The following is a 72,089-nucleotide window of genomic DNA, read 5'->3' as shown; positions in this document are numbered from 1 at the left end:
TGTCCTTGAAGGGTTAACTTGCCCAAAACAATGAAAGAAAAAAAGCTGCTTTTATATGAACTTCTGCAGACTTTGAACTTCTGAGCCCCTCCCCTTACATGCTGAGTATAAATCTCTGAAACTAACTGAACTTGGGGTTCAGGGCATTAATTGATTGCAGCAAAATCTGTGCCCTCTGAACCAGGCTGCAGCCAAATAAAACTGTTTCCTGCTGTCTTGGATGCCTTGCCTCATCTGTCCCTGCAACAGAAAGAAGAAGAAAAGCAAGGACTCAATCAGAACAGAAAGAAGAGATATTTTAACTGAAGCCTTAGAAATTAAAAAGATTGTCAAAGATGATTTTGAAAGAGCTCTCAATGCCAATAGACAACAATAAGATTAAGCAGTTTTTGTTCAAATACAGCCAACAGAAAATATAAAGGAATATGTATTTTAATAATAATATTTCAATTATAGTAATTCTTTCTTACTTACTGGATATTTAATTCTTTATCTATGAAGGTACAAGGATAACTTTAATTTTATTTAGAAATTTGGCTACACACACACACACACTCACACACACTCACACACACACATAGCAATACTATGGACATCATGTCTCTTTTTTCTTTAGGGAAAACAAAGGAACTGAAAGTAGTGAAAAACATGCTAATGCAAGACTGTGCCTGACATATACTTCCCAATGCAAATTTAATTCCAACCAGCAACTATTTTCATGGTCAGTGTGCTACCATCATGAACAAGAAAAACTTACTATAGGTATACTGAGGGGCTCTGTTTGTAAAAACTGGGGGAGTCATACTTAGAATTTTGGCATAATTAAGGAGTAAAATCTTTATTTGGATCTTTTGATGTTAAAGAAAAGGATACTTCCATCTTTATTATATTTTATAGTCTTCATTTTACATTACTTCTGTGAGAGATTTCATCTCTTTTTCCAAAATTTTGGTGTTTAACATAAAATGAATATTAATATTACTTGTCTAATTTCATTTAGGTGCCTATTGAAAAAAATTACTTTTAATCCTGAAATAACTAGTTTTGAGAAAATGAAGTATGAAATAATACTAATATATCACAATGTTTCCTCTTTCTTCTGATTTTTAATATTGCCCACTTCAATTCAGGTATAGAATACATTTGAAGCTGAGAATGTAAACAGAACAATTTACTTCTATTAAATAATATCAGAATTTGGCTAAACAGTTTTCAGATGCAATACTATATTTCCATGTCATTATATGTCACTAAAACCACTATTTCTGAGATGGATCCTTCTTAACCTATTTGTTACAATAAAATTTCTTCTGCTATTTTCCTTTTTCATTCACAAGAAAATACAAAAATCATAATTTCAATATATTTCCTCACCTTTATGTGAATTTGTTTGACAAACTATTTATTGAAATGTAATATTCTATTTTCATAAATTATATTTATCTTCACAAAGAAAAAATAAAATTTTTATTTCATTCATCTTTTTTCTGCTATATAAACTAGAGTTTTTGTTTCCATAATGAGATTTTTGACAACAACTTTATAAAAAGTTGACCCTACACGAGGGATTGAAATGAAGTAAATTAAATTTCATGCATGTATGCTTTTATATAATGTACTAATAAAAGAAAACAGCAAAAAGAAAAAAAGAAAAAAGTCATTAGCATATAACTTCTAAACATAAAATATCAGAAAATTTCATAAATTGAAAACATTAGTATAAAGTATATTATTAAATTTTATTTTGCTTAAAATATAATAATTCGAAGATAAAAGAAATCTTAGATTTGTTAGAATGGTTTTCAACTAAAGAAATAAACTCTGCAGCAGTTTCTACTTTTATATGAAACATCTTTCCTTCACAGGTACCCAATATTCACTGTCAAGGATAAGTGAAACAGTTTCCTAGTTAAACAACATATATGACCACCATAAGAGCAAGTGCCTCATCTCATACGTGTAATTTAAGGTGTAAAATGCTCTTAATTCTTTGGAGTTTAGGAGACCATTAAAGGGAAGCATCTGGATAAGACATTTTTCTTTGTAGAATTCCAAAGCTTAGTAATGATGTATCTCTTGGGAATCCTATTTTAAAAGCCATTTTTTTTCTACACTTTCAAAATTTTCCTTATATGAATTATGAAAGTAATGGAATCAAATTATATTTAAACATCAAGTATTATATTTAAAAGCTATAAAATAATCCAGGAAAAAAACATATTTCATCTTTGTTCATTCACTTATTCAATACCTTATTCCTTAAAACTATGCAAAAAATACACACACACACACACACACACACACATACACACATACAGAGGATTTCTCCCTTATAGAAAATTAGCAAATATTATTTTTTTCTTCTGAAACATTGTTGTGCTTGGAAGAGGGCTGCACTCACACCTGAAAAATGATACAGCTTTCAGTTTACAAAATATGATTTAATTCCATTTCAGAAAAAAATTCTTCTAAATACATACATGCACACTTTTTAAACTACTAATAGGATTCTCCTTTTAAAAAGAAACAGATGAAAAACAATTTAAACATGAGGATAACTAACATGGATGGAGTTCATTCCAACTGCTGTGAGCTCCATTATATTTGAGAAGAATCTTCATGAATGACAAATTCACTGAAGTTGGTATCCAGCAAGGCCACCTAATAGTCACTTTGCCCAAAAGTAGTCAGTTATGATTTGAACCTGTTAACAGAAAGAGCTCTTATAAATATGTCTCTCCTATGTTAATGAAATGTTACATCCATTCAAAAACCTAGAGTTTTGTGCGATGCCCTCAGCACACACATTATGGTCAGGGTGATTGAGACTCAGCGTTTCTTCAGCTCATTATTAAACCAGGTACATAACAGAAAGCCCTCATTTTCATGGCTGATTTCCTTCTTACCTTCCGTTCTAATTTTAATATATTACAACACAATCACAATATTTGCTTCTTTTAGAGAATTTGATATTCTGCATAAGTCATCATATAAAATTAGACAAAAGAATTTGAAATAATATTGAAAATAGTGTCTCACTATATCTGAAAAACAGAAAAATAGACATTAAAAGCAAGGATTTTTGGAAAAAAATCATATGCAATTTAGGATCAAAAACTCATCTTAAAACTGTACAACTCTTAATCTTTTATGTTGTTTTTGTTTCTTTTTTAATGGTATTTTATTAGTTTATTTATTTTTATGTAATGCTGAGAATCAAGCCCAGTGCCTCACACATGCAAGGCAAAAACTCTTAAAACTGAGCTACACTCCCAGCTCATTAAATCTTAGTCTCATTCCCTTTAATGGAACTTTCTTTTTTTTTTTTTTTTCTTTTTGTGTTTCAGTGCCTGTGTCTCCCTATCTGTGTGCTGCCAATATCATGCTGTTTGTTTATAGCAGCTCAATTCCCAAAAGACTGCAGAGGACAGCAGGATAGAATTTCAGTATTTCTTTCTTGACTCTTCTCTACTTTAGTGCTGTTTTTCTGTTCCTTCCACAATGATTCCACCAAACCTGCTTCCCAAATTTCCTACAGCCAAAAAGAAACTAAGAACTTTTGCAATTGCTAGTCTTTTTAGAGTTCAGCATTTCTTGTTTGCTTATTATACTCCAATCAAAATCATTAAAGTCAATTCACTCTCTGCTGCCTCACCAAAAACAATCTTAAAAATTTATTTTTGTCTGAATCTTGTCTTTTATTTTCTCTTAAGCATGTTTAATTAGGCTTCTTTATTTCTTTTAAAGGTTGCTAATTTCTCAGTCCCACAACAAAAACACTATAATTTAATTTTATTTTAGCAGAATAAAATACAGTTAATGAATCTCGATTCAGTTTATTTTGATTGAAATGTGACTTCCTAATTTATTGTCCTTTGCTGTCTTCTCCTAGTAACTTTAAGATAGACTGCTTGGGGCTGTGTTCCTGCCTCCTTGTTTGTCTCTTTCTGTATTCACTGTCTTGGAGATTTCATTTCAGCTCCTGGATTTATGTATCATCTATAAGCAGATGACATGAAGATATAACAAATCACCTCAAAACATCATGAATAAAAATTAATTTATGACTATGTTTCATAGTTGAGACGGGCTGATGATATTCAGTAAATAGTTTTCATTTAGGAAATTTCATGCAGTTATGCAGGACGTCCAAGTCATCTGAAGCCTTGTTGAGTTGATCACTCAAAATGTTGTTTTTGCACATGTGTTGGGCTACTGGACTAATAGGGCTAGAATAACTGGAAACTGTGCATATATTTTCTTCTCTCCACATGGATACCTTGAGTTTCTTTAGAATTACTAAGCCTCAGAATTCTTATACCCCTTGGTCTATCCCCCAGTCTTTATAGTGTGTGTCACTTTCTCACATAATTTATATTTTTCTTTGTTAGATTTATTGTCGACATAACCTATACAATGAAGATATACCAGCTGTAGGTAAAGAATCTTTGTGTTCTTCAGAGCTGTTTTTAAATCATTTTAAGCAGTGACTAATAAAGAGTATATACTTACAAATATTTTTTGAATCTATAAATGGTTTCCCAAATATCCAAGAATCATCAGTGACACTCAGACACATATGATGTTACTATAAGTATATATAAGTGTCTATGAGAGAGAGAGAGGGAGAGAGAGAGAGAGTCCAAGGAAGGATAGAGTGAATATCAGTAATGCACATTGACTATATACTAAGAGAGATATGCCTCACAAAAATATACATTTTATAAAATGCTCAGAAGAAGCAAATCATGTAGAAGTAAAGACTATTTTAAGTCTATTAGACCATTCATTTATTTTTGTTTTCAGGTAATTAAATTGAAAGAAATGAGATGAAAAGAAAGGTTATATTTAGAAGTGTTTACTAAATATTATATATTGAGCTACAAATTATGGACATCATTTTAATAATTGCTTTGTGCATTTTAATAGATTGCAGTAACAACAGTTTGACAGAAAGAGGATAAAATGGAAACTTCACAGCCATTTATTGGAAAACATTCTAACGACACACATACAGCTTAGGCTCTGATGCCAGTGGAACAAAATTCTGCTGAACAAAAGAAAATAATGCAATTTCCATGGAAAGAGAAGAAATGTAAAAACAGACAGTGCCCAATTTATAATTTCTAAACTTCATAGTTGTTTGAAAGTAGCCCCATATATTCATTTTGTTTTTCACTTTCGATATTCTATATGTTATGGGAGGGATTCAGTCCTATATTATAAAGTAAGCTTTGTGGTAGATTCCAAAAAGTATTTCTGAGAATATACTCTTTCTTAGTCACTGTTTAAAATAATTTAAAAACAGCTGTGGAGAAAACAGTCAAAGATCCTTTTACCTACATATGTTATATCTTCATTTTATCCAAATATAGGGTAAAGTAGTTATTGACCACATTTTTAAGGTAGTGTTGGCTAAGCTATGATGTTGAGTAGAAATTGTGAATTTAATGTATTTTTTACTTTGATATGCTAAACTTATGATGGGTTTATAGATATATGCCTATTGCAAGTTTGGAGCATTAGGACTTTATTAGCTAAAAGGACAATCTTTTGATAAAATTATGTTGATATTAATAAAATTCAAAAACCCTTCCAAACTGGATAACAAAAGAAAACATTAAGACATAAATGTGTGAAGATCAAATGAAAAGGTAAATAAGTATAAAGATAGAAAAAATATAGAGAAACAATCTTAGAAAATATTAGAATTAATAGAACAGAGCTTATCAAAGAATTTAAGCAAAGCATTTCAGCTCTTATATAAAACTGAACAATATAGACAAAAATCTCTCATTAGTATCCAGAAGGAAATAAAACAGACATTCACATATATTCTTTATACTAGCAATCTGAAAAAAAAAGGTAAAGAAAACTATCAACCATTTAAAGGTAATACAGGTTTTTAAAAAATTACTTTAAAAAGTAATCAAATAAAGGAAATTAGAAACAACTAATATCTTATGATTCATTTTGAATATCAATAATTTAGACAGTATTTCACCATCTGATTAATAGAAAATGTGTTAGTAAAGAGATGAAATAGAGATAGAGAACAGTAGAACTAACATGAGGAATCAAGGAGGCAACCACAACACATGGAACAAGAGGTAGAGTAAAAGAGAACTAAATTTGGTGGTGTGCCCCCATGTCTGTGTTATAGAATTTCTGGAGTTATAGAATTTCACAATTATTAGCTATCTTGTGGATTTATGTGTTTAGTTTCCTCCCATTTATTTATTTTTCTTTGCTGTGTTCTAAGACCAAATTTGAGAAAATGAAATGCGATGACATCATGGACAATTTAAAGATGATTTCTTTAAACACAGTTTTGTGGGGCTTAGGTTTTCTTCCTTCACTTTTCACAACCTGAATAAAAACATCCCTCTGTAATTTGCTTAAATCCTGCAGATAAAAAGGAAGAATTCTTAGAGAAATATTTAGTTAGAATGATGAAACAGACCAAGTTCATTTATTAAAGTCCTTGAGCAAAGTCAAGTAAAATATAGTCCTGTCTTAATCAACTATTTTCCAACTGTTTCTTGATTTCTTCATTTGCTTATTTTTTTTTATTTTTTTTAGATTCAATGAAGCTTCGTGTCATATGGCATGAACTATTAAAAGTATCTTATATAAACTTTGGATTAAATTTTGCAAAAGTATTAGACATAGCATAAATAGAAAGAGCATTGATGTACCTTTGGAAAGGTGATTCTTCTGAAGAGTGTTGATCAATTTAATAGGATGACTTTCTCAGAGAGTGACTTATTAATAACACAATCTAGCTTTAAGATTTCTGTGTATAAATGGTAGAGCTAAGATTCACTTGGAACAAGAACAGTGAAAGAGGAGCAGTTTTGGCAGGGGAAAATTAAGCTATTGTGATCTGTAGACTATTTACACTGTCTAAGAACATGATGAAAAGGCCAGCATATTGCCCACAGTGCTATGTTGAAAGTTTGCATATCATTAAATATGTATTGTGATAGAACTTTTGGAAGCAGATGAAGTTTTAAAATATGGTGATAACTTGAAAAATCAGAATGCAGGATGGCTAAAATCAGAAAACAAAGACTATTAGTATTTATGTTCCATATAAATGAAGAAGAAATCTGAAATTTTCATTGTTTTGAATGAACATTTTTGAAATCACTGTATTTACTACAAAATACAGTTAAAGGCTGATGTGTGTATATAGATATTTTTGTGTGTAGATTATAAGAGTAACAGATGTTCACAATCACGTGTGTACAGAGGAAAGGACTGAAAATCTGAAAAGAGGAGTCATAACAATTCAAGAAATGCTCCCTCAAAGCATCTGGGCATGCCAACTTCATTAGCAAAATTTCTTTCCAATCTCCTCTATTATAAAAAAAAACCTTCCGTCTTGTTCCCTTTTTACTCTAAATTAATTTCCCTCTTTGTAGAATTTTCTCTTTGTCACTTCTTATGTACAATAAACAAAAATGCATTTGTCATGTTTTATTGCTTGTTAAGCCATTGAATGATAGTCTTATATGCTTCATTTACACAGTGCCACTAGAATGCCAGGTTCATTATGTTTAATTAAAATCTTGAAACTTGTGTTTTTGTAAGTTCCTAAAAATCTGAAGTGGGAAATGCAGTAATGGTTGGCTTTAAATGTAGTAGTAACTCAATTTACTTATACAGTAATTATTGACATACATAAAATGAACCATTTAAACAATAATATATCTATCAATAGAGTTTGAATATCCATAATCCATAAATTCCAAATCTGAAATAATCCAAAATATGAATGTTTTCTAGCATTACAATGATACCAAAGGCAGAAAAATCTTCACCTTACCTCATGGTATAGCTTATAGTCAAAAATAAATGTGAACTAAAAAGATTGTACAAAATTACCCTCAAAATATTTGCATAGAATTTATATAAATCATAAATAAATTCTTATTTAAATAAAACCTGGGTCTTCTTCCTAAGACATCTAATTGTGCAAATGCAAATATACTGAACAAAAATGCTAAATTACAAAATAATTCTAATCCAAAGAATTTTGGGAAAGAGATGCTCAAACTATAATACTTTGAATACTTAATTTTTTGGAGGTATACTTTCTATGAATTTCAATAAATGCATAATTATATGTAGTCATGATTATATAATCAAAAGAATAGTTTTGCTACTCAAAAGTTTTGTTTTGTCTTGTTTTGTTTTTGGTCTGTGTGTGTATTCTGCCTATTCAACCTTCTTTCTCCTTAAGCCCAGGCAACCACTGATTTTTTTTAGTCTCTATAATTCTATCTTTTCTAGATAATAGAGTTGAAATCACATGGTATATAGCCTTTTCAGATTGGAATATTTAATTTAATGATATAAATTTAAGTTTGCTTTATATACTTTATTACCCTAATAACTCATTTAATTTTAATTCCAAAAAATATTCTATTGTCCTCCATGTACCACAAATTAAATGTTAATTTAAAAATTTTAAAATTTATGTGACAAATGTATATATTTTAATTTATTTATAATTATGAACAAAAGATAAAATTGTCACTTCAACTAGACAAACAAATTTTACTTTGTCTCACTTGGAGTCTACGTTAAATAAAAAGATCAAGTAGGAGTTTTATTTATATGATTTTCTATTCAACTAGAGCATGAAAGCTCTATAAAACTGCCTAATCTTCCCCAATTTATTATATTTCCATGCATGTAACTTACTTTATTTCAACATAATAAGAAAATAAGATATGCTAATATTTTAATCATATATATATAATTACCACTATTTTAAAAAAGAATTTCTACTTAGTTTAAATTACAATGATGTTAGAAAGTCCTTTAGAAATTAGTTGTACCACAGGGGGGAAAAAAAGAGTCGATGTATTTTAGCTATGATTTATTCTAATACCTGAAATTTTAAATGATACAAATCATAGATTTTTTTAAACCTGAAGGGTAGAACGTTTTATAAATAACAAGTAATTTTTCATAGCGAACAATTTAATTTAAAAAGAGAAGTTATAAAAAAACACACTCTTGGATTTATAAGAAGTTATCTCCCTGATTGTCACAACAAATGTTTCATCTTAGGAAAACATTTTGGTTGCTACATTCTTCCAAAATCTTTATTTATTTATTTATTTATTTATTTATAGTTGTAGTTGGATACAATATCTTTATTTTATTTATTTTTATGTGGTGCTGAGGATTGAACCCAGCCCCTCGAACTGCTAGGCAAGCACTCTACTTTGGAGCCCCAACCCCAACCCCAGCCCTCTTCCAAAATCTCTTAAAAAATTCTTTAATAATTTTAATAATCTTATATTCAAAACTCAAAAATAAGACCACATAAATGTTTTTGCTTTTAGGTGATTAAAGACAATAGCTCCATGAGCAAATAAACACAAAGAAGCATGATTGACATTTGAAATTGACAAAATATTTTATCTTCAATTAAGTTCTTTGCTCTTCAAAGATAAATGGTGTTTGTTATTCTAAATTATTTTTATAAACCTAATTTGACAATAGAATGGAATGTACTCTTCTTTTCTGTGAAGGGCAAGAATAGTTAGAAAATCCTATAATGAAATTTGGTTCCTCTTCCCTCAAGAGGTGCTGTGTGTTTTCTCCACTGAGAATAGATGAGAAGAAAACATTCAACATATGTTTTTTCCAGATTGCTTTAGTTTTTGCTTGGTTTTCTTGTTTTTAAGTTAAGCTATTGTCCCCCCACCCCTTAGGAGAATTGGTTTACAGTTGCAGGCATCCATTTGAATAAAAGGCCCCAGTTGAGAAGGGGTTATTTAAATTCTCATGAATTCTTGTCCCTTCTTGTTATTGTTGTTTTATTTAAGAGGAAGAAGTTGTTAGAAATAATATTTCTATTTCTGCATTTTTAAATTATAATTGGAATGTTAGTAAAAGGACATGAGGAAGAATTTACTTTATACTTTTGCACCCAAAGAAAACAAATGATTATTGTACACATAAACACATAAGAGGTAGAAAATTGCACAATACTGTATATATATATTTGTTTAAGTCAAATTTTGTTTGGATTAAAGGCTAAATTTTTAAAAAACTCAAAAAAATACATACATAAAATAACATCCACTTGGTGTAGAAAACCATATTTGACACTATAGTAAAATCAATGTGTATAATTTGATGAGTCCTGCTTCCCCACATGTTGAAGTTTGAACATTAGAGAAGCACTCCAAGGTAAGCATATTGAGCAGAGTTTATTTTAAAAGGGGTAACATAGACTTCTCCTGGGAGGGAGAAGGGGGCCATAGCTGGTGTCATGGTATCCCAAGAACCAGGTGTTCTGCCCTTTTTATATACCCTAGGCTTCCTTTGTTCTCCTGCTTTTCCCCCTTACCTTTCTCCTTCCAGTGTACTTGACTAGGCCCAGGAATGCTTGGTGGGATGGCCAAAAATTGGGAAACAGGTGCACTGAAGGGAGAAGGGCAGGGTGAAGTAGCCAAAGACACATTAACAACCTTATAGCTTCCAGTTGGGAGGGAAAATTCCTGGGCAAGGTTACCTTGACAACAGGTTGGAGCAGGGGCAGGTTCTTGGTAATCCCTCAAGGGACAGTCTCCAACTTCCAGACTCACTCAAAATTGCCTCCTTGACCAGACCTGACTCAATTTACCTATCTACCCTGACTGCCTGTCTAATTCTGGCTTCATAGTTAACAATTAAATAAGAAAATGAATAAGTATTTTTAGACAATAAACACTATAACTTTACTTTTGACCTACTATTAGCAACATTTTGAATAGGAGTAAACTGCAATTTTCCTTGAAGATTCATTTATAAACCTCAGTAATATGTGTGCCACCTTTAAAAAGTTTATGATTGAAAAAAAAATGTTAAGGATTTCTTCATAGCTTTCATAAAAATTGTTTTATAAAAGGGTGACCATAAGAAGATATAAATACCATAAAGAAAGTGAGGCAAATAGTACTTTTTACAAACAGAGCCAACAATATCATAACCTTTATGGGATACTGCAAATCATCTGAAGTTTAGCTCTCAAAGACAATAATCATTTCGATTTTTCAACTCAGTAAAGAAGTTGTGCTGTAGTTTTAAAATAGGCTCCCACTTGTGCACTTGTCAGCTTCAGCCATTATTTCTAAGGACAGAGCTAGTATTTTCATCAAAAAGAAGAAAATAAAGGCAAGAACCAGTCTCATGGATGTGACATAATATTCATTTATCAAAATCATCTGATTAATTTCTAGATTTGACATACAAAAATATAATGACTTTCAGAGAAAATTTTTCTTAGTTATTAGTGTTGTATGGTTTGCAATTATATAATTGTATTAAGACATTTACTTATTCTTTTTTGTCAATGCAACTACATGTGGTTATTTGTCCCTACAATTAAATACTAATTACTAGGATTATAGAATTCAGATTAATTCTTGGATAAACAAAAACTATGACAAATGGATTGGCTGTGAGCTCCTAAAGTCTTTTGATGTTCAATGGTACTGTGCAGTGACAGAATGTGAAGTTTATCCTGGATGCTAGGTGACATACTCACTGTCAACCTTGCTACTCTTAAAAAAACTAAGTCACTCTGCCTCAAATTTAGCGTCTATGCTGAGAATTTATTCAAACTACAGGGAACGTTTTAGAGATTTATGTTTTCATTGGAAACCACAAAAGAAATTGGTGTAATGTTATCAAAGGATACAAACCTGGAAATATCATCAATGAAATTTCACTTATTTTTTTTTCTATTTCTTGATTTAAAATTAAAATAGTTATGCTAATAAATATTCTATATCTACTAGCATTGATTTCTTATGTATTCTAACAATTCTAATATTCTAAGCTCCTGTCTTTCTTTATTGTTAATATTCTCTTTGGTTCAAGGTATTGAATACCAATACCAGTACTTCTACTCATGCTCATAATCATTTTGACACCTAGAGTGATATTATATTATTTCTTTTATTTTTAATTATATAAAGGAAGTCTGACATAGTATAAGGATTACAAGCACATATATATTTATACATGCATAAGTACATACATAAGCACATAAAGTAACATATGTATTAATATTATTTTTTAATCTAATGTTTAACAGTAAGAAAAAATACTGTTTATTTCTACTGTTGATAGATATTATGTTCTGAACGTGACCTCCAAAAAAAATCTTACCTTGAAAACTTAAACTCTGGTATAATGTCAGAGGCAATGGGGACTTAGGGAAGTGACTAGATCTTGAAGGTAGAAGTCAAGACTGGGACAAACACCCTTATGAAAGAGGTTCCCGAGAACTGCCATGCACCTTCCACCATGTAAGAAGAAAGCTAGAAACAGCAGTGCATGAACTAGAGCCTAGTACTTCAGCAGACTCTGATCTTAGACTTTCAGCCTCCAGAACTGTGATAAATAAATCCCTTGGTTTATAATCTGTCTGATTTAGAGTGTTTTGTTGAGTAACCCCAAAAGACTGAGAAAGTGACTACAATTCATCACTTTCAAATCATATGATATTTGACAGTGTAAGAAGTTGCCAATCCAAAACTGAACTGAATGTGAAACACAAAGAATAAAGCACACATAGAAGTAAACTTTATCTAAATATGTTCACCAATCTAGGTCATGTACAGAGAAGAAAGATTGAGTCAAACAATAAACTGAGATTTTAACTAAATGTGTGAACTGACAAGAATATAAAGAATGCAAGAAGAGTGCAAATGGCTGAGCATGCTATTAATATAGCATCACATAGGTAATAAAATGTATTGACATTAAAGATGTGTGACTTTACATAGTTTTATTTTTCCCCTTATTTTTAAATTTTTTATTTATATATGACAGCAGAATGCATTACAATTCTTATTACACATATAGAGGACAATTTTTCATATCTGGTTGTGTACACAGTATATTCACACCAATTTGTAACTTCATACCTGTACTTTGGATAATAATGATTATCACATTCCACAATCATTAATAAGCCCAGACTTCTTCCCTTCCCCTCCAAACCCTCTGCCCTATCAAGAGTTCGTCTATTTCTCTCATGCTCCCACTCCCTATCCCACTATGATTCAGCCTCCTTATATCAAAGAAAACATTCAGTATTTGTGTTTGTTTGTTTGTTTTTTTTTTTTTTTTGCAATTGGCTAACTTCAGTTAGCATTGTCTTCTCTAACTCCATCAATTTACCTGCAAATATCATGATTTTTATTCTCTTTAATTTCTGGGTAATATTCCATTGTGTATATATGCTACATTTTTGAGAGACAAATCAGATCATATATAGGGGGAGATCACTTTGTATCTCAGTAATTTTTTCAACCCAGAACCTCAAAGCCAGAAGATCGTGGAACAACATATACCAAGCTCTGAAAAAAAAAAAAAAAGGATGCCAGCCAAGAATCTTATATACAATAAAACTAAGCTTTTAATTTGATTATGAAATAAAAATCTTACTAAAAAGAAAATTATATTAAAAGGAGAAGGTGTTTGTGTGTTTGTGTCTGTCTCTGTGTGTGTGTATTTAAAAATACAAAAAAAGAACTCAACTTGTATGTGAAATACTCAGAAGAAAGAATTTTCTTCACAAATTACTTTTGCTGTTGAATGGGCCAGAGGCTGATTCATAGTGGGATAGGGAGAGAGAGCATGGGAGGAATAGATGAACTCTAGATAGGGTAGAGGGGTTGGAGGGGAAGGGAGGGGGCATGGGATAATTAATTATGGTGGAATATGATGATCATTATTATCCAAAGTACAGGTATGAAGACACAAATTGGTGTGAATATACTGTGTATACAACAGAGATATGGAAAATTGTGGTTTCTGTATATAATAAGAATTATAATGCATTCTGCTATCATATATAAATAAAAAAATTCTTAGGAATTAACTTATCTTTGGATTCAATAATATATAAGATTGATTAACTCAAAAATAAAACTATTTTTAATAAAAAAAAAGAATAACAGAAAATTCAAACAATACTACTTTAAAATTTAGCAATTCCCTATGGGTTTTTCAGCTGAGTTTCTAAGTTGAAATAATGGTACTTATATTTATATATTAATATTTATATTACAAAACAGAGTTTGAAAGAAAATATAAAAATTTGTGGTTATTAAATTTTCATCTGTTAATCATGTGGACAGATTAACTTTATTCAACAAAATTCATTATATTACTTATTTAATACACAGAAAAATTATTTTAAGGAAGATAGTTACTACTGCACACATTTATGTAAATGCCTAATTATATACCAATTAGAAAGGTTAAGTAACAAGGATGCACATCGGTTTATTGGGAAGAAATTTGATGTAATGACATCTTCACATACAATCATCTATTCTATAGGACAAAATTATGATATTTAATGTTTGTTGTTATTGTTGTGTTTTATCATACAGGTATGTGAGATATGCCCACAAAAGAGAGGAACATAGGATATAAATATGAATTACACCTAGACCATTGCTCATATGTTGGACTTCCAAACTATTTAAAATGTATTTGAGTAAAGACTGGACTTCAAGATATTCTATTTATTAACTTAGCAGTGGGTCTTGAAACTTACCCCTTTTCAAGACTCAGAATGAGCTGCAAATGCAGTATCCCAGGAAATGAACTGCCTTAGGATCCAACTGAACACTGACATCAAACCTAAGTGAATCCTTTCATCTCTAACTTAAGAAAATGGTCAAATTTTCTCTCTCTGTGCCTTGGGCTAAATTGACCTGTCCTTATGCATCTTTAATAGAAAAGTGAATTTACACAAAATACTATGAAAATACTACGTTCCAACTTTGTAAGCACCTGAAGAAAAACATACGATGCATAATCAAGTGAACTCTACACAACAGTCATCAAGTTTTGCTATGTTAGGAGTTCTTGTTTTTCTAATATATGACTTAAATTTAAATCATTTGAATTGTGTATTGCTTTTGATTAGTCTTTTTTCTGGCCAGTAGGGAAAAGCATTTGTTTTTCTGGGAACCCTGAAAGTTAGTATGAGGAAAAATGCATGTTATGAGGGAGAAGAATTTGGAAGAATTGATGAAACAATACAGAAGAGCTGAGCATAGGAAAGTTCTGTATGCTCTTCCTTAACATAATCAGTCCCTTTTATGTTGTCTTTGTTAAAAGAATCATTGTGTTAGCCTTTATTTAGTGAATGTTTGTGGACTTAAGGAACACCAGCAATGGTTATGTTCACAGCTAAACTAACCAGGAAAAGTATAAGGGTCCCAGAATACAAGACAAGAAGCACATCCAAACACCAGAGACAGTAGAAATTCAGAACACAAGGTGACTCCCAGAATATGAACCCAGAAGAAACCTCAGGGAGAGGAGGCATGAGCCCAGGGATAGGAGTTGGCACCAGTTTAAAGGAGAATCAATGTTAATTTAAACATTAGGCTAATTGAAATAAACCTGATTGATTAAAAAGGTGTGGCAAATAATGTAATTTCTTGTTTATAGATAACATAAAGAAAGAAATTGGTAGGGGAAGAACAAAACAATAGAGAAAAAGATGAGGGAGAAATAGTTATTATTTAAATGGTACAAAAACATTATGAGAAACATTAAAAATTATGAAGTGGTGATAAAATATTGCACATATATTTAATGTTATTTCATTGTATATTTTTTAATTGTTAAATGGAGAATGCCATAAGCAAACTCAAGACTATGGAATGTGAGAAAAAAGGATAAATATTCTTCAACAAAAGGTGGTAAGAAAAAAACTAGAAGAGAGATGGAGAGAAAATCTATAGATAGGTGAGAGAAAATGAACTCAGTGTAAGGACCATTTGAGTCTGAATTTGAACAAATTGGGAAAAAAACAAACATAATTCAGGATATGCAAAGATGGATATTTGATGATATTCAGGAATTATTATTATTAATTTTTAGGTGTTAGGGTTTCACATTTGCTAAAGTCTTAATGTTTTATAGACACCTGAAATATTTACAGATGGATTGATGTAATATGTGAAAATTGCTTCAAAATAACCTAAAGTTGACTAGTAATGGTACAGATAATGCAAGATTGGATATTATCTGAATTAGTAAATCTGGGTGTGGACATACTTCACTCTAACTCATATATAGTTGAAAATTGCCATACCACAATATGAAAAGGAAAATTGAATTGAATAAGAAATCAATTAGAAGAAGTTTGTGACATCACTGAAAATAATAGTTAGAAACTCAAGTAATAAAAATAGCTTGGAATATAAGCACTATAGTACATGAAAGATAACATAATTAATCATAAGAATTATAAATCAATATTTGATCACATAAAAATACAAAGGGAGCATAAAGAACATTAAATATGTTCTACTTTTAATTTATGGTGCCTTATATTTTTCTGAGACATTTTCTATTGTTCTCAGCTTTTGTGTGTGTGTGTGTGTGTGTGTGTGTGTGTGTGTGTGTGAAAGAGATTAGGAATTAAAGCCACTAAAATCATACTTAGGGATTTTTATGTAATGTAAATTTTCTTTTCTCTAGGGTAAAAGTTTAAAAACAGAACTTCAGGGTCATCCTATGTGAAATGTTTGTGTATCTTGTTATGAATTGGCCAAAATGAAAGTGAGCATTACTGATGTATTCCCTGTCATGAGGGTAGTCATTAAGTTTTGAACTGTAAATATGATGTTAACTGCAGATATTTTAGAAATATATTTAGATGTACTTTGCTTTTATTCTTATTGATTATAAATATATTTTTCCATTGAGAGTCTTTGATTTCTTAAGTTTTAAAAGGTGTGAGTTTTTTCTTTAATATTTAAATGTATGGATATCTCAAGAATGGCTTTAAAAAAAAAAGTTTTGGCTTACTTCTACAGCAGAAAACATTCTTCAATTATTTCAATTATTTTAAATTAAATTAGGGTTTGTTGTTGCCCAGAATATTGTCTACCGTGTTGGATGTTTCATGCATACTTTTAAAAAAATATGTTATGCTTGTTGTTAGGTAGAGCATTACATAATTTCACTAGTTTTAGGTCTTTCAATCACTTTCCTACAACTACATTACTTTTTTCTTTTACTTATATTCTAAGCTACAGTGCACTGTATTTGTGATGGTAAGAATTTTTCTCAGGTATCGTTAGTATGAAAAAAAAATCACTTTGTCTTCGGATTTTGAATATAGTTTGTGTATAAAATTATAGAATTACCTTTTGTGTTTGTATGTGTGTGTACATGTGTGTGTTCTCTAAGAACTCTACAGACAGATTTTCAGCTCTATAAGTGACATTAGTCAGTTTTTCATTTTTTTTTTTTTTTTGGCCAAAAGACTTTACAAGAACATAATACAGAATGAAAAGCTTAGTTTTGGCTCACAGTTTCAGTGTTTCAGTCCATGGTTGGCTGATTTCCTTGCTTTGGGCCTAAGGAGAGACAAACATCGGGATGGAAAGGGTGGTGTTGAAAAGCTGCTCACTTCATAGTAAGAAATTGAGAGTGCACCAGGCAAGGACCTGGGGACAATATGCAATCCCTAAGGGCATGACCCCAGTGACCTCATTCTTTCAGTCATACTGTACCTATCTATAATTACCACCAAGTAGTCCTTTTAAATCATTAATATATCAAATGGATTAATCCACTGATGAGATTGCAGCTCTTATCAGTGCTTGAAATTCCTACCTCTGACCTTTCATGCATTAGAGATCATGCTTTCAAAACATGACAAAACTCTTCTAACTTTAATCATTCCAGTCAGAAGTCTGATGAAACTGTTAATTACATGTCTTTCTTGATAATGTATCTTTTATCTCTTGTACCAGGATAATTTTTTAAAAACTTTAATTTCAAGTAGTTCGAATAAGACATTCCTAGAATTGTTGGCTTTAAAAAAGTATGTTTGCAATTGTATGACCTTTAACAGTCTAAATTTAAAAATTTTGGTTATGTGCAAGAGAACTGCATGCAAAGAAATCTGTAATTTGTAACTTATGTGAAACTATAATAATATAAATAGCCATGAAAAGATGAGCAGGAGAAACATTACTAGATTTAGAAATATGGATTTAGTGTAGAGCAAGCTGGATCCAGGCAAACGGAAACCACAGAACACAGGAAATTTTCATGTGGTTCATATGTGTCAGTGTGGTGGAAAGAGAATAAGATAGGAATGTCTGGAGAATGTACTTTATTGCATAAATAGATGATATCCAACTTAGTCAAAATGAAGTAAGATATTTGTTTCCAATTCAGCCAGAATTGGCCATCACCTAAATTAATGTGCAATAATTGACACTAAAATATGTATTCCTCAGTCAGAAAAAGGCATCAGAAGATGTTGAAATACATGAGTAGGTTTTTTTTTTTTTTTTGGTTTTTTTTTGGTTTTTTTTTTATTGTTGGTCGTTCAAAACATTACATAGTTCCTCATACATCATAGGTTTTGCATGTATTTGGTTTCTTCAGAAAATCATTAGATACTGTGTGTTTACTTTATTAATAATATTACAATCTCCCAAATAATATCTAGCAACCTCTATTTTAAAAAAAGTCTTACACAAAAAAAAATGAAACACAACTCTGCAACCTAAAATATTTATGTATGATTTAGAGAGGTTTATGAATAAATTTCTAAAGAAAATCTTGGCCTTATTTCTTTATAGTTCATAATCTCACACAAAAAAGTAAAACAGTAAGGTCCAAATTCCTAAATGTAGCAGATTTTTCAGCATATTCCCCTTTTTCAATGTGAATGGAACTCATCTAGTGAATTGAAAGCCTAAATGAATTAATAACATCTTAAGAAATAATTATTTCCTCTGTCTGTCTTCAAACCTCATAGGAATGAGACAGGCATGGTGGCACATGCCCATAATTCCAGCTACTTGGAAGGCTGAGTCAGAATGATTGCAAATTTGATACACCCTTGGCAAATTAATAAGACCCTTTCTCAACATAAAAAATCGGAAAGTACTAGGAATGCAAGTCAGTGTTAAAGAAGCCCTGGAGTTCAATCCCCAGGTCTTCAAATAAGTACATAGATAGATAGATAGATAGATAGGTAGATAGATAGATAAACAGACACATTACTTTCAGCAGAAGATACTGTGTGCTGTGTGCTGTGCAGAGATTATTGCTAGAGCACCAATCTGCTGAGCACAGGTGATAGAACTCAGTTGAAATGTTACATTTATTTTTATGGATTAGTAGATAGATAGATAATTTCTCTCTACCTTATTGTATTCTAGCTCATTCTTCTATTTTCTCATGCCTTGTACTTCAAACTAAGACTGAAACTTATACCACTGGTTGTCCTGAATCTCAAACATTCATGCTGGAACTGAAACTATCCCCTGAGTTTTTTGTGGTTCTCTGCTTGATAGATGTTAATCTCTGACTTCTCAGACTCATAATCTGTCAGCATATTTCCTGTAGTACATCTTTGTATGGTGTCTTTGTGTGTGCATGTATGCATGTGTGTGTTGTATTATGTTTCTCTGAAGAACCCAGAATAATACATTGAAATAACATAAAGAATTATTGTTGAATCATACTCACAATTCTTGGTGTTAATTTAGGTTGAGATTATTTTCTTTCCTAATAATTCAGGCAATGAAGGGACTAAAACAAAGCAGATGCAGACAAGTTGAGGGCATAAGGAACTGTTTACCAGGTTCTTTATTCCCATATCCAGCATAGACTGTCCTATTAGAATAATAGATTCTCTTCATTGTGGGTGTTTATCAGTAGAAGAAAACTAATACAGTGATGCACTTCATACTCAGGGGATGTTGTGTCTAGGAATCTAAGCTTCCTAAAATAGTACACACTGAATTTATTTGCTATACCTAACCCTTAGCCAGGATTGTTAATTTAATAATGTTTTATATAACAACTCTTCCTCTTAATAATTACTTTATGTGCTTTCAACTGTTGGGTTTTCTTCCCAGTACTGGGAATATTGATTACGTGCCAATGGCCTTAAGTCTTTACTCTTGAATTTGTTGATACTAGATCTAAAAAAAGCATTATGTCACTTATATTCTACCAGTCAAAACACTCCCTAGCTATTACAGACTCAAGGGAAATAAACATTGACTTCCAAATGTCAATGAGGACTACATTAACTAAACAGATTCATAATTATAAGAGATGAAATTAAATCTTTAAATGACACCTAATGAATCATTTCTGTTATACTAAACCCAGCTAAGAGCTTTTTTAAAATGTATTTATATTTACTTTTTATATTTTTACATGCTTCTGTTAGGTCAAACTTTAGATGTGATATATCTTAGAACATAATCTTGACAAGTGCACATTAGGAATAATATAAAATTTAGATTCATGTCCATGGAAAGCATCATTATTTTAATGAATTATTTCATCTATTCATGCATTTATAGGTACAGATTTTAATGAACTCCTTCTTGATAATGGCATTTGTGCTGGGCAGTGAAATATATATTAAAATGAACAAGACTCAAAATAATGAAGAAGACTATATGCTTTGTGGTTGGCATCTTCTAATAGGAAAACTAAAGTAAATATGCATTTGTGGTATTATGCATATTTTAATAGGAACACATGATGTTAAGGACAAAAAAGTGATACAAAACTAACTTATTATGGAAAGAATTTTCAGTGGAGTTTGGATAAATTATCAATTTCAAGTTAAATCTAGATACTAAAAGCTGGGGACGGTGGTGCATGCCTCTAAACCCAGTGTCTCAGGAGGCTGAGACAGGAGGATCTCAAGTTTAAAGCCAGCCTCAGCAATGGCTGTGAACTAAGCAACTCAGTGAAACCCTGTCTCTAAATAAGATACGAAATAGGGCTGGAGATGTGGCTCAGTGGTCAAGAGCCCCTGAATTCAATCCCCACTACCAAAAATTTAAATAAATAAATTAATATAATATAATTAGATACTAAAATATAAGGAACTAAAATATGAGTACAGCAAGTATTTTTTAAGTTTACATTCAGTACTAATTAAATGGGATAAAAGTATAGAGAATTGGTTGACCAGATATTTATCTGATATAGAAGAGAGAAATGGTGGCAAACCATGGGGACCCAGGTTACAAGTTGACATATTTCTGAGTCTAGAACTCATAGAATTAGAGAGAAGTAGGAGATGGGCTCTATCAAAGTTATGCCTGAGCTTCAGCTTGGAAACTAAATGCAATAGAACCTTGTCTTGCTAAAATGTGAGAAATACACAGAGATCAATTGAAACACAGATGGATATTCAGATAATAGTATCTTGTAATTCTAGTAAAAAATTGTGGTTACCTAAAGAAGTCATTCTTGATAGATACAATCTTGAACCTCTTTGAGAGACATTGAGAAGGATCAAGGCGCTTCATAGAGTAGGATGATGACAAGAGGAAGAATGATTCTCTCTCTCTCTCTCTCTCTCTCTCTCTCTCTCTCTCTCTCTCTCTCTCTCCCTCCCCCCCATACACACACACACACACACACACACACACACACACACACAATACATACCTTCCTCATTTAGTTCACTCAGACTCACAGGCCAATCTCTTCTGGAAACATTTTTAAAACATGACCCAAAATAATGTTTTACTGTTTTCCCAGATATTCCTTAATCTCAGGATATATAAAATTAACCATCTTTACTGGGATTCTGTTATGTTTTATGATGACTTATTTATTCTGGTCCTTTAGGAAGAATGTTTTATTATATTAAATAATATTCGCAGTTTATTTTTTGGTATTGGGAATGTAATCCAGAGTGCTATACAACAGAGCCACATCCCCAGACCTTTTTATTTTTATGAGACAGCGTCTCACTAAATTTTCCAGACTGGTCCTTAAATTTACTGTCCTCCTGTAACTGCCTTTCAAATAGCTGGGATTGTAAGCATGTTCCCTTGTACCTGACTGCAATTATTTTTATCACATGCTGATATAACATATAGTAAGAAATTGTGTAAAATATTTCTAATTAAGGATAACAGAAGATGTGTGGGAGATACAAAAGTGCAATCAGCAAAGAAATGATGATTGAAGGTCAATGAACGGATATGAATTCATGCAAAGGGAAGGCCCTGAAGGAGAGGAAAAAGAGAAGCCAAACCTTGGAAAGCTCCATATCTTAAAGACAAGCTATATTTGATCAGGACAGTTAAAATTTTTCAAAAGTAAGAGAAAATATTGATGTGTAGCATAAAATAAATAAAAAAGACAGTATTTGGAATTGGGAAATGCTTAAGCATACATAAATATTGATGAAAAAATAATAAGAGGAACAAGAGGCCAATTTTGTATTTGAAGAGATTTTTAGTAAAAGTTAAACACTAAGGAAACACAAGAGATATCCTTTATTGGACAACACAAATTTTCAATTCTCCTTTGGTAAAATGTAAAATGCCATGCAATGTTTTAAACCCCAACAAATAACTTTCCTTTGAAAATATCACACAAGTAACTTAATATTATATGAAACATAAAAAGGGATAAAAAATTTTCTCTAGAGATTAAGAAAGTTTGGATTCTATGTAATTTGAACAAAAGATATTCATTCATACACACCCATACACTAATCTATAATTTTTCTTTCTTTTGTGTGTACATCATAAAATAACAGTATAAAAGTATTTTTGGAAAGTTACCCTTATTCAATAAAGAAGATATTATTAATATATTAGGCTAACATTTTTGCTTCTAGCTCCTAATTTAAACTAACTGCTACATGGCTATAAATAATCTAATCAACCATTTTCCAATTGCTCATAACTTTCACATTTCTCTATTGTAAAAAAACTAAATTGGTAATTTCTTTATATGTACATATGTTTATCATTGTGCATATATAGATATTGCTATCAGATAAATTCCTGATATCAGAATTACTTAGTTAAATAGTGTGTGAGAAAATCATATGCCAACTAATATAGCTAACAACACATTAATACAATATCTATATAGATACATACAGCCACTCAACAAGAACACATGTCATTAAAATAGGGAACTTATATACATATTATGTCTGTATTATCAAAATGATAAGATTAAAAGACCCAAACTAGCTATGCATGATTTAGATTTTAGTGAGTCAGAGAAGACTGTCTTGAAGTATTCCTTATTTAAATGTGTGACAGGACAAATAGTCATGAAATTAATAATCAACCACACAGACACAAAGATATAAGGAATTTTGAAGGTTATAATTCGTATGTAAAGCTATGAAATAAATCCCAATTAATTTAGGATATTGATTAGTGAACTTCTCTCAGGATACTAGCACCTTACACTACAAGTTTAAGCAAAATTATTTTCCATGCACCTCACAGTTAACAGAGTTGAAAATTAAGTGAATTTCAAGTGAAGTCAGGTGAATTAATTTCATATTCATGACTCAAATTCTACCAGACAGAAATAGGATTATTTAAATTAAGAGCTTGAAGAGAATTATGAAGAACTGTATTAATGATTTGTGAAAAGTGATCCAATAGTCTGAAAATGACAGGAGTAAATGATGTCTATTCAAAATTTAGTACTCATATTGATATTTCTATACAGAAAAATATTGACTTAAATTATAACATGTTTTTGAAAAAAGAGGTTCATCTAGAAATGTATGAAAAAAGTTAATTAACCCATGCCAACCAATTTATTTTAATTGCATTCATCTATTCCAGTTTATAAATAAATGCTTCTGAGATACTTCTTTCATTTTTAAATTGAAATCATTGGACATGCAGTCTTAAAAGTCACCCACTTTGCATTATTAACAGCTCAGTGATTTTAATTTTTTTCCTAGTTTAAACCTATGGGCATATAGCATGAGACAATATACCTGAAAATAATATGTGAGTGCATTTATTGAAAGCAATATTTTACATGCCCATAAACAAATACACATCCCCATGGGACTTAAATTCATATTCATATAGTACTTTGGAGGTCAATTACATTATTCCCAATGCTTTTGCAATCACCACCTGCTTGTAATAGAACACTACAAGACTTTTCTTCCTTGCTTGTGCTATTTTAAAATGAATCTTCTCTACTGAACTCATTTTACTCTCCCATTAAAATTTGTGTGTTTTTAAAAATAAAATTGGGACCCAACACTTCAGTTCATAGTTCTGGAAAGGAGGAAGTGCAGAATAGGGATGTCTGTCACATTCTGTTTCAACTTGTGACATAAAGTAGAAGGTCAACTTGTGATATAGTGTGAAGAGATGAAACAGAATGGGCTGCATCCTGTGATAACAGCTTTGCTGCAGGGTAACTAATGCAAGAACTCACTCCTCTAAAACTACAGTAATCTCTTATCAAAACCTCATCACTGATGGTGGTAGTTTAGAGAAAGGAACTTTCCAGCAGTTCCATAGCCCAAGATGGAAAACGTAGGACGACTGTTCCTCATGGAGGAAGGCAACTAAGGGGAACTCACTGAAATTCAGTATTGGATAGAAAAAGAGGCCATGGACACAAAAAGTTGTAAAATTCTAACATAAGAAATAAAGTGAAACAATATTTGATTGGTGGCACAGGTGACACGGGCTGCTAAGGAAAGGTGGTGTGCAAGCAGAGAGAGAGGAAAGCACGGGAAAATACATACATACATACATACATACATAAATGGTCTGGTGGAACCTGTGGAATTATAAGTAAGACTGATCTTTGTTGTTGTTCTAATTAGTTACACATGAGAGTAGGACGCATTTTGACACATTGTACACAAAAGGAGCACAACTTCTCCTTCCTTTGACTGTACTTGATGCAAATTCACACTGGTAGCATAATCATACATGAATATAGGGGTAATTATGTCCATCTCATTCCACCATCCTTCCCAACCCCAAACCCTCTAACCTCGCCTCATTCCCCTATGCACAATTCATAGTTCCTTAATTCTTCCAACCCACTCCCCACATTGTGGATCAGCCTCCACTTATCAGAGAAAACACCAGCCTTTTTTTTTTTTTTTGCTTTTGTTTTTTTGAGTTTGACTTATTTTCCTAGCATGATATTCTCAAGCTCTATCCATTTACCTGCAAATGACATGATTTTATCCTTCTTTAAGGCTGAGTAATATTTCATTTTTTATATAGACCAGTTTTTTTTTTGTCACTTCATCTGCTGAAGGACATCCAGATTGGTTCCATAGTTTGTCTATTGTGGATTGAGCTGCTGTAAATAATGATGTGGCTGTGTCACTGTTGAATGCTAATTTTAAGTATTTTGTGTATAAACTGAAGAGTGGGATAACTCCACCAAATGCTGGTACCATTCTATATTTTCTGACGAATCTCCATACTGCTTTCCATAGTGAAAACATTTTCGACATCTTGAGCAATTAGAGAAATAAAATTAAAACTACTCTAAGATTTCATCTTACTCCAGTCAGAATGGCAAATTATCAAGAATACAAGCAATAATAAGTGTTGGTTAGGATGTGTGGGGAAAGATACACTTATACTTTTCTGGTGACATTGTAAATTGGTGCAACCACTAAGGAAGACTGATCTTAATGGAATGAGAGTTGGTGGGAAAAGTTGTTGAGTGAAAGGCAATCAAAACAGCTTGGCCTGGGGCTAGAGATGTGGCTCAAGCGGTAGCGCGCTCGCCTGGCATGCGTGTGGCCCAGGTTCAATCCTCAGCACCACATACCAACAAAGATGTTGTGTCCGTCGAGAACTAGAAAATAAATATTTAAAAAATTCTCTCTCTCTCTCTCTCTCTCTCTCTCTCTCTCTCTCTCTCTTAAAAAAAAAAAAAAAAAAAAAAAAAAAAAAAAAAAAAAAAAAAAAAAACAGCTTCGCTCATGGGCACATCAACTAATGGGATCCAGGGTCTCCAGTAGAGAGAAGCATTGATAAGCATCACATGACAGCAAACAAAGGAAGGTGATCTGAACTTCATTAAGAAAGTTGCCATCAGACCCAGCAGTCACCCCATAGTTGGTTTGGACCAGCATGAGTGAAATAGGCATAAAGAAAATTGTGCCTAGGGTATGCAGACTCTGCATACCAAAGAGAAAGAGCTCCCATTATTGCTTACACCTCATAGGAGGTATTGTTGGAAATACACCAACAAGAGCCAGACAGAAGCATCATCATCCCCAGAGTGGACACGTGATAATTCACATCCACAGCAAGGAATGTGAACACTCTGGAGTTGTAGACCCTACACCATAAAAGTGGTATTTACCAGATGTTCAGCAGAGATCAGCAACTCCCCTTGCAAAAGGGGATAAGGATCAAATCTCAGATATCCTCCAACAGAGTTCCCAAGTTCAGCCAAGATTAAATCCCAACCACCACAACTCCTAATTTCAAACTTTCCACCACATGTAGTACTGGAGTACACAATTTGTAAATTTGACAGAATTCATTAGTCTATTGCAATCTATACTTAAAGACAGGAAGCTGTGGCAGAGTCTTTCATTCAACTTTACAACCAACTTAAACCAACTGGACAATTTCGTGAAACAGCATCTCAATAAATTACAACCAACTTTGATTCCTACTCACAATGGCTGGCAGCTAAGTGAGGAACACAAAGACATTGGACTTAGTAACCGCATATTCTTGAACCAATAGTTGCAGAGTCCTCTAAAAATACAAAGAATAAAAACCCATTCTTGCCAGTAGGTTCTTACCACATCAGCATAAATAAGTCCTTTATTTATATATATATATATATATATATATATATATATATATATATATTATTTTTATTTTGATTGCTTCCTCCTTAACCTTCTTATTATTTAGTCCTGGTTTGACTTAGGTCAAATACACTTGCATGTGGGTTTGACTTGTTTCAAACTCATATTGTTTGTTCATAACTTGCTTTTTTCCCCCTGTTATTATCTCTTCTTCACTCATTCTGTCCTCCACCTAAAAACTAAATTCTTCAATTCCCTCTCTCTCTTTTTAATTTAATTATTTTGTTATTGTTTTACTCCTCATTCTTCATAGCTATCATCTGTTATCTGTCTTCCACCCCTCTTAAGTTCATGTTTTAAATATCTAAAGTTTTCTCTTGACTTCCAACTCTATTTTCTCTTCATCTAAGAAGCTATAATCTGCCAGGCATGATGGTGCATGCGTTTTATCCCAGTGGATCAGGAGGCTGAGGAAGGAGAATCACAATTTCAAAGCCAGCCTCAGCAACTTAGTGAGGCCCTAAGCAACTTAGTGAGACCCTGTCTCAAAATCAGAAGGCAGGGAACAGCTGCTGTGGATGTGGCTCAGTGGCCAAGCACCCCTGGATTCAATCCTTGGTACAAAAAAATAATAATAATAAAATAAAAAGAAGCTATATTCCCACTATTAGATTCATTAATATTGTAAAAATGGTCATACAACCAAAAGCAAAATGCAGATTCCTTGCAATCTCCATCAAAATACCAATGACATTTTTTATAAAATTAAAAAAAAACGCAGTGTTTAAATTCATCTGGAAGAATAATAAACCCAGTATAACCAAAGAAATCCCGATGAAGTAGAGTGATGCAGGGCCTCACAGTACCTGATCTCAAAGAATATTACAGAGATATAGTCGCTAAAACAATATGGTATAGGCATCAAAATTGACTTGAAGACCAATTGAATAGACACTTTGAAGACAGTTGAATAAGAAAGCTGATTGTAGAACTGTGGGTAGCAATGAGGAAAACCCCAAGGAATGGCACCTCAAGTTAGGGGAACCCAGAACAACTCCTGCTAGCAGCTTCTATGGGACAGGATAGGAGACCGGGGTACCAACCACTGCAGTAGGAGCCAGGGAAATTCCTACCCCTGACCTCTCACTGCTCTGTATGCAGTGAGATGACATCAGACAGGTGATGTAGGACAGCCAATGGGGGACAGACAATGAAATAGAAGACTCAGAGACAAATCCACTCATTTATAACCATTTGATACATGGCAAATGTACCAAAAATTTATGCTGGAGAAAAGATAGCCTTCTTTTTGATGTGTGTGTGTGTGTGTTTTATACACACAGTGATGGGAAACTGGATATTTGTGTGTAAAAGAATGAAACTAGATCCCTGTCTCTCACTCTGCACAAAAGTCAAATCAAAGTGTATCAGAGATTAAAGAATTTGACCAGACTTGGCAAGTACTAGAAGGAAATATAGACCTCACACTCCATCATATTAATGCAGGCACTGATTTCTTTAACATGGTTCCTAAAGCTCAAGAAATAAAACCAAGGGTCAACAAGAGAGATGCCATCAAATGAAAAAGCTGTGCACAACAAATGAAATGATTAAGTACATGATGACAGAGCCTACAGAATGAGAGACTCTGCCAGACATACCTGTGACAGGGGATTAATGTCCGAATACATAAAGGACTCAAAAACTTAGCACCAAAAAATCAAATAATCCAGTCAATGGGAAAAGATCTAAACAGACATTTCTCAAAAGAAGAAGCCCATATGGCAAGAAATAAATGGGGGGAAAATGTTCAACATCTCTTGTAAACAGGGAAGTGCAAATTAAAACTACACTAAGACTTTGTCTCACTCCATTCAGAATGTAATTATCAAGGGTATAAATACTAATAATTCCTGGCAAGAGTGTAGGGAAAAAGAAACACTTGTACATTGTTATTACTGTAAATTAGTACAACCACATTGGAAAGCAGTATGACGATTCCTCATAAAAGTAGAAATAAAATCAACACATGACCCATCATATGAAATCATCAGCTATTCTACTCTTCATTATTTATGCATAAAAAACAAAATTAGCATATACAGCCACCTATAGCAATACAGCCAGCTCAATGTTTATGGCAGTGCAATTCACAACAACCAGATTATAGAACAAGCATAGGTTGCTTTCAATAGATAAATGGATTAAGAAAATGTGTGTGTTTGTGTGTGTGTGTATGTTTGTGTGTGTATACACACACACTATGTTTTTTTCTCAGCCAGAAAGAAGAATGAAATTATAGCATTGACTGTAAGTGGATGGAAATAAGAATATCATGCTAAATGAAATAAAATAGATTCAGTCTGTTTTCTCTCATATGTGGAACCTAAAGCAAAGTAAGGGGAAAGAGTGGTAGTTGGCTATTTTCAAGGTATAGGGAGTATCAGAGAAGTTACAAAGAGATAAAGAGGGAGGGAGAAATGACAGGAAGGGGAGGAAAGTATTGTTGAGGGCCACAGCCCAGTCGGGATGACGCATGGCATTTTTGCAAGAAGTAGTGGTTGAGAGGTGACTCCAGCGAGCCATTAAGATGATGATTGTTGAGTTCCTGTTGAGTTCCGATTGAGCTCTTTCAGGGATTCCTGAAGAGTTTGCTTTGGTTGGTGAAGTTCCAGTGGTGGGAGTTCCAGGTGGTGTGTGGTGGTTCCTGGAGTAGCCACGTGGGTGGCGTTCTGGAGAGTTCCTGGGGAGTGTGCTGGTGGAGTTTGGAAATAAAGTTTGTTCCCGCTTGAGTGGCTCGTGATTTGTGCCCAGCCAGACTGTGGCAAATTATACCACAGTTAATTTAATGTATATATAGAAAAAAAAACAATAAAAATGAGTAAATGGATGTAAGGATAATCAGTAGAAGAAGGCAATAAGAAGTGGAGAGGTGGGGAGGAAAGGGGAGAGGGAACAAGGACTGAAATGGAAGTTCCATGCATGTATAATTTTGTCAAAATTAACCCAGTTGCAATGTATAACTATAATGATTCAACAAAAAAAATAAAATAAATTAAAAATAAAACATTTGGTACACAATTCTTCAGATAAACTTTTAAGAATTTACATATTTTTATCTAAATAGTCTTTACCAAGTTATTATCAAAATTATGAAAAATGCAAAGTAAGAAAAATATTATTGGGACTTCCATTATTCAGCAACAATATAATAACACCAGTTTAATGCTTTTATTTCCAAATGATATTTTTGAGAGGGTGTCAATATGTACATGTTTTTAATTAAATAAAATTTCAATCATTTTGAATAAATTATCTCTAATTCTAATACACGTCATTAAATTCATTTTTTTGCCTTCAGTTGTTGACTGATAACATGATTTTTATAAACTGCATAATACTTCAGTGTGTATACACAAGTCATAAAATATGATATGAGGAGATTTTGTTTACTTAAATTGTTCTTAAAATGTTGTCTGAAAACAAAATGACATAGTTGTAATGGAAAGATAGAACTCTTGGTTTGAAAACTCATATTTCTGCCATATAATGGTTCTTTGGTTTTGGACAATTGTTTTGTCGTTCAATAAATAATAATATTGCCATTTCTAATCATATATATGTCCTCCTTTCTTGAAGAATGTGAGCCCTTAATGAGAGGGACTGTCCATTTATTTTATGTATTTATTCATTTGTTTATTTAGGGTATCAGGAATTTAATCCAGGAGTGCTTCACTACTGAACCACATCCCTAATTCTTTTTTAATCTTATTTATTTATTTATTTATTTTTGAGACAGAATTCCTAAGGTGTTTAGCGCCTCACTAAATTGCTGCAGCTGGCCTCGAATTTACAATGCTTCTGCCTCAGCCTCCCAAGTTACTGGGTCACTGTGATCAGCCATTTATACTGTTTTTCTCAGTCCAGGATTTAGCTTAATTTTCCATAATTGCCATTTACTCAATGATCTTGCCTTATTTTGTTGAAAATCTGTAAGTAATTCATGATAAGAATGACTTTCATCACATGCGTGCTTGTATTTTGCATGGTCAAATAACTATTATCTCTTTAGGCCAAAAATCAATGAATTTTTCATGAATATGTCAAGAAGTTATACAAATAGTAGGAAGTAGTCTTTTACCAGGAAAGATAATATTTAATGCATTCTTTGTCAATGTACAAGACAGTACAATGCATTATCAGAACATGAAATATCATGACTCTTTCTAAGTTATATTCATTTTTATTTTAATTACAAATTGAATTCTATAGGCCAATCCAGAAACATCTGCAATAGAGTACCTTATTAAAAACTGAAAAGCAAAGTATCTCAGTCTTCTTACTTTACTGTTTTACCTCCTGTTTCAACCAGTATGAATGTATTTTTTTTTTCCTCTATAGAAACATGATAGGAATATCTACTTCTCATTTTTCAGTTATTTGGGGGGCATCAAATTAGAGGATAGAAGTGAGTATAATCATAAACTATTATTTCTTGTAAATGTTTTATCTTTATTTATTGGAGGAAATATTATAATCATGAAATTAACTACTAATAAAAAAATTGTGCATTTGTACATCTCTAAGATGTCATGCTTAATAATAGTATATCCAGACATGACCCATTACAATCTTGAGAATCAGAGCTCGGTTGTTGAAGTTTTCCTTAAGTCAACTAAAGTGGTGGTAATGACCAAGAGCCCATGGGGGAAAAATAGAGAAACACTGAATAAAGTGGACAATGAAGGTCTTGACTTTGTTTGGCCTGAATAAATATTTAATGAATAAAGTAAACCCTATGAGACATAATACACAGTTTGTCATAAAATAAGCTAGAATAAACTGTAATCATTAAAACTCTGAAAATTAGTATGAATATTCAAGAGGCCTAATACAGAAATTTAAGAAAAAAGTTCATAGTATACAAAAGGAAAACTTCCAGTCATTAAGTGGCTGATAATTACAATGGCAATTTATCATTAAAATATCTCACAAAAATCTTGGTTCTCAAAATATACAACATATAGAATTCTAGTGAAGTGATTCTGCACTGACTGTACCCTTCAAAACTATAAAATATAAAAATCAAATAATTGGTATTAAAAGACCAGCAAATATTTAATGACATTAAACTTATTATAATTATTCTTGATATGCAAATATTTCAGGCATATAAATCAAAATGTCATAGATCATGTTCAGAGACCATCAACCTGTGAGGTCTTCAAAAGACATATGTGGTTTAGATAGGTATTTTTAATGAAAATATAATAGCACACATACAAACTAAATCTTTCTGAGAATTAAATAATCACTTTATATCAGTTGTAGAAATTAATGATATCTAAAATAGGGATAAGAGTATAAATACAAGATAGTATTATTCCAAGGAAAGTGCCCCACACGTAATGTTCTGATCTTGTGAACTCTAATCTTCTCAGCATTTATTTCCCCTGATTTAAGTTTGTGATACACTGTTGAGACCTAGGATTTTATGCTTCTCGAATAACACACATAATCATTTTGATTGATTGATTGCTTTTCTGTATGGCCTGGCACAGTTAGTTAATGGTGTCCTTGTTACATTTAACAGTTTTCCAAGACTCAAACCCTCATAAAAGATGTTAAAATGCCATTTACTCAGTTGGTAATGAGTAAGCCATCATTAGCAAATTCTTGGTACAGACTGACACTTGGCGATGTTTGAAAAAGACTTGCCAAATGAAGACTTTAAAGGATTTTGTGTCATTAATGAGGACATTATTTCAACCTCTGTTCCATATGTGTCCATTTATTGGCTGAAAGAACAAGATGACTTAGTGAGAACTGGCGTCTATGAAATGATGCACAGTGACTATGTAGCATGGCTTGTATATTTCTAGGCTGTGAAAATACTGAAATGGAGATAAATATAGAAATGTGTGAAGACAGCAGTGTTGACAAGCATGATATTGTGAACTCTTTGACAAGAACCATTTTTAACATGATAAAAATATCTGCTCATGTAATTTTTATTTAAATCTTGATGCTACTTATTTTGAAATTTATGTTAAATAAAAGATGACATTGGAGGAAGTCATTACAAAAACTATCTATCTGGGGTTGCTTCAGTAATTAGGACTTTGATTCTTTTCCATCATTACATATTCAACTCTACATGATGGTGATGATGATGTTGATGGCAAAACTCATTTACCTTTTTCTCAGACATCCTCAAACAACCAAAGGTCATTAACATGTATAACATAGATACAAATATCTAGCTTATTCTAGAATTTATTCAACTCTTCTCTTAGAAATAGCATATTCTACACTAATTTTGGTCTATAATTATACCTCTTTTAAAATAAGTCCAATATTCTACAGTATTTTAAAATAAATTCAAATATAATTTATAGTCTTTTATAAACTCAATTTTATTGTAAATATTAATGTGTTTGATTATAATAATACTCAGGATCTTTTTTGAGCTTTCTGAAATTCAAAAATATGAACTGAATTTAATTTCCAAAATTAAGATAAAATTTAGTTTCTGAAGCACAATTTTTTTTGAGTAAAGAACAGTGTATACTTTGAAGGATGTCTAGGTAACAATTAAATCATACGAACTGGATGTTTCCTGACATTTAAAACAACAATATGTGTTTTAACAGGGCATTGGAAGACTGCAGAAAATGTCACCCCTGTGAGGCCACCTCTGTGCTGATTACTAAAATCAGAGGCCATTGGAGACCAGTAGATGCTGTAGGAGGCTTTACAACTTTTATTCCTTAACTGTTTAAAAGACTGGCTCTACCATCAAAAACAGATGGCTCAGGTCCACTCCCTGCAGTTTCATGAACTAAACTCATGGTGCAAGAAGGAAGAGTGAAGGATGCAACAATGTCTAGACAGACTGTCACAAGACTTTTCTTTCTCCCCAGCTAATGAATTCTTCTAAGGAGAACTGTTCATGAACACTTGGCACCTCCATTGCCCCAAGAATTATGTGCTCATAAGTTCTCACAAACCCCCATTTTTTTCCTCCCCCATGAGGAAGGAGATGTTAACAGCTGAACCTCACTGTATTTTTTGCATCACTGTCCTGGGATTTCCCCTGGGCTTTTAAAATAAACATTTTTTCTCCTGCTAATTTGTTGTCAGTTTATTTCTGAGAACCTTTGGAGGGAAAAGGGCAAACATTCTTTCTGCTTCTACAACTAATGCTTGAATTGTGCTATCAATTGATGATGAAAAAAGAAAACACTGTTTAATATAATCCATACAATCATGTATTGTACATGTACATGTTTCTCAAAATCTCTCACATTGGCAATATCATCAGTAATGTTTAAATTTTATTCTTGTCAAAGTTGCATATTTAATGATTTTAGATGATTGTACAAAGGAAAATAAAATTATTTAAATTTATATATAAATATACATTTTAAAATGTTATAATATGAGGACCCCAAGAGATCGAATGCTTAATTTTGCATTAACTAGAAATGATTTTTCCTTGCTTAGTAGTTCCCCTACTCTGTAGGAAGTGCCACTCTCTTCACACTCTTGGAATTGGAATTGCTATCTTCATAGAGAATGGGAATTTTATGTCATTCCTATTATTTGTGTAGCCATTGCAAAGGGGACTGATTTGAACAACAAAACAGAAAATTGCATTAACAACGTTTTAAAATGTTGTTGAAAAAAATCAAAATTTTACTATTAAACCTGGTCCAAAGAATAAAAATTTAACTTTATTTTTTGGTTGCTATCTCTTGTATGATTTCTTCATCAATGCAGGGTTATGAAAATAGATAAATGCTCCCAAATTAATTTTATAGTAAGATCACTTGAGTTATATATATTTTTATTCTGTATTTTAAGATTTTGATTGCTGCCAGTGATTATGTATGCACCTCACCAGGTATAAGAGTAAGTCATAAGTCAGCTCCACAAACTTGCAAGTCTATATATGATGAAATATAATTGAGAAATTAAATATGATTTAAATTAAATATATAATCAATTGAGGTATAAATTTTTATATATATATATATAATATATTATATATATATAATATACAACATGTAAATGCATATAACTTTCTTTAGTTACCTATTTTCATTTCATATTACCCTGAAAGGGGGTTAACAAGCCATTGGGACACAAGAATGTACCTAAAATAGTTTTTCATAGAAAATATTATGATTATGTGAATATTTATTGTGATTATTCACTACCTGCTATGACTTGCATGTGGATTGCCCCACCAAAACTCATGTTGAATCAGATGCCCAGTGTAATGGTATGGAAATGTGATGGGACCGATCAGAGGTGATGAGGTTTTGAGGAGAGATCAATGTCCTTTTCACATGAGTGAGTTCTCATTCTCTTGGGTTTGCTTTAATTACCCACAAGGAAGTTGTTATCACATCAAACAGCCCATTCTGTTTTATCTCTTCAAACACACCTGCTTGACCTTCCATTTCTGTCCTAAGTTGAAACAGAATGTCACAGACATTTCTGTTCTACCTTTGAACTTCCTGGTGTCCAGAATCATTAGCCCAAATAAACTTTTTCCTTACAAATCACCCAGTATCATATGTTTTGCTACAGCAACAACAAACATTTTGAGAAAGCCAAATTTAATACCTAGAAGTAAGATTGTTACTGAAAAGATGCCTGAAACTGTAGAAGTTAGAATAGTTTAAAGGAACAAGATAGCAAAAGCCTAGAATGCCATAAACAGCATAAGGAACCATTCTTTTGAGGGCTCAGAGAATAATAAGGGAAAGTCTGAAAGCTCTTAGAGATGACTAAAATAGCTCTCATCCACCAGAACACTGATAGAAATGTGGATACTAAAGAGTGTTCCAATGAGGCCTCAGAAATGAAGAACATTTGTTGAAACCTGGGCTAAAAGACAACCTACTTATGCAGTTAACAAAAATCTTGACTGGGTGAAGTATGTCCTGGGGCTTTGCAAAAGGTTGAAATTCAGAATGATGAACTGGAGTATCTGGTGAAGTAATATCTAGGCAGCCCAGCAGTAAATCTTCTGTGTGCCTACATTAAAGTACACACACAAAGATGAGGGAACAAAATAATTATTTAAAGGTGAAATTTATAATTAAAAGGGATGCAGCACATAAAAATCTAAAAATATCACAACCTGGCCATATACAAAGTGAAAACATGTACACATGTTCAGCCAAATAACCACATGCTAAATAAGTTAGCACAAAGAGAACTTGTCCTATCTTTCAGGACAGCTAGGTGTAGTGAGCCGTTTCTGTGTACTGTGGCCGCCATTACAAGATGGCGCTGATAAGCTCCGTGGCCTGTGATAAACAACTCCTTATTTTGGGAGAGTTGGCACGTAGCTGTAGAACACCCTATGAGAAAGATCCACGTGGCAGTTGTGCATTGGGGCTTTATCTGCTTTATTAAGGCTGGGGCACGTAGCAGGAGTAGTAGTAGTAGTAGTAGTAGTAGTAGTAGTAGTAGGAGTAGTAGTAGTAGTAGGAGTAGCAGTAGAAGTAGCAGTAGGAGTAGAAGTAGAAACTAGAAGACATGTCAAAATAAAGGCCTGAATAAACTGCTGAAGGAAGAATCCTGTGTCGTGTTTCCTTTGCTGGCGAGGGGACGCGGCAGTTGGTGGCCCGGACTGGGAAACCTCCTGGAACCCAGGATCCAGAACCTTCAGCAGTCAAGGGTGGTGCACCAGTAAATTCCCAGGTAAGTGGGAATCCGCAATTAAAGCGGGGCAGCTCCTCTGTAGATAAAGAGAGAGCTGGGAAAAAATAATAAATTCCCGGGTAAATGGGAATCCGCAAATGAAAGTGGGACGCTCCTCGGTAAATAAAGAGAGAGCGGGAATAAGTCCCAGGTAAATGGGATCCGCGATTAAAGCGGGGCAGCTCCTCGGTAGATAAAGAGAGAGCAGAAAAAAATAAAATAAAAAAAATAAAATAGGACGCTCCTCTGTAGATAAAGAGAGAGCGGGGCTTTGTACTTTCACTTTCTTCATAGTTTTGAAAACATTATGGGTGTTAACTCCTCAAGCCCAATTTTGCTGTCCTTGGATGGGCTGCTGCGTTCTAAGGAACTTAAAGTGAAGCAGAGCACATTACAGAGGTTTTTAGAAGAGACTGACTCTGTAGCTCTTTGGTTTGTTTTTTCAGGGAGTCTGACGATTCCCAGCTGGGACAAATTAGGGAAGGACCTGGATTTCGCTCGTGAGCAGGGTATCTTGAAGGATGGTGTGATACTACTTTGGAAGTTAATTAGAGGATGTATAATGGATGGTAAATGCCAGAAAGCTGTGAGCGAGGGTCAGGCCGTTCTTGAGCAATTGCATGAAGAAAAATCGGAGGGGTCACATAGCGAGGTAGCAGAAAGTATTAGGAGTAAGAGGGGTGAACAGACAAGGGAGTCTGAAGTTAAACAGAGGAGAAGGCTCTATCCGGACTTGACTGAGTTAAAAACTCCCAAGGACACAAGGAGCTCGGACAGTTCTGAGGAATTAGACAAGTTATTACAACAATTACGTAAGACTAAGATAAGAAAGAAAAAACGGGAAACAACAGATGTAAAAGCCTGCTGTGAGAAGGGTAATAAATCCAGTTCTGGGGAGGAAGTTGAGAACCTAGAGGAGGGCTCTATACCTGATGTTCCACCCATAGATCCGCCCATTGCTCTGCCCCCGTACGTGGGAGGAGTCCAAGGCTCCGGGAGGACTTTTCATTCTCATTGGTTCTTCCACAGTCACTCAGACAGGACTTCTAGTCCCGCTTTCCAGCCACTAACCTGTACTGCTGTGTTTCAGATTTCTACCGGAGCTGCTCAGAGCCTGTATTTATAAAAAATGCCTACCTGTAAATGCTAATGAAAGATATCTTTTTCAGACAAAATTTAATTCCACAGGTTTCTATGTTACAGTCCTAAATTTAAGCTAATTCTAAGTTAAATAACCTGACTTTTTCTCTATAGTTGTGTTACTGAATAATGTTCTATTGATGAGAGATATCAAATATGCTTCTTTATATTTTACTTTTAATTTTGAAGGTTATGAGGATGCATTTGCTCGCCACAGGAACAAGCCTGCAAAGTTCCTGTGATGACCAAAAAGTCCTTATTTTCATTGCTAACTATAAAAATAAAAATGTATACTCAAGGATCTTATTTCAGTTACATCAAGTGACGTCACATAGAAGAGTGCACTCCTAGTTAAAAATAAATTTAAATGGATCCAAATATTTTAAGACCACGTGGTTACATAAAGTTAATACAATTATAAGTCATGTTCTTATTCTTAATATATATATATATTTTTTAGATATTTAGATAACCTATATTTGTTAATCTATAAATTAATTAGTACATGCCTAATTAATTAGATAATATATATTTGCCTAATTGTTTTTCTTCAACAGAAAACCCATAATTTATGTTTTATATTTACATTTATCAGATACTCTGCCTTTTCAGTTACAGATATTTGAGATAAATGTGTTTACTATAAATTTGCTTTTAAGTAAAAATACAATCAAGTAATTTCTAAATCTCAAAGTAGAATTAATCAACACATTTTATCTGGGATTTTGGCTGCTAATCAAAGGATAGATTTACTTCAAGCTCAAGTTGAGGAATTGTCTGACCTAGTACATTTGGGTTGTATTGATCAACGAGCACATTTATGTATAACCTCTGTCAGATTTTATGATTCCAGAAATGCCTCATGCATCATTGGAGAGTATCTATCCAGAACCTGGTCCATGGAAGCAGAAAACTTGATCCAGTCTCAACTAACTCAGATTGCTGTTTTGAATAACACCCGTGTCGATCCAGTGACCTTGGGTCAATTTACCAATTGGTTGTCATCTGCCTTTTCCTTTTTTAAGGAATGGGTGGGAGTAAGCATTTTTGGTGCAATGTGTTGCTTTGGTATGTTTCTCTGCTTGTGGTTTCTCTGTCGCCTCAAGGCCCGCAGTGCTCACGATAAGGCTGTGATCATACAAGCTCTTGCTGCTTTAGAAAATGGCAACTCACCTCAAGTCTGGCTTGCGCATCTTAAACAGTAAACCTTTCACATGGTCGTTGCACCCCAAGTTATTATAACATTGCACTGGGATCGACATGTCCTTCTTTTGTCACTCTTCTAATGCTGGAACTTCTACTATATCTTTCCTCTATGCATACCTCTCCTCCCTGCCTTTCTGCACTAGGATCTTTACTAACTAATCTTACGGTTCAACTACACCTGCCATTTGACAGTGATGGTCATGGGTCCTGTACATGGAGGCGGTTACCATAACAATGTCCTGTTGGCCACAACATGCTGAGCTGATCTTGTAGTACCCAGTGACGGGCAACTTCCACGCTTGCACTGCAACCTAAGACAGGGGAATGGGGCCTCCCCAGAGACGGGTAAGCAGTGCAGGGGCGGTGGACGACCTAAGACAGGGGCTACTTGATTCCCTTTGACATGCAATAAACAAAAGAGGGGACCTTGCTGATAGCAGGCCTTCCCTGGCCCCTGGGGCCCAGCCCCCAATTCTTTGTTCTGCATGTCGAAGTGGCCAGCTCACTAGGCCTCCTGTTTTTCCGCCTGAGACACATGTATTCCACGGGAACGTCTTGGCCTTTATCTAACAATGGCAGATGTCACCACCGAATTTCTCCCCCTTTCTGCTGTCCGTGCCTTTCTTTCAGGGTGCTGCCAACTTGTTTGTCGTTGTATTTCTAAACAGCCACAGTTCAGCCTCAGCTGTCCCCCTTCGTCTACCATCATCACGATACAGGATGTGAGGCAAGGCACTGCACTTGAGTGATCCTTGAAGTGGACCTCAAGGAGAGCATGTCCTATTGCATGTGGGTTGGACGTCCATGCCCCGCCCCACGAAAAAAGGCGTCGGCTGATATGGAGCCAGATCTGGGGAAGGCGCCTCCTTAGGGCTGAACCATATGCAGCCACTTCTGCACAGTGGGATAGGACCTCTACTCTCGCCTGTATTGTCTTAGTAAAACAAAAAAGGGGGAACTGTAGTGAGCCGTTTCTGTGTACTGTGGCCGCCATTACAAGATGGCGCTGATAAGCTCCGTGGCCTGTGATAAACAACTCCTTATTTTGGGAGAGTTGGCACGTAGCTGTAGAACACCCTATGAGAAAGATCCACGTGGCAGTTGTGCATTGGGGCTTTATCTGCTTTATTAAGGCTGGGGCACGTAGCAGGAGTAGTAGTAGTAGTAGTAGTAGTAGGAGTAGTAGTAGTAGTAGGAGTAGCAGTAGAAGTAGCAGTAGGAGTAGAAGTAGAAACTAGAAGACATGTCAAAATAAAGGCCTGAATAAACTGCTGAAGGAAGAATCCTGTGTCGTGTTTCCTTTGCTGGCGAGGGGACGCGGCAGCTAGGGAATGGGCTAGTGGCTCTCAGAGATAGTAACACTGCGCCTCCCATTGGCTCAAATTGGTATAACATTAATGGCAGAAAGGGTTTACTGGCCAGTGCTGGCTGAGCTCTCTGCCCGCTAGCTCCTGGTAGCCACCCCAACAGTAGCTCAAGTAGTCCCAGGCGTGGCTCATCTTGCAGCTCTGTCGAGTGCAAAGTGTAAGCTCGGCAGCATCTCTGTCCACACCATGTTAATGCTCAGGCATGCAGAATGCAAAAGGACTGGAAGAAAAACTCCAAAGAGTACAGCAAACTTCCTGTGTGTCCCAGTAAGAGTTTGCTGTAGGGATTGAACTATCATAGCATATCTCCACTAGACTGACCATCATTGGAATGAGATTGACTGCCTTTGGGACCCCAAAATGGTAGTCAGGGTCATTAAGAATGTGAAACTCCAACACAAGAGATCTACTAAACAGAATCTTCCAGCAAAGTCATAGGTTGGGGATACCTAATTCTCTAGGGACCAAAGTTTCCCAGTGTGATCAGGAAGAAACACAGGGAGTGGAAGATTACACTTCAGATTTAGGACATAATGTCTGCCTATTGGTTTTCAGATTTTCTTGGGGTCTGTCACCTCTTTCCTCTGGCATATATTTCCTTTTAGAATGGAAATATGTTCTAAGGACTTTGCCTCAACTGTATGTTGTAAGCAGATGCTTTTTGTTGTTGTTGTTGTTTAATGTCATAGACCCACAGAAGGAAGGAATTGCCTTGACTTTTAGATGAGATTTTGCACTTTGGACTTTTCAGTTGATCCTGCAATAAATTAAAGACTTTTGGAATTACTGGATAGTATGACTATATATTTTACATGAGATGGACCCCAATTCACATGTGTGTATGTGTGTATGTATGTGCTGGTAGGGCACATGATTGGTATGCTCTGATTTGGATGTTGTTTGTCTCCACCAAGACTTTTGTATTGAAATTTCATTCTCAATGTAGTGATGGTGAAAGTTATTCTAGGCTTAACATTTTTTTAAAACAAGTAGGAGTAAAATTTAATATAATGAAAACATTTGCAACACAATGGTTATAAAATTTAGCTCATTACATAATTAATCCTTTCTTGTGAGAATGAGCTTTTACTCTTGCATGATAGGATTCATTATTGTGGATGTAGGTTGTTAGAAAGTGAAGCAGTCCCTCATGTCCCTTCTTTTCTGCACATGACTGTTCCTTTTCACGATCCACCATGAGTCAAAGCAATACAAGGTGATTGCTACGTCTAGGTCCCTGAATTTATCCTTCACAACTGTGAGTCAACATGCAGACATGCACTACATAATCACATTTCAGTCGATGAAGGATCTTGTCTATGAGTGTGGTTTCCTAAAATCATAATGGAGCTGAAACATTTGTATTGCCAAGTGATGTAAGGACTGTTGTGATGCTGTAACACCTGTTGTAATGTTGTAACACATGTGTTAATAGTGATGCTGGTGTAAACAAAGTGTATTCCACACTACCAGTTACATGAAAGTATAGCATATGCAATTTTGTATAGCACATAATGTCTAGTATAGAAACAAACAAGTGTGTTGCACATATTTTCATTATATTAAATTTTACTCCTACTTATTTATTAAAAAATGTTAAGTCTAGAACAACCTAGGCAGGCCCTCATAGACTGTTCTAGAAAAAGGCATTGATTTCCCAGGAAATGACAGCATGTACATGTCACTGACCCTGAAGACCTTCTGACCTTCAGACCTTCCTGTGGCACAAAATGTAGAGGTGAGTCAGTGACAGTGATGATCCCGAGACTATGTTGGTGTTGACTAACATGTATATTTTTTATCTCAACTTGCAATAAGAGCATTCACAAAAATAATAATTATTATTAATTTAAAATGGATTTTTTCAAAATAAGAACACAAAGAAAATACTTCATCTAGTATTCATTTGTATTTTAAACTGATATTTTTTTTTTAAAATCACAAATTTAAACATAAGTTTATAATGTAAGAAAATTACAGTATACTAAAGTAATTTATTATTCAAGAAAGAAACATTCTTTTATAAACTAAGTATGGTCAAAGTATACAGTGTTTCTAAAGTCCACAGTGGTGCTCAGTTATGCCCTAGGTCTTTGCACTCACTCACTGACCACTCACTTGCTGTCACCCAGAGCAACTTCCAGGCCTGCAAGCTCCACTTATGGCAAGTCTCCTATACAACTATGCCTTACTATTTTATCTTTTGTACCATACTTATACTGAAAGTTTGCTACATGAAATGTTTTAAGGTACATAAATACTTAACAATACATACTTACAATTGTGTTATAATCGCCTCCAGAATGGTTTTGCAACATTAGGAGATGTGGTCAATTACATACAGCCTAGGCATAGTGGGCTATACCATCCAGGTTTGTATAACTACCCTCTGTGATGTTTGCACTAGAATCAAATTTCCTAACTATGCATTTCTCACAATTTGTCTCCATTTTTAAGTGGCTATAAGTGTCTTTACTTTAAAATTACTCAGTCACAGGTATTTTTTAATAGCAACAGAAAACAAACTAAGGCAGTATCTCTATGTTGTTTGTAGGCAAATATTTTGTATGAATCTGATATCTTAAAACAAATTGTTTTATAAAAGTAACTGTTTTCGATTTTATCAAGGATATTCATGGCCATTGTGATTCCCACTGTTTGTGATAATATCCACATACACATGCCATCTATTCTAATTATTACCTTCTTCATATCTTTTATTGCTTCTGTATGGCTATTCTCCCAGCAAATATTAGAACTAAATGACATAATATTGTTCCTAATTTAGATTTTTTAAAATGTAAAGATCTAAATGTATTAATAAGATGGTTCATTCCAATTCAAAAAGTTAGAACTTAAATGGTTAATTAGAATTCATGATTAATATAAGTGCTTAAATTGACCTGAATGTTGTTTTGAACATTAAACAGATGGCCACTTGAATTTGAAACATCTAAATTATTTGAAATGGAGGACATAGAAAAGGTAATAATTAGAATAGATAGCCAGACAGAAGCAATATATCTGATAAAATATTTCCTTAAAGAATTATTTATAATTTGAGCAAAGTATTTCAATTGTACTTTTTAATTCATGGATGTTTTATAAATAATTTGATACAAATAATTCAAGGAAGTTATGTAATTACTGATTTCATGCAAACTATGTACATGTATGTGAATCACTTCTACAAATCTTTATAGATATTATGTATTAGAAAGCTGAAAAAAATGAAAATCTGATTAGCTATTTTATCAGAAATATAGATATTTTACTAATATCTAGATTTTTATTGTTGTGGCTGGAGTTGTAGCTCACTGGGAGAGCACTTTTCTAGCATCTGTGAGGCACTAGGTTTGATCTTCAGCAACACATAAAAATAAATAAACAAAATTAAACTATTGTGTACATCTATAACTATTTTTTTTAAAACAGGATGTTGATTGTTTACACTTGGGTCAAATGGTGACAGCCAATTATTTCTGTCACCAGCAATTTTAGTCATATAATTTTGAATATAGAAGCTGTAACATGTTCATCCAGAATTGTTTAATCTACAGAATGTCATTCTCAAAGCGAGTTAATGATCCACTAAGGGTTTTTTCATCATAATGGAACATACATAAATACTGAAAAAATAAAAGCATAAGAATTGAAAGCAGTGAATATTTTTTTTATTTTGTTACATATAATTTGTTTAAGTGAGACAGAGAGAAGCAGAGAGAGAGAATTTTTTAACTTTCTTTTTTTGTTTTTTAGTTTTTGGTGGACACAACAACTTTATTTTTATTTTTATGTGGTGCTGAGGATGGTACCCAGAGCTCCGCGCGTGCCAGGCGAGCGTGTTACTGCTTGAGCTACATCCCTGTCCCTGTTACATATAATATGTATCATATGTATTTACTTTTTACTAAAAATATTTTGTAAAAAAATAAAACATATTTCAGCTTATATTTCATATATAAGAAATTCAAAGTTTTGTTTGAAGAACATGTAGTATCTTTTTTAAAAAAAATCTTACTGGATGTTTTTGTTTTATTTTTGTCTTTACTTTGAAATGAGAATGAATGAATGTGCATAATATATAGCTAGACTTCATAGAATTAACATTTCCATAGCAAGAGAAAGGCATTATTATTTACATGCTACAATAATTATACAATGATGATAACAATAAATTTAATGCCAAATTTTTTAATTCATCATTAAGGTATTGCTGTAATAATAGGAAAATGATGTATTTATCATAAAATATAGTAAAATGTTAAAATGATAATATATTTACATTATAAATTATTTAAAATGACTTATGCTTGAAATTAAGCGGTTTATGTATCTTTTCAACAATGCTTCTTAGGTTAAAAGCAAGACAATCAACTATAAAATACTAAAAAGTTTTATGCTTCTTATGGCATGGTTGACTAGAAAGACTGAAGAGTATTTCAAAATAAGAAGATGTCAGAGAAAGGATTATTTATTTTTAAATGTTTCCCAAACTGAAAGAATGTGAAGTTTCCCCCAAAGTGAAGTAACTACAAGAACAACAAAAATACATAAGAGCTGAAAGCAGTTGAGTAAGCAAAATGTGTGACCAAATATCAATATGTTTAAGCTTGTGCAACTGTATCACAGAATGGTAAATTAGACTTTGTATCACTGTGAGGTGATACAAAGTCTAATTTTGACAGCCTAAATAAGGGTGGAACACCCTAAATAAAAGGAAGAGAAGCAAAACCATCAGTTTTTTTTTTTTTTTTTTTTTTGCAGAAAAAAAAGCCTTTTATTCTCTAGTTCTTGCAGTAAGAGAAAAATATAACATTCATTTCCTGAGAAAACCTAAACCAATAATTTTCAATAGTGCCTTTCCAAATGAGAAATATTGGCATATTTCTGTGAGGACCATTATATACCTATAGGTATTAAATATTGTTGTTCCACATAACAGTAAGACTCAATGTCATAAAAATAAGCTTAAGCTAAAGAAGATAATCACAAAGACTGTACATTATCAAATTTCATAAAAATGGAGCAATGGCAAAACAATTTTGTTCACAGAAAATGAGTTGCTCTGGAAGAAGATAATGACTGGAAAGCATGAAAGGAACTTCTGGTGTCATGATATACTACAGTTTTTGACATAGATTCTGGTTACATTGACAAGTTTAATTTGTGGAATCAGATTTGTATCATTTAAGCTTGCATACTACTCTTCTCTGTAGATTATGATTACATTTATATGTTTGTTTGTTTGTTCCTATATTTGCATACTACTCTTCTCTGTAGATTATGATTACATTTATATGTTTGTTTGTTTGCTGGAGATCAAACCTAGGGCCTCACACTAGGCAAGTCCTCTACTACTGCGGTTTCTGCACAACCTTTGTGCAATAATGGTTCTCAATTCACTTTAAATAAAACTAACTAACTAAATGAATGAATGAATGAAGATTTACAGTTGAAGTGTTCTTATTTATCATGATGTCTTTGAACCTCTAGGGAGTAGAAATATACCCATGTATTTAGTTCTGTTGTCCACTTTTCTTAACCAGCAGGAGTGATTTGAGTTCACATCAATCAAACGTACCAAACAAAGGAGGCATCACCCTGATTTAATTTGACTCAGTTTTAAGAAGAAAAAAAATCTGATACACTTATTGTAGCATGCAAAGCAACAATACAGTAGATTTTTTTTTAGATTCTAAGATAAACTTTCCAATGTCCTTAATTGTAACACATCTTCATAATAAATAAGTATGTTCAGCATATCAGATATGGGATTGCAGACCATATTTTAACTGGTCATAATGCTCCCTCTCCTACTTCCTTATACTGTGACCCACCAGCTAACTTAATCACTGTTCTTTATTCTTTTTGAATTTTTATTGTGCTGATAATCAATCCTAGGGTTCTGCACAGGTTAGGTGAGTGTGCTCCACTGAGCTACACTCTCTACCCACTCTATTTTTTTTATTTTTATTTCTTATTTTTCATAAAAACTTTAAAAATCTCCTTCAACTTAGCATATTCAGTTTCGTTGAAAATAGCTCCCTCTAATGTCCTTATCTAAATTATTATATCTTCATCATAACTAAGGTGAGCTTTCAGTCAAATTTTTCCATTACCAGTCCATGTCAAATCCAGTTTTCAAGGACCAAAGGACATTTGAGTACATCTTTTCCAGAGTTGGATGAGTCTTCAAAATTAAGGTTTTTTTCTGGAAAAAGAGAACGTCAAGTAAAATTAATTCACCTTCAAGTAGCAATGTCACTTGGGTCATTATTAGCCATTCAGAGATGTATTTCAAGACATAGTCTGGTCTATATAAAATAAATGCTCCTCACAATTATATTTTTGAAGATTTAGGGTCAAATAATCACTGAGCATTATCTATTATAGAATACATATATTCACCCTTTTGTATGTAATTCTGTTGCCTTACATAGCTACTTTTACATTATTTCAGCCTCACTGTATCTGGACTAAGCAATAGAATAAAGCAAAATATGGTATAAGAATAGACAGTCTTATGTATTTTATTTCACACCAGTGCAATCTTAATTATATTATTTTTCATGGTATTATTTGCTTAAATTAATAGCAAAATTACTAGACAAAATGCTCAAATTTTTTCAGTTTTGATTATTGGGAGCTCTTTCAGTTTCTTTCCTGTATCTCTTCAACAATTGACATCATTTTGTTTGTTTGTTTGAATTATTGCTACCCAACCACATGTGTTTCTTTATTTGATACTGCAAGATATTCTAAGATCATATTTCCAGTCCTAGGGTGAGCCATATCTCTAAGGATCCTGGCAGGTTTATTTTTTGCTCAGTGGTTTTAGAAATCAAGATCTGATGCTTGGCGTGCTAATAGAATTTTGGTAGTCACTGCCTGAGGTTTGCTCAGCTGACAGAGCAAGGGGTATAGTATTAATATGGGTACGAACTCATATACACAAGTACAAATTTATGAAGATATGAAGATATATACACATATATGTTGTGACTAAATCTGAATTTGTACTCTAATATCCAACTCTAATTCATTGTTACTTGAGTTATTGTAGCATTCTCTTCTTTCTCTTTTGAAATTTCCTCTTTCAATATTACAAATATTAGACCATTTTATACTATTATGGAAGTTAGTTTAATAATTTACCTATTGGAGAACATCCTGATTTCTTTCAATTATGAACAAAACATCTACAATAATTTTTATGAAGCTTGTGAGTGCATTTGTTTATACAGCTTTAAAATCAAGTTTTGTATGTAGGAGTACCATTGATAGATTGGTAAGATGGTATTTAACTGATAACATGTCCAAAGTAGACATATCAGTTTACATTTAAGTCAAGGATTAATTAGAATTATTTTTTTTTCCTAAATTTTAGTCCATTTACATATTTTGTAGATTCTAATAGAATATAGTGTTTTATCTTGTTTTACTTTGTAACTCATAACTAATATAAAGCATATTTTCAAAAGTACATTTTCCATCTGTATGTATTCTTTGGTGAGTTTTTTTCAGATTTTTTTCTACTATTTAATTTAGATTTCACTTTCTTAAAGTTAATTTGAGGAGTTATTTGTATATTATATATATATATATATATATATTTGTGAGATATGTTTTTCTTCTAGTCTATGTCTAGAAAATATTTTCATTCAGATCTATAATTTAACAATTCATTTTAATAATGACTGTCATAGAACTATAGTTTTAAATTTTAATAAATTAAAACCTTAACTTTTTACTTCGATGAGGCATGATTTTGATGTTTTAATTCAAATCGTATTTGAAAAAGCCCAAATGCATAGATTTTTCTCACATGTTTACTCTTAGAAGTTTATACCTTTTCATTTTATATTCATGTCTTTTGATTTTAAGTTAATATTGGTTAAAATATAAGGTCCCCTTATAGGCTACTTTGTTTGCACATGGATGTACAATTGTTCCAGCATATTTGTTAAAAATTTTACAAGGAAATCATCCAGTTTGTCACCATTAAATATGATGTCAGCTGAAGATAGATTTTGTCAAACTGTGGCATTTTTCTCTCCATTCCTAATTTTGCTGAGAGTATTTAATCATGAACAGGTGTTGAATTTTTCAAAAGATTTTTCTGCATCAGTTAATATAATCATATGATTTTTCTTTCTGACATGTTGTCATTATGGATTAAAGGGAGTGATTTTTAAATGTTAATATCCTTTCACACATATTATAAAATTTCTTTTGACAGGTTAGTAGATTCAGTTTGTTAATGTCCTGTCATGACTTCAATGGTGTATGTTCATGATAACTATTAGTCTGCAATTTTCTTTTACATAGTATCTTATTTACTGAAAAGTTACTAGATCAGAGTAGAAAAAGTAGGCAAGATGAAATTCTAACTAAGGAGGCATTTGAATGGGGACTCATGGACTAGACATCTGGACACATGTATGGGCAGGTCTAGGTAGGAGAATGTGAGTCCTGGGCTGCAAATTCACCAGACAATTTCAGTGGAGTGTCACTACACAAAGTCAGTGTTAGGAGAGAAGCTGCTACTGTACCCCATGAAGGTAAAATATTTTAATTGACTATTATAAGGGCTAGAAACATCAAACATAGGATTTTAGTGTAGAATCAAAATTCCCAACTAAATGTTTGGATCCTTCATGATCTAAATAAGAAACAAATGCTAACCCTTTAGTACTGAAGTGAGTTGGACATTAAGTATCCATAACAAAACTGAGGTAATAATAGACCAGGATTGGTATAAAATTATACCAAGTAAGATGAACAAGTCTTTCTGAAAGAGTGAGCATAACTGAGACAGAACCATTTCTAGGCAAGGAAAAGATACACTGTCACCCATTATAATCTCTTAGAGACTCAAGATGCCGATCATTTGAGACTCACAATTGAACTGTTTTAAGAGATTATTTGACATTGGAATTTCATTGATTCAGATTCAACAGGACAATTTCACAATCCAAATAAATATCTTCCTTTGTGGTTAGTCAGGAAAACATCAAGAATTATGCAGTTATCAAGGCTACATGGACCAAGAAGTTGGAAGCAATGTATTGAACCTACAATTCTACAGTGTTTATTTATAATCTTAAAGACTATGAATGACAGGTAGCTTGTAAACTTTTCTAGGTGAATGAGCTTTATAGGATATAACTACTCTAGAGTGAGTGAGGATAGAGCTTTGGTATTAACATCTGGTAACTGAACACTCAGAAAATCTCACAAGGTTTTTTGTTTGTTTCTTTGATTGCTTTTCCCTTGTCACATGTACTCTTGAGGCTACCATATAGTTATATATAGTTGTGATTTATCTAGATATGTCTATATCATCTAAAATTCATTAGCTACACATGAATTTGTACTTGTTACCTAAAAACCTGATTCTGCCAAGATATTCGTTTAATGTACATCATCTACTCACTTCTCAGATGAATTATTCTTCAAATTACATTATTGTTCTAGGCCTTTCTCTTTCAGCCACATAAATTAAACATAATCAGTAAGCAATATGTGCCTTCAGAATGTCTAATTGACATTTGGTTTATTTTTTCTGAGAAGATATAAATATTGTCATCTTTATAATGAATCTATTTAATTTCAGGAGGGAGGATTACTAAGATTGGATTCAGGGGCACTTGGCCACTGAGCCACATTCCAAGCCCTATTTTGTATTTTATTTAGAGACAGGGCTCACTAAGTTGCTTAGAGCATTGCTTTGACTGAAGTTATCTTTGAACTCTCTATCCTCCTGCCTCAGCCTCCGGAGCTGCTGGGGTTACAGACATGAACCACCATTCCCTACTTGATTTAATTTTGATGGTAGTCAAATTAAGATATGATTTCAAAGTATTGACTCAAAAATGCTTGAAATTTCAGATACCCTGAATGATAGAATAAAGATATAAATCATATTACTCAACATAAACATTGGATTTGACAATTCAAATTACAATTTAGAATATGTATTTCTTTCAAAGATATAAAGACTTAGAATTAACTCACTTTATATGAGCATGCCTGTCTCTTTAGATGGTGGGAATTCCGAACAGATTCATCACATCTGGCATGTAAATATCGTGAATTTATTCTACTCAAAATAATAAACAGTCTCCATCAGCCATATAGTTTTTTTTTTTCCTTTAGGAAATTTATTCTGAGAAGGAATAACACATAAAAAACGTACCTCAGAATTTTTTTTATAATAAAGGAGATAAAAAAGTAATGCTGAAACATATGAAGAAGGTTTTTATAGCATCTGACAGAATTTTCTATGAAATTTAGAAATCAATTAAGAATACACATAACAGTTCCTGAAAGTATCAAAAAATATGGATCTAATATCAACTTTGGAGATGAGGAGGGGGAGGGGAATAGAGAGGAGGAGGAGGAGGGGGAAGTGGGGGGTGAGGAGGATTCTTCCTTTGAATGGAGACTCATGGACTCATGGACAAGAAATTTCTAGTCCATGACTCTCTTGATTCATTTTAGTTATAAATAATGTTAGGATACATTTTGACATGATCATAAAAGCATTGAATATAATTTGCTCTAATTTTGTCCCTAGCATTTCCCCCCTCCCCTCCTCCCTCCCTCTATTCCCTTGTCTCTACTTAATTGGTCTTTCTGAAATTTTTCTGTATATTTTTTAATTAGTGTCTTCTGGGTGTACTTGATGTTGAGATTCACTATGATATAGTCTGTGTATAGGAACATTTGTCCAGATTCAGATCACTTTATTCCCCTATCCTCCTTCCCTCCTTCAATCATCTTCTCCTCTACTCATGTTTCCTCTATTTTGATGAAATTACCCCTCCTTTTCTTTTTTCCTTTCTTTCCTCCACCCTGCAACTGCCCTATTTTGGATTAGTTTCTTCATATCAGAGAAAACATTAAACTTTTCACTTTTCAGATTGGATTATTTCATTTGATAGTCTCCAGATCCATCAGTTTACCAGTAAATGTCATAATTCCATTTCTCTTTATGGCTAATTAATACTCCATTGTGTATATACCACATTTTCTTTTTCTGTACATTTGGTAAAGGGCACCTAGGTTTAGCTCCAGAGCTTGACTATTACAAATTGTGCTGCTATAAACATTGATGTGGCTGTGTCACAGTAGGATGCTGATTTTGTAACCTTTGGATATATTTTGAAGATTGAGTAGCTAGGTCATAAGGTGGTTCCATTCCTAGTTTTTTGAGGGACATTCATATTGCTTTTGGTAATAGTTGCACTAATTAACATTCCCACCAAAAATGTGTGAGTGAACATCACTAGTGTATGTCATCTTATTTTCTTATAACTCCATGCTTTTATGCTAATAATCCTGTCCAAGTACCATTGTTTTTTAATGTAAAGAATCAGGAAATAATTATTTAGGTTTTCTGCAGTATCTAATATTTTTTCCCAACTACTCAATTTTGGGTTGTATTAAGCTACCATATACTGTCTATGAACTTATGGATATGTTCCCCAAAAATTTAATTTATAAAAAATATATGGCTTTGCTTTCAGGCTATATTTTGTTTGGCCCTCATTTTTTTTTAACTCATTGATTCTATTTGCCTATGCCCTCTTTTCATTCATTTAATCTCTAACCAACAACATTTTTGTTAAATGAAGAATCTTTACTCATGCCAATTTTTAATATCTCTATTTGGCCATATGAAAGAATCTGAAATTCAAGATTTGGAACATTGTATCATTTCAAATTACTTTCTTCCACCTCAGAAAAAATCAATACCATATTCACTGATTCTTTCAAGACAGGAAAATTATGTCTTCTATTGGACTTAATTTCTTGTCTTAATCTTGTCAGTTCTTTCTCCAAAATATGATAAAAATGCATTTAGAAAGTTATTCAATAGACAAATAAAAAGCATATTTCTACACAAAAATTATAACTAACTGCTCATAGCAAAATTTTTAAGACAATCTGAATCTGGAAACATCCAAACACCTACTATCCTAGTAAGGATTAAATTGTACTATGCATTTACTATAGAAGGAAAACTGGAAAACAAACAAAATGTTGGATAAAAATCTAACACGTTATGACATGCAAAAAGTTCAATGTAAGATACTAGTTATAAATTAATACATTATGTTTATATGAAATTTTAGGTGACAAAAAATTCTATAGTGATTTTTTAAAAATCTCAGAGATTGTGCGGGAAAAGAATAGAGAAAAAGTTGAACCACAGGGAAACTGAAGGGAATTCTTGGGAGAAGCTGGCATCTTTGATATACTAATTGTGATAGTGGTTTTGTCACTATAAAATCCGCCACATTCATTTCTTTATCTATCTATTTATTTATTTATTGAGACAAGATCTCATGAAGTTTCTCAGTGCCACTCAAAGTTGTTGAGGCTGGTTTTGAACTTGTCATCCTTCTGCCTCAGCCTTCAAACTTGCCTGAATTAAAGGTTTGTGCTACAGGCCCAGCAATATTCAACATTTTTTTGAATCAATTTTTCCCTCATTGCAGTTTTTTTTCAAATTTGTCATAAATCAAGTGACCACGTATCTGATGCATTGTTGCTCCATTCTTTACTTTGTTCCATTGGTTGTATTGTCTATAATCACAATAATTCTACACTCTTTTTATTACTATAATTTTATAATAAAGTTTGATATTTGCTATAATAAAGCTGCCAATATGTTTATTCTTCATTTGAGGATTTTTTTGACCCTTTTACATTTTCACATAAATTCTAGAACTATGTCCTTGTTTGTTCAAAATATATGTTCATACTTTTGCTCAGAGTGACATTATAACTGTTATCGTAAACAATCTTTCATCTATAATAAACACTTTATATTCCTCAATTTTTTAAGGAGCACCCTTTGGTTATGTTGAGGACAAATAGTTACATTCTTGACAAAATACAGGATCAATCCAAAGCTTCTATAGTTATGCATTTTATTTATGTCCTATAAAGATAGTCCTAGAAATTTATTTTCTTAACCTCACTAAGTATGAATCAACACAAAATCCAGACAGATATAATTAATTTGCTTGAGCTTATTCATTAAATCCCTAATTGACAGCTGATATTATTGGCCTGACAACAATATTTAATGTTAGGTGGTGGCTTTCTTCCTTGTATAAGAGGCTCAGAGTCTACCTCCATTCACATTTCCTAGGATTTAGATGTTGTTTATTACAACATTTTATTTTATTAGGCCTTATATTACCAGATAAGGTTTTGTTTTTGCTAGTGCGGGATGCTGACATGGAGTCCACATACAGGTCAGAAGAGGATGAGAAGTGGCATGAATGGCACATAAGTAGAATTGTAGGCCCTTACACAATCTTTACTCAATATTTTCATTGTAGCATTTCTGACAACAGAATAAGACAGAAGAGAAGGGGTTACTTTTACTAGCAAGTGAGATTCAGTGATGTTTTGTGGTTTAAAATCACCTTTAAAATATTGAATATATACATAGAAAAAACAACTTTATCTTTACCTCCCACTTGCAAAAACACCTCAATTCTTGTTTTCAAAGCTCCAATATTTCCTAGTCAATAGTATAAGTTTTACCCAACGAACTGTGAAGCTAAGCATTCACCCTCACTGGAGTTCATCAATGGCAGACTTGGCTTCTCAATTTTGGGTGCACGAATCTTGTAGCTGCAGGAGACGAAAATATTGAAAGACAGTCCTGTAGGATCTATGCATTTCTCATCACTTCTTCATTTGATATATATATAAACCTTGAGATTGTCATTATTCTACTTTTTGGCTCTGTATTTTAAAACACCTCCATTTTCCCCACATCATTATAATTCCTCAAAGTATACTTGTGAAACAATGACCACTCACTCTGCCAAAGTCTTATCTCTTGTAGGCACTTCTTTTAAATTATGATATAAACTGCTTTGTCATTGTCATACACTAATATAACCATTTTTTTGGGGGGGGGAGGGAATGGGGATTGAACTCAGGGGCACTCCACCACTGAGCCACATCCTCTGCCCTATTTTATTTAGAGAGAAGTTCTTACTGAGTTGCTTAGAGCCTCTCTAAATTGCTGAGGCTGGGTGTAGCTCTTGCCTCAGCCTCCAGAGATGCTGGGATTTAGCACATGTGCACCATGAATAAAATAATCTTTTCATTCAAAATATACAACATTGACTGTATGAGTACAAATGTGTATGCGTATCAAATTATCACATTGTACAATTTCAATGTGTTCAATTAAAATAAGTAATTCTATATTCCCTCTTTTTTTCTTTTCTCTCTCTCTCTCTCTCTCTCTCTCTCTCTCTCTCTCTCTCTCTCTCTCTCTCTCTTTATTCCTCTTGGTTTGGGGCTTGAACCCAGGGGAGCTTCAGCACTTAACTACTCCTCTGGCACCCCCTACCTTTTTAAAATTTTAAAATAGGGTGTCACTAAGTTGTTTAAGACCTCCACTAATTTGAACCTGACCTTTAACTTGCAATCCTCCTGCCTTAGTTTCCGAGTCACTGGAATTACAGTTGTGCACCACTGTGTCCTGCTGAAGTCCCAATCTTGATGTTCTGCTGCAGTTCTCTTATTAAATAATGTATAAGCTAGCATTCTTTTCAAGTAAAAATAAGTAGTTTATATATTTTATCAAACAGATTTAAGTATTAAATATAGGATTTGCAGTCTAAAGAAGCAGTGCATTAGTTTGCTGCAGCTATCAAGACAAAATACCCAAAGCAGGTGGCTTCTTTACAAACATATCTCTGTGAAAGTATATGACTTACTCTCTTCTGATAAGGACATGGGTCAAATTGAAACACTCCTATCCTTATGGCCTCATTTTAACCTAATTACATTTTTAAAGACTTTCTTCAATACAGTTCTGAGGTACTAGTGCTTAGGGATTAAAAACATGAATTTTGTTGGAGATAAGGTTCAGTCCTTAACAGGTAGGATATTCCAGTTATTGGCTCTGATACCAATAATTACTTCTAAAACACACACAAACACAAAAACAGACTCTCTTGGTGGCTGCCTCTGCAACTGTTAGGAAGATGAGAAATCAAAAACCACAATTGGAATCAAGGAATGCAAAAATATACACTACAAAAATTTGCATCAAAGCATCACGAAGCTAAGTAATACATTCAAATGGTTGTGAAAAACCATTCCAAGAATCAGTTAAAATAATTTAAATTATCAGCTCTTTGTAAATGCTTTTATATTTTTAGCCTGTTAAAAATTCTGATTTTTTCAATGTTCTTGATTCTTTGAGTGCAGAGAGACAGGTATTATAATTTAGTTCTGCTTAAATATTGTCATTAATTTTGAGTACATCTGTCTCAGTCTATCACAGTTTTCCCCATTGACGGTCACTTTTGCTCATTTGTTAGCATTCTACTCACAAATGTTCATTTTACAATCATGTTTAATGAACATTTAACAATTGTACATTTTAAGGCAAATTTTGCATCTAAAAATAAAGTTGATGAGGACATTTTCAATTTGTTTATTTCAGTGACATTTTGAAACATGTAATCAGGTTGGATTTTAATGTTGTAATACTCCTCAGGTTCACTGCCATTCCTTTGGTAAGATAAATACCTCAGTTGGAATATTTTTGCCAGATGTAGTCAAGTGGAATTTTAAAACCCACACAGGTGAAATGGAAGCTGTCATATATATTTTATAACAGATTAAGCATAAATGTGGCAGAAACATGAAAATGCACCAGAATAATTTATACCTTTATGGATATTTTATTATATATACTATAAAAATTGTATATGTTAATTCCCAAAGATATAAAAAATAAGTAATATACTTAAAAACTATACATGTATTTTTTATGGCATTGAATTGTTTAACTGATCAGATTTGATGTTGTTACATTTCTTACTGCTAAATTGATGGAAACTATGAAAATCATCAGAGGAAGTATTAATAAAGAAACTGAATTGAGATACAGCTGTATTAATTGATTTAATCATCCCACACATTGTGTGTGCTTTTGTGTGTGTATCATAATATTGCATCAACCACCTAAATATGTATGACCATAAAGGAGCAGATTCTCTTTCTGATTCTCTTTCTCAATTAGATCACGTTTATTAAGGGTGGAATTCTCTTTCTTGAATGTCCAAGGGCTTTATTTTGTAGTTGTCTTTTACTTTCTATTTTTTGAACAACTGGACATAAATTTATGTTCATTCCTAAGTCTTTAATAAATATTGATATTCTTGCTTACTTTCTTCCTTGTATGTTCCTTTTTAAGATGTTGTGTACTTAGAAAGTCTGTTTTATATTTAGTGATGAGCAGAAATTAGTAAGTATTGGAACTTACAGTGGTTGGCAAGGCTGTGGTTGAAACTTTTGCAAAGCTTACCATTGAAGCTTATAGAAAGATATTCTTCCACATAAAATTAAATATTCATTATTCCTTCTAGAATATTACAGAAGGAAAAAGTGATTAAAAAACTAAATATAGATATTAATTAAATTGCTACTCATAAGCAAAAATAATTCAGTTATAATATGGATGTAAAAAAATTTACTTTGATTATGAGAGTATACATTATCTGACAATAATGCCCTTCTACATTTAGTGAGGTGGTGTTGATTAGTGCTTCCAAGGAAAAGTGGTGAGCTGTGAATCTCTTCTTCTAAAATGAAGAGCTGTAAGCTTGCATGTCAAGTGAGTCTTCCATACCCCTCCTTAATTACTTTACCATTACTTTTTCCTCTTAGACCTTAGATTGTGTTTTCTAACTCCTAGAGAATATTGAGTCTGTCAGGTAAATGATTAACAAAAACTTATTCACACATTTTCCCTCCATTTGTTTCCTTATGTGTTTGTGTAATACTTATAACCTCCAATTGACTGTAGGTTACCTGACTTAGGGCATACTGCATTCCATGTTATGGCACTTTGGTATGTGTGGCAGTACTGGAATTGAACCCAGGTCCTTGTATATTCTAGGCTAGGACTCTACCACTAAGCTACCTCCCCATCCCTTTTTAAATTTTATTTTGAGACAGGTTCTTGCTAATTAGTTTGTGATGGCCTTGAACTTGCAATAAGCGTGCCTCACTAGCTGGCATTACAGTAGTACACCACCATGCTTGGGAGGGAACAGAAAAAAATTTGAATGCATAAACTTCTCCAAATTTCTCTATCCCATATATGAGTCTCATTTATTCTAACTTCATTATAGAAGAAGGTCCCAAACCTTCTTGTAATCAGCTAAGCTTCTTTAAAAAATATTTTTATTTATATATGACAGTGGAATGCATTACAATTCTTATTACACATATAGAGCACAATTTTTCATATCTCTGGTTGAATACAAAGTATATTCACACCAATTAGTTAAACTTTATTTGTATATCTTTAACTTTTAACTAGACATATAAAGTCAAGATTTGTTCATGTTAAAAAACAACCAGACTGTTTTATATAACTGACATCTATACGCTACTTCAACTAACAAGAGCAGAATACACATTCCCATCAAACTCATATGGGAAATTCACTAAGGCCATATTTGGGGCCACAAAACACATTGTAAAAATGCAAATTAATAAATCATTCAATGATTTCTATGAAACACGATGAGATTAAATTAACAGTAAGTAAAAGAAAAATATTGGGGGAAATTCCCCAATTGCATGGAGTAAAAACAACATATATATAAATATTAAATTACATTAGTAAAGAAAACTCTGAAGATACATTAAGATACATAGAAACAGAGTGGAAATTTTAAAAGCATAGCATTCCAGAATTTGTGACACACATTTAAAATAATGACTAGAGAATGCAAGTATTAAAAGAGAAGGAAGCCAGGCACAGAGGCTCACTCTTGTAATGCCTACTGCTCAGGGTGCTGAAGCAGGAGAATTGAGAGTTCAAAGCCAGCCTCAGCAAAAGCAAGGCTCTATGCAACTCAGTAAGACACTGTCTCTAAATAAAAAACAAAATAGGGCTCGGGATGTGGCTCAGTAGTTCAATCCCTGGTAGCTGTGCATGCCCCTGCCCCCCCAAAAAAGAAGGAAAATTTAAAGTATACTAAGTTTCTCTTTAGGATAGCAGAATAAAAAGAAGAAATTAATCCAAAGTGAGAAGGAGAAAACACAAATATCAAAAATTAAAGAATAAAAATTTTAGATCAGGTAATCAAAATATAAAATCAATACATCTAAAGCTGGTTATGTTAAAAGATAAATAAGTTTGATAAGACTCCAGCCTAAAGCTACTTGAAAAAAAGAACATGATTGGCAAGTATGAGAACTGGAAGAAGTGATATAACTACAGTCACAAAGGACATTTAGAGGATAATACTATAAACACCTCTATGACCACAAATTTCATAGATGAAATGGATTAATTCTTTGAAAGACACACTCTGCCAAAACTTGGGAAAAAAATCTGAATAAGCCTATGTCTCTTTAAAAATTGAAACAATAATTAAGAACCTTCCAAAAGAGAAGAAACAAGAGTTCATTTGGATTCATTGGGAAATTATGGCAAATATTTTAGGGAGAAATTATACCAATATTCTACAATTTCTTTCAAAAAACAAATGCTGTTGTAACATTTCCTAGCTTATACAATAGGATCAGCATCGCCCTAATGCACACCAGGAGAAAGCATTACAAAAAAAAAAAGATACATAAATAAAAGGACCTACAAATAATAGTTCTGTAGAGAAAGAAACAAGAAAGTTTTACAGAACAATAGTTCTCATGTACAGAGCTGTAAAAACTCTCTTGACAAAGTGTTACTTAAACAATTATGACAATGTCCAAACAGTGATACACCACAATGAAGTAGGATGTATCCCAGGTATGCAAAGCTTGTTCAATATCTGAAATTAATTTTATGTAATCTCTCACAGGAGCAGTCTCTAGAAGAAATATACATAATCACATCAATAGATAGCGATATTTTTTCATAAATTTCCTTCCCCATTCATTATTGAATCTCAAGAAGTAATAAACAGCATTGTCCTCAATTTGATAGACAACGTGTGCATAAAACTTCCAATAAATGTCACACTTAAATGTGGAAATGAGAATTTTTCTCAGAAAGATTATTAAGATCAGGAAAAAGACAAAAGATAAGGGGGAACTTCATTTCTACCACTTATTTTTATATCTTCATCATAGTCCTGGGAATTAATCTAGGACCTTGCACATATAAGGCAAGTACTCTACCACTGAGCTACATCCCCATTCCTTTTTTAAAAATTTTATTTTGAGCTAGGTGTCACTAAGGTTTCTAGGATGGCCTCCAATATGTGATCTTCCTTCATGAGCCAGCTGAGACTACAGGCCTGCACCACCATGCCCAGGTCCTGACCATTTATTTTCAAATTGTACTCATAGTCTGTGCTAAAATAACAAGACAAAAATGGAATGAAAGATAAACTGGGAAAGAAGAAATAAAATTGTTCTTTTCTTTTTCCATAGGACATGTCTGTAGAAAATGTAAAGTAATCAAGGAAAGAACTGATAAAAATAAGTAATTATATTTAGATTGCAGCATACAAAGTTGATATGAAAAGTAGATTTCTTTCCTATACACCAGCAATGAACAAGTAAAATTTGAAATTAAGACAAATTATATTACAAAAGAAATGCTTATATATAAATTTAATCAAATATGCATAAAATCTACATGAAGAAACTATAAAATGATGATAAAAGAAATCAAATAAGACCAAGAAAAATGGACAAATAAATGTCATCTTCATAGTAGGAAGTCTCAATACTGTCAAAATATCAGTTCTTACCAAAATGATGTACAGATTTGGTGCAATCCCAATCAAAACATGAGCAAGCTATTTGTAGATAGTGACAGACTAATTCTAAATAATAAATTAAGAAGGCAAAAGGCTCAGAATATTCAGTATAAGGTTGAAGGAAAGCAAAGTTGTCAAACTAATCCTATCCAGTTTTAAAACTTCCTATAAAATTCTAGTAATCAAAACAATGTGGTATTGGTGAAAGAATAATCAAATTGATCAATGGAAAGAACAGAAAAAGACCCATAGAAATATACAGAAATATTATTTGACAAATAAACAATATTAACACAATGGAGAAAAACTATTCCTTTTAAGAAATGATGCTAGGATAGCTGGACAACCATATGCAGACAAGTAAAGTTAAACAAGGAAATTATGTCTTCTATGAAATTAATTCAAAATTGATGGGTGATCTTAATGAAAAATTCAAAACATTGAAAGTCCAAGAACTTAAGATAGGAGACATTCTAGATTACTTTAGGTCTGCTGATGATGTTTTAGCTATAACACCAAAGGCCTGATCCATGAGAGAACTGAGAATCTTGACTTTTTTTTTTAATTAAAAGAAAGTTTTGGGGCTGGGGATGTGGCTCAAGCGGTAGCACACTCCTCTGGCATGCATGCGTCCCAGGTTTGATCCTTAGCACCACATACAAAGATGTTGTGTCCGCTGAAACCTAAAAAATAAAATATTAAAAAAAAAGAAAAAGAAAGTTTTACTTTGCAAAAACAATGTCAGATAATAAACATAACTTGTAGATTGGAAGAAAATATTTGTATAAGTGGTGATGGTGATTGTATAAGCATTTATGGTTATGTTAATTAGTTCTCTTGTTGCCTGATAAGTAAAAAATATTAAATGTCTTAAACAGGCAGAAATATAAGAAGTTTAGAAACAGTCATACTTAATAAGAAGCTAATTTTCTACTCAGTGAGTTTAAGTTCAATTTTAAAAAGTAGATATCCCTCATTTTTGGCTTAAACATTTCCCAAAATCCTTATTTTATTGGGGATATAAGTTGGGGGAGAAATGAGCTTCCTAAAAGAATACTTGTTTAAATAAATTTTTAGATAATGCTAAAAATAGAGTATTTTTGTAAATTCCATTATTTATTCATATCTGCTGCACTTAAATAATACATTATCATGTGTTGGGTACATTAGGATATAGATAATGTTAATGATGTAATTACTATAAAATTTAAGTATAGACTTATTCTGTTAACTGATATCATACAATTGTAGAAAATGATATATAATAAAAAGTTGTGAGTTACTTTCCTTTTATTGATCTTAAAATCTAGTTTGTCAAAAGTTAAATTTTCTTACTAATTATTGGAAATTAGATAATTGACAATAAAGTTCTTCTGAAAATAAACAAGTTAATGTATTAAAATTATGTATGCTTTATAATGACTAAATAAATATAAATTGAAACATTATTCTGGCATTGATATATATATATATATATATATATATATAATATTTCAAATAATATCTATTATATTTTTACAAAATATTTTATATGCTTATATGCTTTTTTTTAAAAAAAAAGCGGGTTCTATACTTTTCTTTTTATGATTGTTTTAGAGTAGAAAAATGATTTACCGTGAAAAACTTTAGAATATTGTTTGCCTTTGAGGATGTAAAGTCAAGTAACTCCTGTCAAAGTGACTAAAGGAACTTTCTGAAGAGACAGCGATGTTATCTTAATAAAGTTTTGATTCCATAATATTAATGAAACATTCATTGAAGTTATACTTAAGTTCTACAGATATCATTTAATATAAAGTTTCCTTAAAGAAATCTATAAACAAATATTTCATTCTTGCTACTAACATGCATATTGAATCGTTTAGTCATAAAGTGAACTTGCATCTATAATTTAGTTTAAAATGCATCAGAAAAATAAGATGGATTGAGAGATGTGTGAATAACGTAAGTCAAAGCTATGATAAACTAGATCTGCTATGCTAATTCTAGAATTTGAGGGGCAGATTTATGGGTGTATTCCTTCATTATTTCTGCATCATTAGACATTTTTATAACTTGTTCTTTTTTTAAATGCAGTAAAATATGGTGTTCTTCCACACATTATTACAGTTTAGATTATTTATAAGAAACAAGATAATCATTTTAGTATTTGACGCTCAGATATCTGCAGTAGGAAAATGTGTTCTAAGTTTCTTACATGTAAAAATATAGATATCATAATGTTTAAAAGGAATTACTTCTGAAAATTTGTAACTATCTGTGCCATGCACTCAGACAGAGATGCTCACGTATGTTATTGAAAAGTACTGGATCACACAACTCTGGAGGTCAGGAAGTCCCATGAATGGCTAGTCTGCAAGTTGGAGACACAAAAAGGCCACTGGTGTGGTTGGAACATTTCCACCTCTCCATGGCAGAGACTGCAGTCCTAGTGAGAAGGCTTGAGAACAGGAATCACTGAGGGAAGAGCATCAGTAGTCCACTCAGACAGACAGTGGGAGAGTGAATCCTCACTTCTATGCTTGTCAATCAGAAAAGATTGGCTGAGATTCACCCACCTAATTAGGGAAGTCTTTGGTTTGGATATGAGGTATCCCCAAAAGGTCACGTGTGAGAAAATACAGGGAAGTTTAGAGAAAAACTGACTGGGTTACAAAACCCTTAATCAGTGAATTAACCCCATAATGGGATTAAATGGTAGCTGAAGGTGGGTAGGGTGTGGCTGGAGGAAGTGTGTCATTGGGGGCCTTCATTTGGAGGTATATATTTTGTATGTGGCAAGTGGAGTCTCTCTGTCTGCTTCTGATCATCATGTGAGCCACATCAGTTCTCTGCCATGATGTTCTGCCTCACCTAGAGCCCCAAGGAACAGAGTCTGCTGTCTATGGAACAAGACCTCTGAAACCATGAGCCTCCCAAATAAACATTTCTCCCTCTACAATTGTTCTGTTCAGGTGTTTTAGTCACAGCAGCGAAAAAGCTGACTAAAAGACTCAGTCTACAAATTCAAATACTAATGTTTCTCAGAAGCATCCTGAAAGAGAAAGAGAAAAAAATCTTAATCACACATTGGAGGACCCATGATCTAATCAGGTTGACAAATAAAATGAACTACAATTAATAACTAAATACCTGTTTCTTTTTTAAATTGATTTTATTTTTTTTACATAAATGACAGTGGATAGCATTACAATTTTTATAATACATACAGAGCACAATTTTCATATCTTTTTTATATCAAATATGTTCACGCCAATTCATGACTTTATACATGTGCTTTTTTTTTTGTTTTTTGGGTTTTTTTTTTTGCATTGCAATTCTTATTACACATATATAACCAATTTTTCATATCTTGGTTGGTATATAAAGTATGTTAAAACAAATACCTTTGTTTCTATCTATTCATCCCTTCATCCAGAGTTGTCATTTTTTTTTAGATTATTTTTCTTGGGGTTGGGGAATGGGGGTTGAGGAGCACTCAACCACTGAGCCACATCCTCAGCCCTATTTTGTATTTTATTTAGAGAAAGGGTCTCACTGAGATGCTTAGCACCTTTCTTTTACTGATCTTGCCTTTGAACTCAAGGTCCTCCTTTCTCAGCCTTCCTGGCCATTGGGATTATAGACATAAGCCACCACACCTGGCTAGAGTGGGAATTTTTTTTATTCTCTGTTTTTATAAAGTATTACTTTCCCAAATATGTGATTACATAGCAATTCTAAGAAACAACATGCATATGTACTCCAAAAATAAATGTTGTGGATGTGGTCCCATGACTGGGGTTCCAGCTACTCTGAAGGTTGAAGAGGCAGAATCTTTAGGTCCATGAGTTTGAGACCAAACTGAGCAACATAGCAAGAACCAGTTTAAACACACAAATGTATGGTGTGTGTGAACACACAAACACACACACACGTACACACACACACAATTTGCTCTTAGATATCATTTGTGCTTGCTTGTTTGTTTGAGGTGCTGGAGAATAAACATAGGGCCTCCAAAATACTAGGCCATGGCTCTATACTGAATTTCACCCCCAAACCTGTCTCAGATATTTAAAAGACAGAAAACTCTGTTCTTATTACCAAGGCATCAGCTGACAATCACTAACAGTGTTTATGCTTGCTTGTTTGTTTTGAGTTAATCTATTTGTAGACTAATCTCTTTAACTTGTTTTAACAAAACTATTTTTGAGGTCTCTTATTTTGAATGTAATTGGAAAAACAATGAGAAAGAACTCTTAGAATAAATATACTATTTTGTTAACATAGTATATATAAATAAAACAAAAATACCTTATGGTAGAGGTGAAATCATATATTGATCCAGGAGTTTGTGAAAAGAAAAATTAAATGAGTGCCAATTAAACCTAGTTCTAGGCTTATTAGCCCTGATGATTATTTTTCATTAGAAATTGGAAGAACATACTCCTGAGAATAGACTGTTTTAAAGGAAGATTCTTGGTTTTGTGTCAATTAAAATCAGGATAAAACTCAGACTGAGAAAAGAAATCGCAATAACTTTTTTAGCACAGGTAAAGCATCAGGAAGAGTTTCATGGCACTTAATTGCTATGTACAAGCTAATGGCATTTTATTCTAACAATTTATTATTCTGCATTATAAAAGCCCTTTAATATATGTTGACTACTGAGTTTGGGTTTCATAATCTTTTCTCACTTTGCAAATGTTTCTTATTATTTTGTATTTTCCTTATTAATTATAAAAAGAACAATAAAATAGATTTTTCCTAGACATCAGGGTATAAAATATATGAACAATTTTATTCCCAAATTAGAAACTGTTGTGTTCTTGTCTACTTTACAATACAATAATTAAATATTTTCATACAGAATTGTTGTGTATTTATTGAATAACTTTTTACATTGTGGAATGATTAAATAGCTAGTTAAAATATATGCATTACCTCATATCACATTCTTTCCTCCCCAACTCCAGCCCCCACCCCTTTTTTCTTAATTGTGCAAATACTACAGATCTATTATCTTGTTCTAATTATATATGATAGTAGAATGCATTTTAATGTATCATACATAAATAACTGAAGCATAATTTCTCATCCTTCTGGTTGTATATGATGTGGAATTATACCAGTTATGTGATCATATATGAACATTGTGTAATAATGTCCAACTCATTCCACTATCCCTCCCCACCCACACCCTCCTCTCCTTCACTTCCCTCTGTATAATCCAAAGTACCTCAATTTTTTATAGCCACTCACTCCCCTTTATTTTCAATTGGCATCCACATATTAGAAAAAAGCAAAATGGGCTTTGGTTCTTTGGGATTGGGCTATTTCACTTAGCATGATATTCTCTAGCTCCATCTGTTTACCATTAAATGCCATAATTTCCTTCTTCTTTGAGGCTGAGTAATATTCCAATAAACCACTACTTTATCCATTCATCTGTTGATAGGTACCTAGGTTGATTCCACAGCTTAGCTATTGTGAATTGAACTGCTATAAACATTGATGTGGCTATGTAATTATAGTGTGTTGATTTTAAGTGTTTTGGTATAACCTGAGGAGTAGGATAACTTCATCAAATGGTGATTCTATTCCAAGTTTTCTGAGGAATTACCATCCTGCTTTCCATAGGGGTTGCACCAATTTATAGCACCATAAGCAATTTATGAGTGTATCTTTTTACCTATGTTCTAGCCAATATTGATTGTTCCTCATAGTCTTGATAATTGTCATTCTTATTGGAGTGAGAAGAACGATCAAGAGTAGTTTTGATTTGCATTTCTCTAATTGCTAGAGATGTTGAACTTTTTTTTCATATATTTGTTTATCAATTGTATTTCTTCTTCTGTAAATTGCCTGATCAGATCCTTAGCCAATTTGTTGATTGGGCTCTTTAGTTTTTTGGTGTTTAATTTTTTGAGTTTTCATATATCTTGGAGATTAATGCTCTATCTAAGGTGCTTGTGGTAAAGAGTTTTCTGCCATTCTATGGGCTCTTTTTTTCATGTTATTGATTGTTTCCTTTGCTGTAAAGAAGCTTTGGTGTTTGATTCATATGATTTATTGATTCTCAATTTTACTTCTTGTGATTTAGGAGTCTTAGGAAAGTCAGTTTCGAAGCCAACATGTTGGAGATTGGTCCTATTTGGTGCAGGGTCTCTGGTCTACTGCCTAAGTTCATGATCCACATGGGTTGAGTTTTGTGCAGAGTGAGAGATAGGTGTTTAAATTTTATTTTGCAACATATGGATTTCCAGTTTTCCCAGTGCCATTTGTTGAACAGGTTGTCTTTTCTCCAATGTGTAATTTTGTTGTCTAGTATCAGATCACTGTATTTATGTGGGTTTGTGTCTGTTTCTTCTAGTCTATACCAGTGGTCTATGTGTCTGTTTTTGTGCCAATAGCATGCTGTTTCTGTTTCTAAGGCTCTATAGTATAATTTAACATCTGGTATTGTGATGCCTCCTGCTTTATCCTTTTTGCTAAGGATTGCTTAGGCTATTCTGGGTCTCCTATTTTTCCAAATTAATTTCATGTTTGCTTTTTTCCATTTATATAAAGTATATCATTGGGATTTTAATAGAAATTACATTAACCCTGTATAACACTTTTCTTAGTATGGCCATTTGACTAGATTAATTCTGCCTAGCCAAGAGCATGGAAGTTCTTCTCATCTTCTATGATCTTCTTCAATTCCTTTCTTTATTATTCTGTAGGTTTCATTGTAGAGGTCTTTCAGCTCTTTTGTTAGTTTGATTCCCAAATGTTTTATTTTTATTTTTTGAATCTATTGTGAGGTATTTTTCTTAATTTCTCTTTCATTGTATTTATCACTGATGTATAGGAACATATTTGATTTATGGGTATTAATATTCTATCCTTCCATTTTGCTGAATTAATTTATTAGTTCTAAGAAGTTTTCTAATGGAATTTTGGACAAAATACACCAACCTTTAATGCAAAAAAAAATCACACTAGAAAAACTAGGAATACTAGGAACATACTCAACATTATAAAAGCTATCTATGCTAAACCCAAGGCAAGCTTCATTCTAAATGGAGAAAAATTGAAAGCATTCATTTAAGAACTCATGGAATAAGACAAGGATGCCCTCATTCACCACTTTTATTAAACACCATCCTTGAAACTCTAGCCAAAGCAAATAAACAGAAGAAAGAAATTAAAGAGGTATGAATAGGTAAAGCAGAACTCAAACTATCATTATTATTCATGTTTACTTTTAAGAGATCATTTTTTTTCTTGATACCACATGGAAGTGGTTTGGTGAATTATCATCCTGCTTCAGCTTACTGAACTCAATCTAAACCCTCCACATTCATCTGTATCTATATGTCACAAATGATAGAACTTCTTTCTTTAATCTGAATAGTTCAAATACCATATTTTCTTTATACTTTCATCTGTTGATGAAAAGTTAAGTTGATTACACATCTTGGCTGAAGTGAATAATGCTTCAGTGAACATGGGAATGCAAATATCTCTTCAGCATGCTGATTTTATGTCATTTACATACATACCCCTTAGTTAAATTTCTGTATTATATGGTAGTTTGATTTTTAAAATATTTGAGAACTCCATATAATTTTCTGTAAGAGTTGTGTTAATTTAAATTTACAACATTGTACAAGAGGTACCTTTTCTCAACATCCTCACAAATACTTGCTATATATTTGTTTTGATGTTAGCAATTTTATCTAGTGTAAGGTCATATCTCACTTTGAATTATTAGCTTGTGTTTCTCTAATAATTATTGATTTATGATTATTGATTTATGATATTGAACATTTTCCATATACTCTTTGATCATTTATGTCTTCTTTTAGAAATATATATTCAGTTCTTCTTTGCATTTGTTAAACAGTTTTTTTTTTACTTACTATTGAGTTGCTTTATTTTCTTAGTGTTTTGGATATTAATGTCTTATCAGTTGTATGGAAGCAAATATTTTTTACTCTTTACTTTTTTTTTTCTTTGACTGCATACTGAAGTCTTTGTTTCCTCATCCAAATAATAAAGTCTATTGCAGTACATTTTCAAATAGTAATTAATAAATAAATTTAATATATTATTTAAGGGAATGATGTGTCTACATTGCAGGGGTGAGGAGAATAAAATTTGAATCAATAAATATATTACTCTATCATTGCAAAATTTGAAAACAATTATTTAAGTAAACCATATATTTCAAAAAGTTCCTATCCCAAAGCAGTATTTTACAGTGGTTTGATTTAACACATGCTGTGTGCTAAATATTTTCAATTAAGAATCATATTTTTAAAATTGTTACAACCCAAGCATATGCACAGCAATCACATGTAATTAAGTTTTAAAATGTTAACATGTCCCATAATCCCAGAGGCTCAGGATGCGGAAGCAGGAGGATCACAAGTTCAGTGCCAGTCTCAGCACCTTAGCAAGGTACTAAACAACTCAGTTAGAGTCTGTCTTTAAATAAAATATGAAAAAGGGCTGGGGTTGTGACTCAGTAGTTAAGCACTGCAGGATTCAATCCTAGTACTAAATGAATAAATGAATGAATAAATGAATGAATGAATGAATGAATAGTTAACATGTTTAAATTACCAGCAGAAAGCAATGGTTGAATGAAATGACATTGCTTCTTGTTTCTAATTGCCCCATGCTGAAAGAAAACAAAACAAAATAGCAAAAGAGATGGCCTAAAATATATTCCAGAATATTTAAGTGACTTTTTAGAAAGACTTAAAAACTTGAAAAATGTACATATAATTTCTTTCTTATTAACTTAATTAAAGAAACCATAGGAAAAACATTTATTATAAAGTTGTTGGCCCTTCTGGAGCAAATGTTAAGTATTTATTTCTTTTTGGAAAGTGCCAGCAAAGGGCACCCTGAGGACAAGAACAGCAAAGATGTTTGGTGAAATGCTGGGATAGACTATGCTGGAAATAATTGAGGAAAAGCCATCCACTCTAACTTATATAGCTACATACGAGGTTTCAACCAATTTATACCCACAAGCATTTCAGCATAATTTTTCTTGCCCCCTTTGTTTGGTAATACTTCCCTATTTTCATGCTAATCAAAACTGGCTACATGGCCATTCAACTATTTTCTTATCTTTGCCTGCTTGTTTACTACCTGAAGAGACCAAACTAGCCAGTTTTGCGCATCTTCCAAATCAATTAATCACTTACTCTGTCTCTTATAAAGTCTTCCTTCCCTGCTGTGATTCAATATGTGTAACCCTGCTGATACCAAGTTAATTAAGAATGGGGAATCCAAATCCCATAGAAGAATAAACTGAATTTGAAAGGGAGCTAAGCTAGTCATTCCTATAATTTTAGATTAGAAAACCATCTATTTTAATAACTATAGGAGACACTATGAAATATATCAAATGCTAGTTTAATGTATCTAACTCATTTTGGAACACGGCATGAAGCTTACACGCCTCAAGGGACTTCCACCTGATTCCTCCATTATCTGGACAAGTGTTTCCAGACTAGTGCATGTAGAAAGTGGATTACATAATCAGTAGACTGTTATCATTGTTTTGTCATAAAATATCTCCTTTGTTCTGAATAATTCTGTGACATAGTTTGTTGATAGATAAACATCATTTAAGACTTCAAATAATAGCATTGGTAAACATGAATTCAGATATGCATTGATTCCAATTAGGATTTTATGGTTTACATATGAAGTGTACTCCAAACACTCATGCATGGGACAGTGAAAGAAAGTTTAGAGGTAAAATAACTTGGTGGTTATGAGAAATTTAACCTAATCAGTGCATTAATTTTCTGATAGGGATTAATTGGATGGTAACTATAGGTAGGCAGGGTGTGGTTAGAGATGGGTCATTGGGGGCATGCTTTTGGTGTATATATTTTGATCATGGTGAGAGAGTGTCTCCTCTCTCTCTCTCTCTCTCTCTCTCTCTCTCTCTCTCTCTCTCCTTTCTGATCATTATGTCCATAACTTCATTCCTCTGTCACACCCTACCTCATGATGTTCTGCCTCACCTTGGGCCCACAGTAATTGAGTTGCCTTCTTTGGACTAAGAGTCACAAATAAACATATCCTCCTACAAAATTGTTCTCATCAAGCCTTTTGGTCACAGCACACACACACAAAAATGAAATAAAATAAATTTAACAAGATGACTAAAATAGGAAGAATCACTAGTGTATCTACAGTGATACCATACCCAATTCACATTATTATTTATCTCAGTTCCTGTTTAGTTGGTTACACAATAATGACAATAAATAGATCAAGCTTAGTCTTAAAAAATGATGAATTTTTTAAATAAAGAATTTATTTTAAATAAATTTTATATTAGATAAAGAATTTATTCCAGAGATGAGAACTATTCTGTCATCAGCTCACTATACAGATACAAGATTGGCCAGAGTGAGAGTTTGGCAGGCTGGTATTAGTGTTCATTGAGTACAGTCAGTCTGCAGTAGTACTCTCACATGAACAGTGACTTGAACCATAGAGATCTTTACTCTGGAAACTTACTCTGGAAGATTGACTCATATCTCCTCTCTCCAGAACTCCTTTATTGTTGCTAAAAGTCTCCATAAGAAGATGTCTATATGACTTAATGTCTCTACATTTAGGTCTCTGTATTTTCAAAGTAATGGTTTGGGTGTATTTGGTTTTGTTTTTTACATTTGCCACTAGATGACACTCACAAACTCATTTCTTCCACACACCTGAAGAATTTGAATGTTCAATTAACAATCTACACAATATAACTGCCTTTGGAAATTATCTCCTTAATGCCAATGGGCTAGAATAAAGACCAACATCATAGACATTTTTCCAGCTCCAATTCTCCCTGTAGAACTAGTTTGTTTTTTAAATTTTGTTCTGAAATATTGTTTTATTTTCAAAAGTTTTTAATTATTAGACATTTCTAAAGTTGAAATGAAAATAATTCTTAGGAGGACAATATATAATATCAAGGTGAATGAAGTTTTATTAGTTTTGAGTCTCTAATAACTAAATTTATATTTGGAGGTTGTTGAACTTTTGTTTTTCCTTTCTCTTTTTTGACTAGGTTTGGAACCCAGGGGAAATGTACCACTGAGCGACATGTCTGGTCCTTTTTATTTGGTTTGTTTTGAGAGAATGAATAAGTTGCTGAAGGTTTTGGTAAATTTATGAGACAGGCTTTATGATTTGCAATTCTCCTGCTTCATCCTCCTGATTCACTGGTTTTAGATGTGCCTACCACACTGTGCTTGTTGAACACTTTTGAATACCTGATACATATTTATAACAAATTTCTTCATGCCTATTAAATATTAGTCAGTAAAATTTTATTAAATACATATTTTAGTAGGTTCATAGAATGGATTACAATACATTCACTACATATATTTACAGCACAATCTCACAGAGTTGCCAGTTTAAAAGAAAGGGTGTAATATGAAAGACCTGTATAAATTCATACATAGGGACAATATAAATATAGCCATATGACTTGTATTTAAAGCCCTTATAATCACTAATATTTGTAAATTATTTGAATCATAAAATATTTTCATATTATCATATTCATTTAAGTATGAAAATATTATCTTTTTTTACTTTAACATTGAGAACATAAGCATCATTACAAAATAATCTTCAACAGGTAAATAATTACTCTTAACTTGCTATAGGGGTTATTTATGAGAAAAAAAAAATAATATTACCTAATGAAATCAGACAAGGGAATGAAGCCTACATTTGACTTATAATGATATTGTTAAAAAGGGATGTTATTAAATAAATATAAATGAATTCCATTTCACAAACCAAAAATTTAAACTCATCATTGTTAACTTCATAATATAGAGTTATTTCTTAACTGATAAAACTGGATTAGTTATTTCTAAGTGATAAAGCTGAATTCCATTGTGTCTCAAGATTCATTTTTTTTTTATTGTTGGTCGTTCAAAACATTACATAGTTCTGGATTCATTTTTGTTATGTATGTATTTTCAAGTCAAAATACCTCAAACACTTGAATGACTTCAATTCAGGCAGCATAGGAATACACAGAGTATTGCTAAGGAAATACATTTGAAATTAATATATGGCAGCATCTTGTAAGGTAGACTTCACAAAATCAAAATGAATCAAGAAACTTTCCTGATCAAAAAGGATAGACTATAATATATCCAGCTGACAGTGCAGAAACCAAGTCATCAAGACATTGTAAGGAGAACCTTGAACAGATTA

The sequence above is a fragment of the Urocitellus parryii genome, chromosome 1 (assembly GCF_045843805.1).
Source record: "Urocitellus parryii isolate mUroPar1 chromosome 1, mUroPar1.hap1, whole genome shotgun sequence".
Classification (NCBI taxonomy): domain Eukaryota; kingdom Metazoa; phylum Chordata; class Mammalia; order Rodentia; family Sciuridae; genus Urocitellus; species Urocitellus parryii.
The sequence above is the reverse complement of the archived record's forward strand: the minus strand, read 5'-3'. Positions refer to the sequence as shown.